Source organism: Lactuca virosa, chromosome 3 (genome assembly GCF_052849685.1).
Source record: "Lactuca virosa cultivar CGN04683 chromosome 3, Lactuca_virosa_CGN04683_v6, whole genome shotgun sequence".
NCBI classification, from domain to species: Eukaryota; Viridiplantae; Streptophyta; class Magnoliopsida; order Asterales; family Asteraceae; genus Lactuca; species Lactuca virosa.
Genome location: NC_136428.1, coordinates 140,645,385 through 140,717,473, shown reverse-complemented (window position 1 = coordinate 140,717,473; position 72,089 = coordinate 140,645,385). Strand labels below are relative to the sequence as shown.

Sequence of the window (72,089 nt, the reverse complement as noted above, 5' to 3'; positions counted from 1 at the left end):
CTCCGGGGTAGATTCTCCTGCGGTGATCATCAGAATTCGTCCATCCGCTCCTGAGTTCTTTGTTATTGGGCAGTCCCTCTGATTGTGTCCAGACTCACCACAGCCATGACAGGCTTGGTTATCTTCAGCTCCGGGGACTTGGGAGATCGGTTGAGCCGGTGCCCTGCAGAAACGGACTGTGTGTCCCTTTCTGTGGCAGTTCAGGCACTGCATTTCCCGACATACTCCGGTGTGGTGATAGTTGCACTTTCCACACTTCGGGAGGGTTCCAGCATATCGACTGGCAGGTGCTGGAGCAGCAGGCGTTGTAGCGGCGTACATATTACTTGCTTGTTTCTCTTGCGGGGTGTCATGTGTTGTTCGCTTCTTCTTCCTCTTGTTCCCCAACTTCTGATTATAGTCCTTTCCCTTTGATGGCTCGGGAACGAGGACTTTTACACCATGGTGGACTCCATGTTCAATGAGTCGCTGGGCCAGGCGTTTCGCGCTACCAAATGTGGCTGGGTTAGAAGACAATACATCTGCTTGGGTCGGATCAGTCAGACCCCAAATGTATCGTTCTATCTTCTTGCTCTCCAGGATAACCATCCCGGGGCATAGTGTTGCCAAGTCGCTAAACCTGTCAGTGTAGGCCACTATGTTTGAGCCGACCATCTTGAGCTCCCATAGTTCTTGTTCCAGCTTTTGTACTTCGCCCCTTGGGTAGTACTCTTCCAGCATTAACTCTTTTAGGTTTTCCCAACCTATTGAATTAGCCACTGATAGGGTCAGTGATTTAACATGGTTGTTCCACCATGTCAGGGCTCTCTTGGAGAAGGTGCAGGCAGCAAACTTCACTTTGCTCCCTTCTGGGCACGAACAGATTTCGAAGACCAAATCTGTTTTCTCGAACCATCGCATCAGCGCGATGACTCCACCTTGAGTAGGAGCACTCTCTCGAGCGCACAGGGACCTCACCTTGAGTAGAATGAACAGGGGTTCCACCTCCGCTGGAACTGGTAGGATGATATTGAGCCATGGCTATTGCGATAGCCGCAGCTACTCAGCATTTAGAGTTGCCGTATCGATTTGTGGAGGAGGTGTTAGAGTTATCAGAGTAGTGCGTCTGTTTGATCTGCGAGGAGGCATCTTTGCTAAAAGAATACAAAGATGAGACGGAATAAGTCTAAAGCAATGGACACAAGCCGAAAGCTAAAAAGACAAGGGTATCCTAGTTCTGGGTGTATCGGGTCCTGACTCCCACAGGGTTCTAGAAACAATTTGTAAAAGAGTATATACCTAATAAACTCTATGAATTTGAAATGGCTATCCTCGAATGAATATATGTTACCTGAATAACTGTTACCAGCTACATGTAAGAAAATAATCCTAACACATAATGTAAGCAGTGTTTCCACTCGCTCATTAAGTTAAAAGATTATTATTTATTTGTGTGACGGGTAAGACGATTTGGTTATTTATGTTGATCCCTCATTGAAAGCTCCTCATGAACTTGCTCTTGTTTCCTCCTGACTCTTCTGTTGTCTACTGTGAGGAAGTGGTTACATCTATCTGGGCTTGTCGTGCGGGAATGGAAGTGACTAAAGAATCTATGAGATTTAGGGTAACTTTATGGGGTGATCCTTACAGAGTCCTTCTATAATTGTACAATGTATACAAGTTGTATATAATTTCAAGATTAAATAGACCTTCGAATAAGTGATCCTACTCCAAAACCACAACCAAACAAGGAACATGTATTGAAGCGTAGATCACAAATTCTAAGTCTATAAAATCTCAATTATATATAACCTTGGGAGTATACATTGCAAGATTATAGACCTATCCATAAGGGTCTTTTAAGTTATCACATAAGTTGTTTATATGGCCTAAAATACTCCTAGAGTATTTTAACGTAATGTACTTGGTATGTTTCAAACTTGTTATCGCATTATGGTATCATAGAATACTACTATAGTATTCTAACTCTAATGTACTTGATCTAGTATTCTCTTGACTGATGTTAGGTAAGTTTGAAGACTGTTGCAACACCACATCACTCCCAAACACATGTCGGTCACATCTCGAATGAATATATTTGATCAGGCTATATTGATCCTAGCTATGATTACATAACTGTTCAGGTTTGACGACAGTGTTCAACCTTTAAATACTTTAGTTTTGTTCTTCTTTTGATACTTGGTCTAGTTATGTACATGTATAAGCAAGTAGGTATATTTTTATAACTTATCGTTATACTCTTAAAATATATCATTATCTAGAGCACTTAAGCCCCATTGTATTTATAGTTGTATATCTTTTATTGGTTGATATACTTAGTTCACTATAAACAATGCTCTGATACCAATCTGTCACACCCCAAAACAGGAACGGCGGAAACGTTCGGGGGTGGAGGACGTCACGTTTAGTATCACAAGATATGCATTATAGTAAGCAAGTAATGAACAATCATTTCATTAGAAAGAAAGTGTTTACAATGTGTGTGTTCACAAAACATAGAATTCATAAGCAAATAACAAAACAAGACTTGAAGCTATTATACTCCGTCTTCTGAATTCCCAGCATGAGTACCTGTCTATTAGTCTCCTGAGAATACAAGTTATTTGAAAGAGTTTATCAGCAATTAAGCTGGTGAGTTCATCAAATTTTAGTGATGTAAGTAAGTTGTAAAATGTTGTTGTAAAATGTAGTTGAAAATGTATTTGAAAGATGTAGCAAGTTGTAAGTTCTGTTTAGAAAAAGTTCGCATGTTCCTCTAGAAAATCCTATATTTCCTACTTTAATGAAAGATAAGTAAAAATGACTTTACAACCCTTTCTATGAGTACTAAATGGATACAAGTTATATAAGACTCAGAGTAAACAAACAATCGACTGTACGCATTTGCCCTAAGCCCACAACCAAACAAGGAATAGGAAATAAGGCGGATAGCACACATCCCATTGTTTGTTAGATCATTGTTGTATATAACCCTGGCGTATTCACTTGTTACTCATGGAGTTAATTGTAATAGTTCCTCTATATTTAATGAAAAGATTCTTTAAGAAAACCCTTATTTCTTATAATAAAATGGTGACCACAGTGATTACTTCTATAATCACTTAGTTTATACTGGCTATATATGATCTAATATCGAATAGATAGTTAATTGGGTGAATCTGCCCTAAGCCCACAAACAAACAAGGAACAGGAAGTAAGGCGGAAAGCACACATCCAACTACCTGTTGGGTATTAATGATATATAACCATGATGTATAAACTAAGGTATTATAGAGTTAATCACCTAAAGTCGTTTAAGTTTATACTAGTTTAATAAAATGGATTAAACCCTTTATTGGGAAGTTTCTAGTTTTGTATACCAAAAGTTTTGATTTGGAAAGTATGTTTTGTACAAGAAAACTGTGCATTGACTTTGTGTCCTATGACTTGACCCATACCTGGTACCCTTATGATGACTTAATATATACTGAACATATATATATCTAAAATCGAATAGATAATAGATTGGGTGAATCTGTTCCAAGCCCACGACCAAACAAGGAACAGGAAGTGAAGCAGAGAACACACATCCTATTATCTGTCAGATCCTATTGTTATATATATATATATATATATATATATATATATATATCCTTTGATGTATACATTAAGGAATCATAAGGTTAGAATTATGGCCCCTTTCTACTGAATGTACTAGACTCGACTGTTCTGTTTGTCGTTTGTAAAATGTAAGTTTTCCCTAGTTTATAACTATATTAACTCGAAAATAGTTTGCATTTGACTTTTAAGTGGTACTGTCACTTTATAAAAGTAATGGTAAATGCGAGTACACAGTTGTCGTTTAAAATGACATACGGATGTACTGATGACCTTAAAACATGTTTATTTTATATTGTTCATAATGTGAAGGCTAGTACCCCTACTTTACGCTCTCCTTGTCTAGAGATTAAGGGGACCAAACGTGACTTTTTAGGAAACCAGTTACTACGCCGTGTAATTCACATTAAAGTTATATGATCATGTATACCCAATATAACTATCACCTTTTGTTTAGAACAATGAGTTAGTGATTCATTGGTATAATTAGATCCTGTAGTAGTTCCATGCTATAGCAACTTAGTTTGTTTGTTTTGTACTGTATATTGTACGTTCTGTTTGTTTCTCATCATTGTATGTTCGCTCTGTATGTTATTGTTTGTTTCTCTTCATAGTATTCTCTCTCTGTATGTTATTGTTTGTTTCTCATCATAGTATCTACTCTTGCATCTAGCATGAACTGAACCCCTTAACTATACCCCTTATAGTTTACTAGTAATTTACTTGTAGTGTTGTTGAAAAGACTCATTTTCTACGAAGTTATGTTGATACCTTTAAAAATGGAATTTTGTTAAACTATAAAGTAACATAACTTTTAAAAGAGTTTTTGAAATGTTTTGACAACTTATAAATGACATAAGTAACATTTTGAAAGATGTTTATTACAAACAATTACACAATTATCATTGTGTTCAACTTGTATTCCCTCCCTTAAAACATTTAAAACAGTTAAAAGATTCATTACGGGGTATGAACTCACTTGATGTGGGTGATTCAAACGGGTATGCGTGTAAGGATGAGAAGTTCCACGAATGAAGTCCCGAGACACAACAAGTCCTAAATGCCATATAATGACACATATTGGCATGAATATAGTGTTTATAAGCAACTATATGAAAGGAAACACCTTCCGGGACTAGGAAACACTTTGACCAAGTGCTGGAATCACATGTGATTCATCAAAGGGAAGTGGAATGGCAATATCATGAGTTTACTACCATGGGTTTACGGCCAAAGGGAGTTTACGGCCGTAAACTCATGGTCAACCATGCATAAGTGTAGGTTTGAAGGCTAGGAAAGTTTTAGGGACTTTTGCTCTACACTAGTATGAAAAAGACCAACATCATTGAAGGCTTTTGATGAGTTTACGGCCCTAAGGAGTTTACAACCGTAAACTCATGATCATTTATGCATTTGAGATTAGTTTAAGGTCCTATTCTCATCAATGAAGGGTTCTAGGTCACAAGCCTTGCATCTAGGAGGGTTTATGGGCAAAATGGAACCCTTAAAGGGGTTTACGGCCATGGGAGATGGTTTGGCCGTAAAATCCTTTTGATCTTGTGTTTGTGATTTCTTCAAGTCTCTAAGCATGAGTCCTAACTAGATATGAAGTGTAGGGAAGAGTACTTACGATCTAGAAGCTTGAAATGGTTGGTTTTGGCCAAGAATACTAGTGTGTGTTCTTGGTGTTCTTGGTGAAACTTGAAGATCTAAGAAAAGAATGATTTCCATGGATGAAATTAAAGAGGGTAACTAGGAGATGAAGTGTAACAACAAATCAAGGAAAGAATACTTACACTTTTGAAGATCTAGAATGAAAATCGTGATGATAGTTGAGAGAGAAATGGGGTGTTCTTGAGTTGGAAATGAGATAATGAAGGAAGATGAAGAATATGAGCCTATAAGGGGGAGTTTACGGCCCACCTTGAGTTTACGGCCGTAAACTCAAGTGTTGTGGCCGTGAACTCTTTTTGAAGAGGTTAAGGCTTGATTCTTTGTACAGTGTCTCTAGCAGGTATATTCTAACACTCATTCATTAAGTGTACTAGGCTTAAAACTCCTTAGAATGACCTTTAAACAGGCTAGAACTCATTACCAATGAGTCTGACACTCAATTGAGTTGATTGACTGAGCTTTAAAAGCAAAAAAATTTCTGGGTTGTCACACTATTGTTTATCACTAGCACACGACTTGAGGTTCATAGCCTATCGTGTTGACATATTCTTGTTTCTGTGCCCATTCCAGTTAAAGTTGACTATGCATGTGAGTTCTATGAGTTCTCGGTTGTTTGCATAACTACTTGGAAGTCATGGTAGGCCCTTGTGCTACCAAGTGGCAAGAAGTTAAGATTGAACAAGTTTAGTCCATATGAGGTTGGATTTGTCACTAACCTTGTCTTATGATTATGGTTATGAAAATTTCATATGGATAGGAACACATACACCGTAAAATCTAAGTGTCATAAGGTTTCTCTTCGATTCATGAAAATGATGGTGAGGAAACGCTTTCACTAAGTAGATTTTAAGGAGATAGAAATTGTGATATTTGCATTCTCAAATTCAATTATGATTACGGCATCCCTTTTCATAATTCGAATTGTGAGCAATGGCAAAGGTCTAAACATTTGATACTATGATTACGGCATCCGTTTTCATAGTTCTAAAATTGTTTAGATACACACGTGAGCTGTCTAAGGAAAGGTGTATGATTTTGGGAAGCTTGGATAAAGTCTTATCGAAGTATCTCGTATCAGAAACCTGAACTTTGGTAATGAAAGTCAATAAAGTATTGATTTCTAGAAGTCCAGCTGATTTCTGGATACATGTCAAAGCTAGTGGGAGCATAAGTGTTATGCTGGTAAGAATATAATTATCATGTTAGTGGGAGCATGATTATTATGTTAAGTGTTGCAAGTTAGCAATGTTAATTATAGAAAACAAAAGTTTCAATTTGCAAAGTTGCAGGGTTTGAAAAGTTGTTTTGCTATAATTAAGGGAGAGGAAATTATACTTCATTCCAATTCTAAAAGCTTAAATTGAGATTTTAATCTAATTTAGTCAAGTATATATATGAATGTTATGTTGGAATGGTTCAACTTAAATTGAGATTTTAATCAAATTTAGTCAAGTATATATATATGAATGTTATGTTGGAATGGTTCAACATAAGGAAATTCTATATATGGAAATATTAATTGTGTTCTCAATATTCGATTATGATTACGACATCCCTCTTCATAGTCCGAATTTTGAGAACATGGCTAATAGAAAAAATTATAGCAAAAGACTGGTCTAGGATCATGTCTTTATGTGAGACATTATGAATCGTATCCCATATGCTTCGGGTATAGGATCGATTGCATATGCTATAATATTTCTATGTGTTCTGAATTTTCCAAATGCCTAGGGCATTAAGAGGGAAAAAGGACCAGAACTGTATATGACTAAAATGATTAAGCAATTGTCGAGGAGAATCTGAGGCTTACCAAAGACTGGTTGCTCATGGACAGTTGGAAGTATAGTGTTAATTTTGGAAGGACCATATTATTGACATATTCTGAAAAGAGGCAACTCTTGTTCATAAATGATAGTCAAAATGAGAATTTGGAAATGTTTCCATCAGTGGAATTTATTCTTTAAATCCGTGTAAGATTAGAAAACTTAATGCAAGAAGGATGTTCAGAGGGATGTACTTTGAATGTGATACTTCGTTTCCATGGAATTGCATTCCATTGGAATACTTTGTAATGTTTGTTGCCAAGTCTTTGTGACTTTTGTGCATAGTCATTACAAGAGGATCATTTCATATAAGTTTAGAATCTAACAGATTGGCAAAAAATCTTGTATTCTTACATTTGCCATAAGGATTTGGAATTGTGAAATGAGCATCATTGAAATTTTTTCAATTGATCTATTCCACAAAGAAAGGACCATAGGTAAACATAGTGTGCATGCTTGTAGCATGGGACAACTATTGTTTTAGTTCAAGTATTAAGTTGATTATTTGAAACATTATACAATGAATAATTAGTAATCAATATGGCTCAAAAGTTTTGGGGCCATATAGGATTAGTATTATTCATGTGTTTCATTTTGCATGTTTTGACTTCCCGAATAACTAGTTTATTCAAACCGTCCACAATCGATCATACTTTGGAAGTAGGTATTGAGGCAAGACTGTCATGAATGGGTCTATAGTATGTCTAGATGTTTTAGATATAGTTGCAGTATTCATGAGTGCTCCTGGAATAAGATTCGAGTATTGGATTAAACCCACACTCATTTGAATCACTTCATGGATTTTATCACGAGTGATCATGAGACGATAATATCTTATAATCTTCAAACGGAGACGTGTGAGTTGTAGTTGCGAGTCAGTTGCACATTGACATATGTAAACGCACCAGTAACTTGGATGTTATAAAACATATCGTTGCATGTAATTTGATGAGTGAGTACAAGCGAGCATTTAGGTCGAAGTTTATCCGTTCCTTTTACCCCATGCGGATAAAAGCGATGTGTGTGGGCCCCTCGATGATTTAGTGATGACAACCCTAAGTGCTCGGACGAGCCTGGACTGATTTGATTTGTTCAATTAGGCGGTCGTCATAAATCAAAAATCAGGAAACAACAGATGGACAGAGAGAATGATTATAATCCATGTCTCAGTCCATATGATATCTATAATGGAGGAATATATGATCCCTTATCTAATGGACACGTCATTGACTAGGTCAGAGTTCGACAACAGCTTTTAAGAGCTACGATTGCTAGTCGGGATTTTGGAGTCGTATTTACAATAATAGTTTTATACTTATCCAAGTGGGAGACTGTTGGATTAGATGTCTAAGCCCATAACTAATATTGGTATGTACTCGACCCGAGAGTAGCATGGTCCATTTGGGTTGCATAACATCAGGACAATTTGTTAGGATGGACTTTTGAGAAGAGGTTATATGATTTATTAATATATTATAAGTTCTAATATATTAATATGAAATCATATGATTTAATTAGTATTGATCAAGAATTAGTTTGGAATTAATTTAGTGATCAAAAGAGACTAATTAAATCTATGGGGACTAATTATGGTAATTGGTTATATTTATATGTGTTGGGCTTATGATCCATATTGGACTAAGTTTATGTATGGATACATAAAGAGTTGGGCCACATGAACGATGGATCATAAAATCCATGGGTATGGATTTGGGTTATTCCCATGACCTTTGGAATCCTACATATAAATATAAGCTCCATAACCTAAAATCGATACGTCTAGTTCTTGGAGTTCATGGACGTGTTTTTGGTTCATTAAAATTCTCTCTCAAGAGTCACCTTTGTCCTAGGTGAGTTGTGATTCCATTCGAGGTGCAACACTTGGGGAACTAAGTTCTTAAAGGCCAAAGTCTCCCTAGCAAAATCAACAACATCAAGAGGTATGTCTAAAACTTGTCTTATTATACATATGTTATTTGTATGCTAGTTGTAGGCGTAAAGCTTTGGAAACCATGTGCATGTATAATTAGAGAAAACATAGATCCAAAGCTTTTAGGGTTGTATGTGCACCATAGGATGTTGTAGTATACAAAACACAACATTTTCATTAGTTACCCATAAAAGTCATTTGGATGCTTGTTTTACAGACCAAGTGAGAACATGATATTCGTAGCTCGAAGAGGAGTCTTTCGTGAGAGAGAGCTCATATCCAAAGAGCACAGTGGGAGTATTATTGAGCTGGAAGAACTTCAAGAATAACCCAATGAAGGAAACTTTGATGAAATTAGCTCTCAACTTGAGTCTGAACCTGTTGAGTCCATTGAGGATTCATTACCTCCTCTTTGATCTAGTAAAGTTAACATGCCACCTTCGTTTTATGGTTTCCATATAAAGACAGATGGGGACACGTTTATCACTGATAATATACTAGTAAATTTGGAATAGCCAGCTTGACTATAAAGAAGCGATGGTAAGCCCTAAAGCTGTAAAATGGAAAGAGGCAATGGACAGCGAGATCCAATCCATGTATGATAACCAAGTGTGGAATTTGATTTATCAGACAACTGGTCGAATGGCGGTAGGTTACAAATGTATCATCAAGAAGAAGACCGATATGGATGGTAATGTAAAGACCTTCAAGGAAAGGTTGGTTGCAAAAGGCTTTACTAAAACTCAAGGAATTGACTATAATGAGACCTTTTTACCAAATGCCAAGATTAAGTCAATTAAGGTAATGCTTGTCGTAACTGCCTGTCATGATTATGAAGTGTGACAGATGAATGTTAAAACTCATTTCCTTTCTAAGAATCTGACTGAGGATGTTTACATGGCTCAGCCAGAGGGTTTTGAACTTGCTAAATTCCTTAATAAGGTATGTAAGTTTAAGAAGTTCATCTATGGACTGAAACAAGCATCTCGCAGTTGGAATATTTTCTTCCATAAAAAGGTTAATGAGTTTTGATTTTATAGGTGTAAGGATGAGTCTTGTGTATATGTCAAAGCTAGTGGGAGTGTAGTGACCTTTCTAGTTTTTTATGTTGATGACACACTCCTTATAGGAAATGACATTCCAACTTTACAAGAGGTGAAGTCTTGGCTTGGATATTCGCTATGTAGGATCTCGGAGAGGCCAAATATATACTTGGAATAAGGATTTAAGGAGACAGGAAGAGACACTTGGATAAAATATTAAAATGGTTCAATATGGAGAATTCCAAGAAAGGGGATCTTCCCATACATCATAATGTAAATTGAGCAATATTCAATGTCCCAGTAGTGATAAGGAAATAGATGCAATGAGTCAAGTCCCATACTCTTCGGATATAGAATCGATCATGTATATTGTGACATGTACACGACCTGATGTAGCCTTTAGTTTGAGTATGGTTAGCATATATCAGGGAAATCCTAGCATAGCTCATTGGACAACAGTGAAGAACATACTTAAGTATTTGCGAAAGATGAAAGGCATGATCTTAGTCTTTGGTGGCAAGGAAGATCTTAATGTGAGGGATCATAATAACTCCCTCTTTCAAGCAGACCGAGATAATAGTTATTCGAAATTTGGCTTGGTATTTCTATTGAATGGTGGAGTGTTAACTTGGAAGAGTTCCAAGCAAAATACTGTGGCTGATTCTACTTGTGAATCAGATTACATCGCAGCAAGTGAGGTACCAAAGGAAGCGGCTTGGTTGAAAAAATTTATTGGAGATCTTGGATTTGTTCCTTCAATCCAACAACCAATAGAAAATTTCTGCGACAATTGAGGTGCGGTTGCTTTGACCAAAGTACCAAAGGATCATGGTAGATCAAGGCACACCAACATAAAATACAATTACATCCGACATCAAGTAGAAAAAGGCAAAATTATGGTGAGTCGAGTATCATCAGATGATAATATTGTTGGTCCTCTCACAAAAGGATTAAGCAAGATTAAGAACTTCGAGTATGCTAGGAGCATTGGGCTAAGAACTGATGTTAGATTCTAGATTTTAGCAGTTAGTTGATGGTTTTGAAATAATGTACCAATAATAAATTGTAATTAAATGGTGATTAATTAAAGGAGATTTATTTTGTGATACCATTTCTCAATTAATTTATTCTTGTGTTTCAGTTTGCATGCTTTACTTCCCGAATATTAATTTATTCGAAATGCCACTATCAATCATTCTTCTGGGGAGTTGATATTGATTTAAGACTGTCATGAAGTGTTTGTAGATTGTCCATAGGTATTGGACATTGCATAGGGATTGCTGCAATATTCATGAGTACTTAGAAAATGGGGATTTTAAGTATTGGTTAAACTCGCACTTATAAATTACTTCATGGATTTAATCACGAGTAATTCTAAGATGATAATATATTCTATTCTTGAAACAGAGATATATAAGTCATAGTTTGTGAATCTATTTTACATTGGTTTGCATCAACACATCTGGAACTAGACGTTATAAAGTGTATTTCCATGTATGACATGACAAGTAAAATGTATGAGTATAGAATCAAAGTTTATTAGTTCCTTTTGCCTATTTAAGGAAAGCGATATCTTTGGGCCCCTCAGTGATTTGATGTTGACATTATAGTGTTGGGCCCTGCCAGTACTAAATTGATGTGTTCAATTTGTAGTCTGATGACGTCATCACAAATCGAGAAATTAAGAAACAGGATCTTGGACCATGAGATTGATTCTAATCCATGTCTCATGTCCATGCGATATCATGAAAACGAAGGGATAGCTGATCAATTATCTTAGGGCTGACGTCTAATTTATCAGAGCTTGGTAGTGGTGTGGTATGCATTATTAACTAGTTATTCAAAGAGATATACATGGAATTGTAGTTAACGAGTTATTCAAGTGGGAGACTATTGGATTAGTGTGTCTAATGTCTTAACTAAATTTGTATATTGAGTGAATAATAGTAAAGTCCTTTTTGGGTTTCCCTCATAACTCGAAAATGGTCTGGATTGATATTAAGAGAGAGATATAATTTATTAATATATTATAGGATTAATATATTAATTAGAAATGGAAATAATTAATAAAGAATTAATTAGAGTTAATTTAATTAATTGTTCTGGATTAATTAAATGTAACGTCCCAAAAATATTAAGTAAAAATTTCATTTTTAAATAGCCCAAAAAGAACCCTACTTTCATTTGTTTTCAAAACAATCAGAGTATAAAACAATATCGAACAAAAGATCCAAGTACAAAGAAAATCATAGGTGCAGAACACTGGTGGATGCGATGCAATCACGTCGGCTCTTCCCGTTTGAACCAGAAGTACCTGAATACATTTTAAGCATAAACCATAAGCACAAAGCTTATTGAGTTCCCCAAAATACCGCATACCATACATATCTGGTAGCTCAAGGCTGTGCCGAGTCTATTTCACCCCCGAGTCTATTTCAACTCATGTGTCGGCCCAAGCCATACCGGGTCTATTTCAACCCCAGATCTATTTCACCCCCGAGTCTATTTCAACTTATATGTCAGCACAAAGCTGTATCGGGTCTATTTCACCCCACATACATATAGCAAACAGGCACATAAGCATATAACACATACAACAGGAGTCATAAAGACAACAAACACAGAACATATCCTAGTGTCCTACAATATAGTGAGTAAACTCACCTCAGTCTGCTGTCAGTCGAATAAATGTTCGGACTGTTGAACCGAAAAATCCCCACACTAACGAATCAAATAAAACCCCAATTAATAATTGGGCCATAAACAATAACCAAGAATCTAGTTCATTTGTCCAATACCCAGGGTAAAAGACCATTTCACTCTCCCCTAATTTGGCCCAAAATCAAAGGCACTAAACTCCGAATAGTGGTCCAATTCCTAAAGGGCACCCAAAGCCCAATATAGGCCCAAACCCAAGAAGGCCCAAAGCCTAACAATGTCCCAAAATCAGAAAAGCTAGTGGCCCCACAAAGGCCCAAAACCCCAAAGTCCAAAAATGGCCCAAACCACAAAATCCCATGACTAGGTCACAAACGCTAAGCATTCCAGTTGAACGCCCAACGTTCAGGGTGGCTACACTTGATCGGGGACTCGAACGCATACTCGCATCATACACACCCATTAATCACTTTTTCCATTAAGCACTTATTGCTTACAATCAGACGTCCAAACTTCATATCTAAGCCTTGGGGAACATCTTAATCCATAAAGTAACTAACTTGGAGCCATTTCATGGCTCAAATGAACTCAAACCCCAATTCCAGTCTACTAGCTTGACCAAGAGATCAATAAACCATGCATGGTTGGTCCACAACCATCAAGATACAAACTTTATGAACAAGGGACCTTTAAAACATCAAAATAAACAACCCAATACTTTTGGAGTAGCATATACTCTCAAGAATCAACTCATGGAACCAAAAAGCACAAAAACCCACCCACAAGCAAGATCTAGCAAATGAACCATCAAGTTTGAGACTTTTTACCTTCAGAAGATAGATCAAGGAAAACCAAGCAAGGATCTACAAGCTCTAAGCAATCCAACTCTTCTCCAACGAGTTCTTCTTCCAAATGCACCAAAAGCCCACCAAATTCACTCAAAAGTTCAATAATCTTCCATATGAGGCTAGGGTTTCGACGAAACAACTTAAGAGGATGGAGGCTGAAGGTAAGGAGGTTTGAAAATGAGTTAAGGCCTTTAAATATGGTCCAATACCCCAAAATTGGGTTTGAGTCTGAGTCGCGAACACCCAATGTTCATATGGTACGCCCAACGTTCCTGAGGGAACCTTCATGATCACCCAAATGAACGATTGAGCAGGTGCCCTGGTCGATTGTTACAAATCCATCCCCTAAACGAAATAGAAGCGTTTTAAGGCTTTTTTGGACGGGACTCAACAGCAGATGATAATTGGAAAGCAACAAAACTGAGCAAAAATTGCATGACAAGAAATCGAGGATTAAACCCAAAACAAATTCAGACCAAGCGAAATCGAAAGAAGCGAAAAGGGTGAATATGAAATAGGTGAAGACGCAAAATTATTCGGTGCGACAGGGGAAACAGTTGATACGTCGTTGGAGGTGAGAGGTGGAAAGGGTTTTGCTAGGGCTATATTTTTATGGAAAGAGATGTTCGCTTCAGAGGATCAACAGTGGTGGAAGTTTTTTTTATGGATGAAATTAGATGAGGCGGTGGAAAAATAAGCGAAACGTTCTAGAAATTGGAGTTTCAGAAGTTGGAGGAATCAGTGGTGGAAGTTTTTTTTAACAGCTAGACTTCAATTAAAAACAACAAGAAGTTGGAATTACATGGTACAATACAATGGGTTTTCAACCCAAGAGTTCCAAATCAAGTTCCTAGCCCATTTCGCTCTACTCTTAATCCATAAAAAGGCCAAAGCCTTGACATCATAGGCTAAAGCTAACGGACTCTTGACCTTAGTATTGGTGATAAAGATCATGTCGTTCCTATATTTCCATATAGTCCATAAGAATGCTCTAGATATCGCTTCTAAGGTGTCTAAAGATCTACTTCCCTCTTTTACAGAAGAGTTTACCCCCAACATGTTTTCTAAAGAGTCCGTTGAGGCATGAAAATCATTCCACCAAGTCTGTATATGCCCTTGAATCTCCAATGTCTTGGAACAGTTCTTGAATATGTGTACCTCGTTCTGTTCGAAAACATTGCATAAAGGACAAAAGGTGTTAGGAATGTTTACTCCTCTCCGCGCAAGGTTTAATCTGGTGGACAATCTGCCAAGTCTCACCCGCCATATGAAGATATTTATTTTCCCTGGAACCACCTTGGACCAAATGGTTGGTATGTTTGTACTCTTCAGTAGTTGAATGTCGATTTCCTTTCTCAGAGTAGACACCGTATACTCCCTCCTCATTAAGACTCCATCCCCAATTATTTGTGATAATAGTACCTCCTGTGCCAACATTCCTATAAAAAAGATTATTTAAATCTAAGTTTTATTGTTCTAAATCGATGCTGACTTTGCTAATTCTTCCCCAATCAACGGTGGAAGTAACCCACGTAGAATAAACTAACCCCTAAACAGTAAGGTATTGGGTAACTATTCATAAGAGTTTTGTGCTTTTATTAGTATATTAATAACTAGTTTATAACCCGTGGAAACCACAGTTACAAAATTAATTAAACTTTAATAGTAAAAAACTCAAAATTATTAATCACTTATTTTAAATAAATTATTAATTAAGAGATTTTTTAGTTATATAAAATTATAATCATTGTTTTAAATAAATATGTAAAATTATCACTTTATAATTTGTATTGATTTTATTTTAATTTTTATTCTAATGATATTAATTTAATGTAATTAGAGTGGTAATTTAAAATTTGAAATGGATAATCAATAGGTTGACAAGTGTCATGCATTAATTAGGAGACATAATAGGGTGACATATGACAAAAGAAAAATAAAATATGTATTAGTTATGAAGACCTAATATGGTGACACATATGAAGAATAAAAGTATTCTTTTATTAGAATAGGGAGATTCCATAAAAAACAATTGTGTAGTAGATAAATGAGTTTTTGCTGTTATTTAACATTATAATCCGACATTTTCTTATTTAAATAAGCCTTTTTTTAGACCAGTTTAAATTATCGGCAAAATCCATTAATGCCCTATTTTAACAACATTTTGTAATTGGTTTATGGCCTTAAACAATAAACGTTTGTCGAGTTATGAATTACTAATAATAAATGAATAAATAGTTAATTAAAAGTAAAAATTTCATTAGATTGTTCATGTTTTGAAAAAGAATATTTACGGAAAAGAAAATAATAAATAGTCAATTATTTTAAATAAATTATTAATTAAGAGATATTTTTCTAGTTATATAAAATTATAATCATTGATTTAAATAAATAAATGACCTTATAATCTGTATTAGTTTTATTTTAATTTTTATTATAATGTTATTTAATTTAATTTAGTTAGAGTGAGAAATTTAAAATTTGAAATATAAAATGGAGAATCAATAGATTGACATGCAAAATGATATTAATTAGGAGGCCTACTATGGTGACTCATGGCAAAAGAAAAAAACGAACACAAATTCGATCGGTTTAGTAAGTCACATGATTAAGAAATAATAGTAAACGAAATATCATGATTAGTTTGGATATATATACATCAAAACTACATAGTTTGGATGGTTCTATATATAAGTTTAGGTACATAACAATCACATATTCACTAACCCTATATATATATATATATATATATATATATATATATATATATATATATATATATATATATATATATATATATATATACATAGAGAGAGAGAGAGGGAGAGAGAGAGATAGATATAGATATTTATTTGAATCCATGCTAATTTTGTGATACATGGAGACGCGATCCTAGCCACTCATCTTTGAGATAAAAAAATTAAAAAAGAAATTGCAAAATGCAAAATAAAAGGAAAAATATTAAAAAAAAGATTTAAATATTATTTTTGTTATTTAATTTATTCAAAAAAATAAAAATAACAAAAATAAAATTAAAAAATTACCTTTTTTTAATGTACGTGAAATATTCTAATGAAATATTACAATGAAAATAATCAAATCGACTTTTAAAATGGTACAATATTCTAATATTCTACAAAATTTTGTAGAGTTGTTAAAATATTCTAATAATCTACTAGAAATATTAGATTTGTTAGAATATTCTAATATTCTATTAGAAGTTTTTGAATGTTTAGAGTTTAATATTCTACAAAAATATTCTAACATTCTAAAAAATCGAATTGAATATTTACAGTATACATTCTATTGGAATATTTCATGTGTATTTGATAAAAACGGTAATTTATTTATTTATTTACTTTTTGGATAATATAATTGACAAAAATAAAATAAAAAAAATTCGAATATTTTTATTTATTTTGCATTTTAAAAATATTTTTTTGATCTCCAAAATGAATGACTAGGATTGTGTCCTCATGTCTCATAAAAGATGATGGTCTCATATGAACCTAACACTATATATATATATATATATATATATATATATATATATATATATATATAATGTCATGATCTTTTGCTAACCCATATTTTCCCGACAACTCCAACTATCTTTTTCGTGTATTTTTTTTAAAATGTGACTTAAGACACTAAGTCGTTCATACAAAAGTGCATTCAATCTGATAGAGACAGAGAATATCTTAGTATTGAGTTCAACAACTATCTGAATGAATGTGGAATCGTCTCAAAAAATGTTACCTCCCAGAACACCACAACTTAATGATGTAGCTGATTTGAGATTCGCTTCCTATATCATTTTCAGAGTATGCCTTAGAGACAACCACCTATATCCTCAGTCTTGTTCATACCAAGAAGTTTGCCAAAACACCTCATTAGATTTGGATAGGGAAACCTCACCTTTTCGCACATATCAAGGTCTGGGATTGTAAAGTTTTTGTTGGGTATGAAACTCAAGACAAACCCAGAACCTAGAGCCGAGAAGTGTATTTTCATTGTTAACCCACAGAAGTCCTTTGGATACTTATTCTACAGACCAAGTGATAACATGGTATTCGTACCTCGAAGAGGAGTCTTTTGTGAGAGAGAGCTCATATCGAAAGAGGAAAGTGGGAGTATAATTGATCTTGAAGAGCTTCAAGAGTCACCCAATGAAGGACCTTTGATGACACTAGCTTCGAACTTGAGTCCAAACCTGTTGATCCCATTGAGGATTCATTACCACTTCTTCGATCTAGTAAACTTAGCATGACACCTTTGTTTTATAGTTTCCATATAACGACAGATAGGGACACGTTTATCAGTGATAGTATACTAGTAAATTTAGATGAGCCAATTAACTACAAAAAAGCGATTGCAAGCCTTAAAGCTACAAAGTGGAAAGTGGAAATGTATAGTGAGATCCATTCCATGTATGATAACCAAGTGTGGACTTCGGTTGATCAGACACCTGGTCGAATGATGGTAGGGTAAAAATGGATCTTCAAGAAGAAGACTGAAATATCGAAAAAAATATGCACACATGAGAAGTAAATATATGCACAAACATCCAAAGTGCATATGTTCATCAAAAATAACTTTCATATGTATACGTTTCTTTCAAGATTTTTTTTTTGTATTTTTTTTTTGTAATTTTTTTTTTGTGAATGTACTTCTATATGACAGACTTAGCGCATTAAGTCACTTTTTAAAAGAAAATTGACATGAAAAAGTTGGTTGGAAAACATGGGTTTTGACTATATATATATATATATATATATATATATATATATATATATATATATATATATATATATATATATATATATATATATATATATATATATATATATAGGGTTAAGTTCAAATGAGAACATTATTTAATGTGCAAACGTGAGAACACTACTTTATGTTACTACTAGGCGAATGCCCGCGCGTTGCGCAGTGGGATAATTATGTAGTTTAATATGGTTATATATGGTTTAATGTATTGTGAATAAGCCATACATAAAACTTGTATACGATTAAATAGCATGTATATTTTTTGATTTACACATTTTTTATCATTAGTATCTAATGTAATTAATTGATAATTGATTAGATATGGATTCTCATTTGTGGTCGTCTATTTATGTTGAACCTCATAAAAATACATATTTAACGACTTTTGTTAGTTTTACTATTGAATAGAAAATGGTGTCGTATTTTAAGTAAATATAAAAAATCTCATTCTCAATCTATTTTAAGATAGTGACATATTTTAAGTTAATATAAAAAATCATATTCTAGAACTAATGAAAAAGAAAAAACGGAGCCAAAATTTTTAACTATAATAAAGTTGATTCCAATTACCAAGTGCTCAATCGAAGATAATATCATTCAATAAACATCATAAGATATTACGTTATATTCAAATTACGGACATCATTTTTGTAAGAGTAATTCAAAATATATGAGACTATAGTGCCTAATACAACAATGTAATAACCAAATGACCCTAACATATTTTAAATGAAATATAATTATAATATATTATCTATGCAACTAAATTTCTGCACAACATGTGGGATTCATCTACTATATGGTATTCTTATAATATATTATATTATAGTATAAACATTATATTTGGAAAACCACTTTGAGTTATATTGTAGTTTATAACATTAAATTTGTGATGGGCTGTATTTGACACACATTTGTGTATTTATATCTATATTATATATTTAAAACAAATCTTATATAAACATCCAACCTAAATATTCATCTTCAAGTTTTCTTTCTTCGCCACGTAAACAAACTTTTGTTATAAAGCCAAAAATGGAATAAAAGACACACTTAATTGTATGATCATGATATATTGTATTTTGATTGGGGCTTGTACAAAACATGCATGAGCATATATTATTAATTTATCTCTTGTTTTGGGTAATTCGAATAAGATAGCTTCAAATCCAACGTATCAAACGGATTACCCATTTACTAAAGTCTAAAACCCAAAAACTCAAACATGTTCTAATACCATACAAATGCATGAGGTTTTAGCAAATTATTATCTCATATGAATTACCATTGATTAATTATTAAGAAGGTGAAAAGGTTTGGGGGTTTCAAATGCATGAGGTTTTAGCAAATTATTGTGGGGGGTTTCAAATGCATGACATTCAAGGGAAAATGCAAGCTTTATAAGTATGTAAGATTCTACTATGAATTTAATATGTATAGTATTGTAGTAATTATAATGTGAATATATTCAATTTTATATTGCTATTCTACTATAAAATTTATATATATATATATATATATATATATATATATATATATATATATATATATATATATATATGTAGTAATTTAGTAAATTCTAATGTGAATGTTAAATATGTGATTGTTCATATATTCGGTGATGAATAATGTCATAAAGTTGTACATACAAAATTTTAATGTGAATATTAATGTGTGATTGTTCGTATATTTGTTGATGAATAATGCCATATCGTTGTATATACAAAATTCATAGTAGAATAGTAACATAAAGTAGTGTTCTCACGTTCTCACATTAAATAGTTTTCACGTTCTCACATTCTCACATTAAGTAGTGTTCTCATGTTCTCACATTAAATAGTTTTCTCATTTGAACTTAACCCTATATATATATATATATATATATATATATATATATATATATATATATACATAGAGAGAGAGAGAGAGGTAGGTAGGTTCAAATGTTTCCAACAACTATTGTGTACATCTAAGAACCAATCAGAATTAAGCAAAAATAAAATCATTAATAAATCATGAAAGGGTATAATAGTAATCTATGCACTTGCTTATATGGAAATTCCTAAGATATTGGACCAATTCTCCTTAAATCACTTCGTTCTACATCTCGAAAACATTACTCCACCAACGGATCACATCTACAACAATTTTCCCCTTCTTACTGTTTTCTCTTCTCTTTACTATCCTCCACCATATTACGACTACTTTCCACCATCAACTTCAAGGGGTAACTACTACCTTGTTTCGACCTAGGGCTTGTTTCCCTCTTTGCATCCGTCTTTGTTTCTCCGATCGGCACATGTAAGGTATGTACGCTCCAGTTTCTCTCTTTTCATCCATCTTTGTTTCAATTTTGAATTTTTTTTTTTGGTTTTTTATGGTGCTTCAGTTCTTCTGGTTCATCAATCGCAATTTTAAATCTCAGTTTTTTTTATATATCTTACTTATCGATGTTTATGTAATCTACCGATCACCATGCTAGTGTTTCATTTCAATATAGTTTATTTTTTTAAGTAAATTTGGTCCTGATAATGAGTAATTGATTGTTGTAATATTAAATATTATCAAATACGAGATCAATTTGATAATACGGTTTCACAAACATAGGAAACTATGACCATATGTTAGTGATAAGGAAGTCCCATGTCACTATGTTCGATGTTATCTTGAATTCTAGTTAATTCGTAGAATTCTAAATGATGATTTGTGATATGAAAGTTATTGTAAAAATTTTCACTAGTAGTTGTGTTTTACAAGATTGTTGTTATGGTTACATCCTACTAATATGACATCTAGAAAGTTTTAGTGAAAGCTTTCGACAAATCTTCTGTTAATCGTGCTTGTGCTTTTGGAGGATGTGATTATTAATTAATTACACTCCATTTAAAAGAATTGCATTACATATATTTCGGAAAAAATATCTTTTGCAACTAATCTATTTCATAAACAAGATTGTTTTATTATTTTTATTAATTTCCTGGTGCCATATTTTTTTTTTATGTTTGTTACAAAGATTAAGCAATACAAATTATTTATTGGATTTTTTTAATATCCGAATGCCTATTATTCTGACAAAATTCGATATCATTCTCCTTATTTGTCAAGGTAGGAAAAGTAAAAAACATTCCAAGATAGGAAACGTAAAAAAAAATTCTACTTGAATACACTATCATTCTCCATTGTATAGTTTCCATTAAATAAGTCATGTTTTTAATCATCAAAAAGAATATTTGACGATTCATCTCAATCAGTTATGAATAACATTCTATCAGAATCGTTGCTAAAGTTTGAAATCAGCAATCGCTAAATCGGTGTCACCATTCTTTTTACTGTAATTTCTAAATTCAGAAGGCATCTGCCATATTCTATGCATTCTAACATAATATATATCAAGTTTTTGAAGAATCTATGCATTATTAAACTTGTAATTCTCAGTAGGAAACCATTATTGTTTGTTTTTTACTTTTTCTCTCTTGTGTTGTATATAAAAAACTCAATTGGTGTTGTTTTTTAGAAGAAATTAGTCTATTATGATGTGAAAGTTGAGTATGAGGTGTGAATGGATTTGTGTGTATTCTTTCAGAATTTAATTATATAAGTCCATTCTTTCAGAATGTTTGTATTCTAGCAGAATGTATTTTTTGTATTCTGCCAAAATTTATAAAACAAATCTTATAAATAATATTATTTTAAAATGAGTTAGTGTTTTTGTTAGATTTTAATGATTTTTTTTTCTTTTTAGGTTTTGAAGAGTTTGTCATTCATGTGGAAAATAAAGAAAATATGGAGAAAAAGAGTGTCTTATACTAGAATGTATTCCTCCAGAATGTATAAAATGAATCTTAACAACCTTATTCTTTCAGAATGAATTACTGTTTTTTGTTGGATTTTGATGTTTTTGTTGCATTTGTGATAGGAATGATTTGAAGACCTTATATGAATGACGTGAAGAATGAATCAAAGATTGATCATACTCACAGTTTAAGAATGTTGTTGTTTTTTAAGAATTACACTTATTCTTTCAGAATGTTGTTATTATTCAAGAATGTTATTTTTGTATCACAATCCTAGAATATAATTATTAGATATATTATTAGTTCAAGAATCGATTTTGTATATTGTTTCATAATGTAATTATTCATGTTTTCTTCTTATTTATGTATTGTTAAAGGATGCCATAAACTGTTATTTTAATAAAATGTCATTCTAACAGAATTTCATTATAACAGAATCGCATTCTGACAGAATAAAATAAGTTATAATCGGTTATGATTACAAATTAAATTAAATTTGAAATTGAATTAATTTTAAAAAAATAGAATTATCCCTTCAAATTCGAAAATTTCCTTTTTAAAGTATATTTAATCGTCTAAAATACCCTTTTAATTAAATTTGAGTGAATCATAGACCCTCAAAATCATCGCTATTCATTATTTCATCAATTGGTTCAGAATTCTTCTTACATGCACACAATAGTTACCTAAAACAAAATAACCTAACCTTATATATATATATATATATATATATATATATATATATATATATATATATATATATATATATATATATGGATAAGATCAAATGTAAATCACAAGTATTGTGTGAATGTATGACTAAATTATGGCCATTACACTAGTACAAAAATGACCTACGGACACACCATAAAAGTGTGACAATATGAGTATAGTGACATTTTATTTTTTCACTGAAAGTGTGACGGAAGGTGACGCCATCGTATGGGTCTTATGGTCACTTTAAATTGTAGTGTCAGTATGATATGAGAACATGTGGCCGTAAGAATGATTCTAACTGTGTTTGTGTTAGATCAGTTCATGAGGAAACAGGGGTATTTTCGTCAAATGTTTCTCTTTTAAAATACAATACCATAATTAAGTAAGGGTATTTTGGTAAGTTGTTTTTATATCATGTTTTCTTTTGTCGTAACCAAATAACTTAAAAAGAACCGGTTAACGTAGTTGGTCAGTGTACATGTAGTTAATGGTATATTTTGAAATAGCATGAGTTCGAACCCCACTAATAACAATTTTTTTTATAATGTACATAATTTTTTTAAATATGTCAAACGTTAAAACAATCATTAAGCAAATATCTCTTTTTTTGTTTCTCGATATCTCCTTGATCATCCACACCCATTGCGTAAATATGAATTTTGAGACAATATGAATTTTCGTCGAATCATTCTCTGCTTACAACAAATGCATTGCAAATACGTTTATACTTCAACCAGAAATTGATACTTCAACTAGAAATTCATATAGGTACACATACAATATTAATTTCTACAGGGACATAAATAACAATTATCCTCATAATATGAATCTTTGCTATTTCGTTTGGTCATGGAGTGTATCATTATATATTCTATAATTAACAAGTATTTGATTTCCATTTATTGGATTTATTTGTAATGTGATCTTTTTCGTTTATGCACACCAACTGTTTGTTAATATACTTCAATGAACAGGGAACATATATTTCTTAATGTCATGAATTATATTTGTAACGATAATATTTTTCCTTCTTTTAACATATAATGATCTTTGTTTTTGTTTGTAGAAGGGAAAGGCCAAACCTTGATCCTGGTGTTACGTGGAGAATAAGAAAATGACAAAAAATGACGATGTACTTTCCTTAATATCTTTTTACCATATTATACCATCAAACTTTTCTGGTGTAATATTGTTACAACACAAAGTTAATTTTTTCAGTTTTTTACTGTAATGGTGGATGACATGTTATAACATAAACTGCATATTATAGCAATGTACTTTCGTTATGCAATGTTAGACAAAGTTGTATTCTTTTCATTTATTTATCATACTTTTCTGTTAAAGAAAGTTGTATTATTTTCATTTTTTAATGGTGTATGATCTGGTGCAATTAAAAGAATAGATGGCAAAAATGGCAATTTGGTCCTTTCTTATAACTCTTATTCAATACAACTATATTGTTATTTGTTTTTGTTATTATTAGTTTTTTTTTTTTCAGAAACTGTTTCTGTTGAGGTAACTTTACAAAACTGTCATTCAATTTTTTTTTCATTAATTTATACAACCCTTTAATTGCAAAAAAAGCAATGTACTTTTGTAAAATGGCATGATTGACCTTTTTGTTCATTTTTATTCTGCCAAATGATATCAAAGATAAAAATGGTCAAATTTACGAGTCGTCCAAAAAGTCTAAAATTGTCATTTTTTTTGTATAATAACTTAACCATGAAACAATTTCAGTTTTACATCAATAAATTTTCATTTTATGAAGACTATTCTTTAAACTTACAAATACAATAGTACAACCAGAATGAACATTACATAAATATAGTAACATATTCAATAAACGGCCCATAATTATACCGATAAGACATTATTGTTCTTTTATAACTATATTTACATATAGACACATATAATAACTGTAATCATAACTAAATGCTACCTACACTCACAATATTTGTTTCTTCTCAAAGCCAATTCATCATATTTTGACACACCTAAAAAATGGTACATGAACATAAACAACCAATACTAACTTGTTTTCTTGTGTTTACTAAGTACAATTAGTACAGAACCGCCCTAAGGACACACAAATATTTAGTGTGACAATATGTATCACCTTTTAGCTACTTTGTATGTTATGTATCTAAAAAGTCACCAGGTTATAAACACACATACAATTGATTCATGTCACAATACGTTTATCTATTGTCTCTTATAAAAAAGTATGACAATGATAATCGATACATGTGGCTGATTGTGACCTATGACCTCAGTGTTTGAGTGTGACTAATATTTGTCACATTTGGTATAATTAAGAGTGGTTAAAGTTTTGATTATCTATATAATTGCCACACAAACTAATTTAAATGTATCCAAAAACAGTCTCTAAATTTTTTTAGTGACCTTTGGCCACACTTTTAATAAAAAGTGTCACAGCCCGTTTTTCGGAAAGTGTGACCGTAGGTCATTTTTGTACTAGTGTTAGATTAAAATAATAAAATGATGTGATATGAGGGTATATGTTATTAACATGGAGTAGCATTCATTATATAGTGATATTTAATTAATTATAAGGGCAAATATGATAATTTATTAAGAGAGAGAAATAAAATTAATTACATTCTAGGTAAATAAGTCATATGAATTAATAAAAAAAAATCAAACAAATAAGTATCTAAATAAACATTTTTATAAATTAAACGAGTTATAAGAAAAATAAACAATTTAAACGTATTAGTTCTTCAAATTTTTAAATCACCGGTTATTATAAACATTCTTAAAGAATATTAGAGATTGATTTTTTAGAATGATTAAGAATCAATTTTTATAGTTAAATAAACATTTTTTAGAATGATTAAGAATCAATTTTTTACTTAAATTAACATTTTTGAGAATGATAAAGAATCAATTTTGTTAGTTGAAGCTAGACGCTTATTGACGAGAATGGTTAAGAATGACATTCTCCTAAAAAATTCTTGAAGAATCAGAATTCATTCTTTAATAATAAAAGTTAAATCTTTAAGAATAAAAGTTAATTCTTTAAGAATGGATTAATTGATAAATGTATTTGGACCACTTAACCAATATTTTTATGAGAAAAAGAAGTAAACAGATAACTAGACATGTGTGTTTTTATTCTGGAAAACCAAATACATTCTGAAAGAATAATGCATTGTGTGTAAAAAACAACAAAATTAAACAAAAAAAAACAATATATTGTGATGCATTCTGAAAGAATTATATTGAAGAAGATATTCTTGAAGAATAATTTAACATTCTTTACTGAAAAAAAAAGAGATTCTTACAGAATTTGGAAAATATAAAATATGTACAATTTTATTTTAACATTATTGACTAAAAAACATACGTCGTCGCCACTCGTTTCTTTTGATGCATGCATCATCATCATCTTCCTAACACCACCCACCGTCATCCGGATTTGAACCAGCCACCAATCATGTTCATTTCTAGAATCAATCTGCAATTTTAATTCAGAAGAAAGGAGTTATGATCGATTTTAAGAGATGGGAGTAGCCACTACCGGATCCACTAGTACCACTAGCATTTATTTGCGTCATGGCAGCAGCCACGATGGCAATTACTGCTGCTTGGAAGACAACATGATCATACGGTGGAGGTGGTGGCGGTGGTGGAATAGGTGGATTATTGTTGAAACGCCTATTTGATTTACGTGGCGACATCTTTTTCTACAAAGTTTGAAGAGGAAAAGATGTTAAGTTCTCTATAGTAGTTACAAGTCAGGTGGTATTGAACAAGATATATCTTAGTTGTAAACATATCATATCCTGACTTTCATAGTGTTCTGCTATTTATAATAAAAGTCTACTAATATAAGTAAAAAATCGTCGATGCTATTATAACAATACTTGTAACAAATTTGTATAGTGTATTCTATACCAGGTCTCTCTAAAATTACAATAAGTAATTATAGATTACCATAAGTAGGTAAGTTGAAATCATGAAGTCATGAAATAAGTGTTAACTAAAATGTTTGTCAATTTCTTTGATATATTTGATACATAGTGTTTTTGGAAAATTTGACCTCGGTACAGGTCTATAATACATCAAAGTTTAAAGGTAAATCCTGACAGCATTAAGATTCCCTGAATAGTATAAACACCTAGACACAAGGTTAAGTTTATATATACATAAGGTAGTGTCTAACGCATATCCGTAGTCCTAGTTTATATAAAAAATGTGAGTAGTCTAAACACTACTCGTGGCGGGCGCTGCCCTGAGTACTAGACTCTGCCACATGGCGCTCTGCTTCCATCAAACGCCTCTCTAATGTAACCTGATGCTCCCGAAGTGCTCTTATTTCGGTTCGGGAAGCAATCATCTCTTCTATAAGAGCTTCAGTGTGGTTCCTGGTCTGATCATAGTCTTCGTTTAGGTAGTGAATACGAATCGTGTTGACTTCAGTGGTAGCACTAACCTCCACGATTCGGTTGATGGCCTCTCTCGTTTGTCCATCATGGCGAGCAACACGACGTACTAATACAGGGAGGGCTCTATCTGTTGAGCCTCCCCCATCAAGGTTATAGAAGCCTCTTTCCATTCCGAAATGAGGGCGTTGGCCTTGTTCTTGACTCCAGTTGTGTAAATCTACGGCCCATCTTGGCGTTGGTCCTTGAAAATCCTGTCTGACTATGGGGTGTTGATCCTTCTGTGGTGGATTGTAGACCTTAGGATCCGCGTCCGATCCTTCCGAATCTTCTTCATCTTCAACTTCCATTATTTCTTCAGGATCCTCCTCCGGATCCTCTACAATCCAACCACCATTGCCTTGATTTGGAAAATAAGGATCTCCATGTAGATGAAATCCTGCCATTGTGTCTGTGCGAGAATAGAGATATATGAAAACTCAAGAGTATGATATATGTTAAAGCCTAGATATTATTATTACGATTCTTATAATATCATAAACTACTCCTATAGTATTTTATCTTTATGTTTGGTTCTTAGAGTTCTTCTGATACATAGGTTTGGTAGGTTTTACACTTGTTGCAACACCACGATTACTCCCAAACACATGTTGGTCGTATCTCAAATAAATATAGTTGATCAGGCTATATTTATCCCAGATATGATTACATAACTGTCCTGGTTTAACTGTAGTGTTCAACATCTAAATTCTTTTATGTAGTTCTCACTGTGATACTGATTCTTGTATGTATGCATGTTAGTATACTTCTTATAAAATACTTAGATTTTAAAAGTATACTTTTAGTCAGAGCGCTTTAGCCCCATCGTATTTATAGTTGTATATCTTTTATGGTTTGATATACTTAGTTCACTATAAACAAAGTTCTGTTACCAATCTGTCACACCCCTAAACCGGAACGGTGGAAACGTTCGGGGGCGGAGGACGTCATGTACAGTATCAAAACTAGAAAAACAGCCTTTTACAATTTCATAATAGTAATCAAAGTACAAAAACCATGTATTGATAAAGTATAAGTTATTACATATGTGTTCAAATCATTGTATATCGACACCAACAATGTATAACAAAAGTTAAAAGACATGAGTCTATGAAGCTCCGTCTTCTCAAAAACTCGTGGATGTACCTGTTTACTGACACTACTAGAAAAACAGCCTTTTACGACGCGCAATGCGTGTCGTAAAACGCTCAGACGACGCGCAAATGCGTGTCAAGGAAGACCCTGTCATAACGAGAGACGACACGCTTTTGCGCTTTGTCTATAGATGACACGCATTTACGAAGCGCATTTACGACACACATTTACAACACGCATTTACGACGCGTAATGCGTATCAATGAAGCCCATGTCATAAAGGAAGACGACACGCATTTGCGTGTCGTAACTTTATGACACACGTTTAGGACACACATTGTGTATCATTAAAACCCCTGTCATAAATGAAGATGACACACATTTGCGTTTCATAAACTTCAGCAACCATTTACGATATACATTTACGATTCGTCTTTACGATACTCATTTACGCATAATACAAAAATATGGAAACAAATATATACCAAAACAATCAATTTCATCCATAACATCATGTCAAAAAATTGTAATACATTGGTATTAAGGGGATCTGATTGTACATTGTTATTAAGAGGTTTTCCCTAACTATATAACCTAATACTACATTGCTATTAAGGGACGCCTTGTTTCAGATATCATGTCAAAAAAAATCCTTCATGTCAAAAAATTGGCTGTTGTCCACCGGGTGTAGAGGGCAAGTAATGACTTGAACATTACCTGAAACAAAAAAGCTTTTATTAATCACACAATCAACAGCATTTATAAGTACATCAAAATGCATATGTATACTAATAGATGTGATATAATATGTACGATCCTGTAAAAAGAAAATAGCAAAAAACAATTGAAGGAATAGATTACCAATGATAATAAATAATAAAGAAAAGCCTCTTACCAGATGATCCAAGAACTTCATTAGCTTATCATTGAGTGAAGGCAATTGCTCATGCGGAATTTACTCAACCTACAATATATTTATAAAATTATATAACTACAAAAAAATAAAAAGTAAAATCTACCCTTAAGCTTACCAGAAAGAATACATGACATACATAGCAATAAATACTTGTTAAACCAAACAGAATACATAGCATAAATATATAGAATATTTAGAGAAATGTAAACTAAAAGTACCTCCAAACCAAGTTCAAAAGCTTTTTTTGGCAACAAGACAAGTAAACTTGCTCTTATTGGGGCTAAGAGAATTTAGATATAACAACAATGTTATATTTAAAGGAACAAGAAAAGTAGGAATATAAGGGAAACATGAAGGGGAATAAGATAACCTAATCTCACCATAATCAACAAACAATTTGTTTGCTCGTTAGTATGCTTCAATCATAACCAATTACCTTCTTTCATTTTCTCAACAGCAGCAAAATAGTCATTTCCATTAACTCAGCAACTTCCTTCTCATCATATTTTGCAACTTAAAATGTTCATACTGAAAAACAAGGTGACAAACTCTTAATGAAATTGAAAAAAAAATATTGATTATGAATTCTTCACATTCTCTCACTGTATTGTAAAATTCAACCAAAAATAAAGAATAAAAAATCATCTATACTAAACTGATTACTACATCAAAGCGAGCATTCTTATCCAACCATCAGGGCCAAATATGTAGTAACCTACCTGAAATTTGCCCAAACTGAGAATAAGTAGCATTGTCCAGTAACCATCCTCTGCTGTCAATATCTTTGCATTGTTCCTACAAACAAAACAAAAGATTATTCTTAATAGATATTTTTAAGAAAAATATTAACAAAAAAAAACTCACCTAGAATTAGATAGTAGAGAAATCGACCTATACACAGGAATGCACCAATTAAGTTTGTGTGAAGTATTAAGAACTTTAGATAACATCTGAACAACCCCTTCACTCAACAGTATTGGCTGTAAAAAAAGCATAAATCATTAAAAATTAGCAAATATTAACTTTTAAGCAACAACTTAATAAATAAAAGAATACCTTGGAACGTGGCTATTCAAGTAAGCTAGCAAGAAAATCAAGCAATCTTTGAAAATCAGTTAAGACAGATGGATCTAAAAGCCACTCTTCTATATATGGAGTATAATAAAAATATTCAACATGTCTGCTTTATATTTAAAATGCATTTTAGCATATTAAGTCTTAATACAAACAGCAATGGAAATCCCACCTGTGCCCTATGTCTCTTACTTCTCAGCAAATCCTGCAACAACAAGGCTAAATCAGTCATTTACTATTTTATGCATTAAGTCAAAAAGAATATACACTCACATATTATATAGCTAACAAGACTATATGCTGTCACTTTTATATTATTTAGGCAACCAATACAATAATCACATGTCAAATGAATCTTGTGTTGTTTCATGATGTTCTGACATTTTTTTCTCTCTACTTTGTTTAACAAATCAAGGGATTACTTTGTAAAAACTTCAATATCAACAAATTTAGCATAACAAAAACCTCAGACAAGTTAAATAATTTAGTTTCAAGGATAATAAATGGATAAACGAATGAATTTACCAATTCTCCCTGTAAGAAGTATTTCTCTTCAGTAGCCATCTTTTTTCTTCTGTTAAATGTAAAATAGTTGCTTTAGCCTGAGGAAATCAACACAACACTTTTTTTTAAAAAAAAAACCGACCTCGGTAAGATTTGACTCGATTCCTTTGACTATTGACTTCATCTCTTCAACAACTTTAGCTAATCTCAGCACTTCCATATCATTCATCTGCATAGATTCTTCATTTTTTATAAAATCTCTATTCTGCATTACATATTCTTCATTCCTTTTTACAACTTCTTCTTGGTTGCAGCGGCAGGTTTCTTAGCAGGGGTATGAAGAAAGCTTGTCAAATTCCTTTTTACAACTTCATTTCTTTTTATAAAAGGTAAACGGGCCATACGCCCTACAAACTTGTGGACCAAATGTGAGCAAAGCCCAATATGAAGAATCCCCGTGTGTTGTGATAGATACATTTTAGTTCTTGTTGTTACTATTCTTGATTACATTTACATAATTTTTTTGTCATTTATATGAATCGTTAGAGCTTTTTATAAAAATAAATAAATGGCACAAAACCATTAGTCAATCTTCTACCAGAAACATTGGTGTCAACAGACTCCACCTAGAGTGCTGGAAGTGAAAAGAGTTCAAGATCCGAGTTCTTTATTGGACTTGCAATTTCAAAGAGATAAACTGCAATGTTTATGGACACCATCGTGCATCTGCAATGTGAAAAACAAGAATTATCAGAGAAATGAAACTGAAAAGTAATAGTAAATGGGAATAAAGTTCATGCTTTACATTATGTAGAGACCCGAAGTTTCATCAGAATCACTTTTTGTTTGGGTTTCTTTCCATGCGGTCCCTATGCAAAAACAATTACATAAATGGTCCATGTGTTTTAAAAAATTATAAAAATGGTCCCTACCTTATAGAAAATTTACAGATTAACCCCCCCAAAGATGTTAGTAAAAAAATCATGACTTATATCAGTTTAATTGTTGTGCTCATTAATTCAGAAAACAACATTTAAAACATGATGAAAGGTGCTTACTACATCAGACAATGTCATTTTTGCAGCAGTAATGGAACTTAATTTCTAAAAGTTTGGGGATTTCTTGTGGGCCCACCCATAATGCTTCCTTTCTTCCTTAGTGTTGTTATCCCCATCTTGAATACAAACAATTTCTTTTCCATTTTTTTCTCCATGAAGCTTATCAAGTAAAGATTTAACAGAGGCAAACACAGATGCAGTATCAGAACTCCATCTTCTTGTTTGATTAGAAGTAGAAGCATCGGTATCACGCCGCAAATGGTTAGAATTTGGAATGAAAAGAACAGAAAATATTTACTTTCCAATCAAACATATTTCAACATCTGGATGCAGCATTAGTTTCAAAAGTTGAAGAAGAAGATCCTCAGGGAACACCTGGTATAAGAGAGGTTTTAGAAAAGTAAACTTTAATTTTGAAAAAAAAAAGTTTGATGATTATGCTCACCTGTTATGAATTTAAGGAAACAGATGCTACAACAATCATGTGTGCAAGAATGATCATTGATCCAGTAGTTGACCTAGCAACAATACTACTAGGTGGTAGTTTCTAAAGTGTTGTTGACATTACATCAAACAATGGGCGTGCATCAAGAATCTAGAAACAACCTAATACAAGTTTAAGTCAGATTTCTACAGAGAAAGTGTAAACCACAAGTCACTAAAAAAAAAAAACAAAATCATTTTACAAAATTCAAAATCCCTAATTTATAGAATCTTAAATATCCTTAATTAAATAGAAAACATACCACGGATTCCTGTATAATAGGAAAGAGGGACATCTGTATGTTGAATCTTGACTAGGATATCAGGAGCTGTGATAATGTTGTATTGTTGCCATCCAGTGAATCCCCAAACTAGATCACCTTTCTTGAAGTTTGAATGCCCTGATTCTACAACTTTAGCTACTCCATATCCTGTTATCAGTTGCAAGTTACAAAAGCTAAATGATAATTTGATCATCACAAGAGATTTTCTAGAAGAAAGAAGAGAACTTATATGCTGTTTTTGAAATGAAAGATATTGGACAACTTAAACCCTTCTTTTAAAATGATTCATTGCAAGCCAATGCACTCAGAAAGGTAAAGATTAGGAAGAAGATTGAGTGCTCTGATTCAATTGAAAAGATTGAGAGCTCTAATTCAAATTTTACACTTGGAATATACAAATGTTTGGGTGTCCCAATTCATTTCGAATAGAAAAGCACAATCCTAACGACAGATTTTTCAATTGCAATATGTTTTCCCCAAAATTGCAAAAAGTGAAAGTTAGAAATGAGAGCAGAGTTCATACCGATCCAGGAGTAAAGGAAGAAACCTAACAGCCTTCAGTTTTGGTCATTCGACCACACATATAAGGATCACAAAAGAGATAAAGGTTCTTGAGGAGGACGCCATTGGAACCTTGTGGCGGGAGCTGGAGGGGGACGGTGGCAGAAGTTGTAAGGATCAAGTCTGATTCCTTGGGGAAGCCATTAACGTAATCCTTAAAGATCACCTTTTGATTTCTCACTTCTTCCATTTTCCTGCTTAACAAGGACTAGATTACTATGCGAATATGTTGGCAACTCCAAAAACAACAGAAATAATCTCTCATGTGTAGGTCTCTGAATCTTTCTTTCCAGGTTTTATCTTCTCCGTTGACCAAAGAATCAAAATCAACTGAGAAAATGTCGGATTTCTTATATTATAAATTAAAATATGCCTGAAAGGGGCAAGAGGTGAAATACGGTGGATTTGAGGGCGAGAAACTAAGAATGGTGGATTTTTCGGACAAAATCAAAGGGATAGAAGAAGTAGAAATCCTAGATTTTATGTGATGTCGAAAGAGAAGAAGCGTCCGGACTCTAGGGGGTAGGGGTTTGTTTTGAAATCACAATGGCTTTTGAGGGCTCTTCCCATCATCGGAGACAGAGAAGAAAGCATCTCAGTTTCTTATTCAAAAACTTGAAATTTCTCTTCGAGGTTTGTATGTATTTTATGTGTTGAAAACACGAGAGTGGCAGAAGATCGAGTGAATTTCCTGACCAACTCTTCCTTATTCACAGTCCTTTCAAGAAGAGTGATATATACCTTTTAATCCAACATAAAACCATATTTCTGGTAGTGGTGGCTGCTAGGGTTTCCGAGAGAAGGGAGATAGAAAATGAAAGTCGTCGATTGTTGGAGAGGAGAGAATGAACAAGTCTTCAAAAAATTTGGGGATTTTGTTTCCCGCCGGCCCCTTAGTTATTAAGGAGGGAGCGCGTAATAAAATTTTATAAAACGACATATATATACGACACTCATTTAATTTAGGTGCCCTCCGTGTTTGTAGTTTTTTTTTGGACACAAATTTTAGGGCGCGCATAAATGCGCGTCCTCTATCCTTCAAATTTTGGAAATTCGACATCATTTTTAGGACACACAAAAAATACGTATCGTAAATCACCGAGTGTCTTTGTTCGCGTGTCATTAAAGGGTTGTTTTCTAGTAGTGTGATTTCCTAAGAATACAACTAGTTTTGAAAAGAGTGTCAACAATTAAGTTGGTGAGTTCATAAGCATGTTTGTATTTGAAATCTGTAGTTTGTTCCATAAAAATGTAAGTATGTTTTCCCAGAAAATCCTATATTTTATATTGTAATGTATTGTACTAAAAACGTGTAAATGTTATTGTACTCTGAAATAGTATAATGTAGTTATCGTCCATATAAAACCATGAAAAATGTGTTTTCTCTATACTGAAATAATGTTCCATATTTGTACTTGTATGAAAACTGGGTATTTGTAACTGTCTAGTTTTACCAGTTATACTTGTAAGATATTTTATTATAGTTTTATTATTAAATAAAACTATGTGAAGTTGTTTACTTATTCATACACTAATCATATTATTCAATACCAAATTGTGAGTTATTATAACCATGCTTGATGACCTAAGATGGCCTGCCGGCCTAGCTATTGCAAGCAGCTCTGGTGCGGGATTGTCAGTCCCGTATAGATCTATTCACAAGTGTCACGCTCTCCCTCCTGGAGACTCTGGTTATAATTTCAGGACTTGGTTGGTACTTAGATAAGTACTTGAAGTGTGTCTCACAAATGCTATATTGACGGTTACGTGTAGAATAATGAAAAGTTTCTTTGAAATGAATAAATTGTAAGTACATCTCATAAACTATATTTATTATAGTTTATTTGTTTGTTTTCCATCATGTTTTCTGAGTATGTAAAGTAGTGCATATGATTCAAATTGTATTCTGAGCTTTGAAATGTAATATGTAAGTTCCATAAACTATACCTATTATAGTTTATATTTTTGTGTTTTTACTGAAATTATAACCTTTGTTTAATTTGTAAAATTTGTAATACGATTGTTTCCGTGAAATTCAACATTTATGTCCAAATGGTATAAAACAATTTGCAAAATTTATAATTTTTGTTTAACGAGTTTGAAATCTTTTTATACTTATATAAATATAATATTTATATAATTGTGATTAAATAGACAGTCGAATAAATAATTCTACCCCAAGCCCACAACCAAACAAAGAACAGGAAATAGAGTCAAATTATCAATTCTAAGCCTGTTGAATCCTAATTATATAAATTTATACATATATAAGTATATAATTTTAATAACGGCAACAGTTAATAAAATATTGAAAACATTAAGGTATTAACACAAATTTTATTGTGTTACACTTGTATTCCCCCTTAAAATAGTGAAAAATCATGAAAATGTTGGGGTATGAACTCACCTTTTGTGTGATAACGGTTTTGTTAACGGGTAGAAAATAATGACTTCGGGTTAGAACACAGGAAAGATATCGTTATCCTAATGATTTTAATCACGTAAAAAGTGTGATTAAATTGATACACGAATTATATATGTTTGTATAATCATAAGTCTTATAATAAAAACTTACCAAAACTTGTAATAATATAGAAGCAAAATACTCTTTGAATTTGTTTTTGTTCTTAGAAGTGAAAGAAAATGGCTAATATTTGAGAGAAATGAAGGAAATCTCATTCACTGGAAGTAAGAAATGGGAAGAGGTTGCTTAAATATGAAGGAAAAAGGGAGTCGGCATAAGGGTTTTTGGCCGAAAAAGGAAACCCACCAAGGGGGTTTGCGGTCTGAGAGTTTTCGGCCGAGAACAATTTTCGGTCCGAAGGGAATAAGGTCATGTGAAGGTTTTCGGTTGGGAATTGTTTTCGGTCCGAGGCTTAGTGGTTCTATGCGAGAGTTTGCGGTCCTCACAATTAACTTACATTTTTGCAACACTTTTATAATAAAAGGTTTATATATATCAATAAACTTTTGACTTTTATTTGACATGTTTGACTTTTGTTGACCTTAGGTTGACTTTTACATACTTGAGAATAACAGGTTGTTACAGTTTATGAACCTTAACCATAATGATCATGCAAATTAAGAACACTTATTGATTATAAAATCTCTTTTGTCTATGAATGAATAAATCTAAGAATTATCTATCCATGATCAAAATTAGACAATCAAGCAATTATTATGATCAAATAATGCTCTTTAACACAATTAAGCAACTAACTTTACTAGTTATAGTAGGGTATGATCAACCTCTAGCTCTAGAAATTTAATGATCATAAATAACTAAGATAAACAAGTTCATGCGATGAATGGCCACATAAATAAAAAAAAACTTGATGAGAAAGGAATAAAGATATGAACTTTTAACATGCTATGAAGATCTATCAAACATAAGCTAAATCCAACTTCAATAATCCATAAAAATAGAAATCAACACATAGTATTAGGGTTCATCTCATCTAAACGAAAACAAAAGGGTATTAGCCCATAATATGTATATAAATATGTCAATATCAAAATACCCCACACTTGTCTTTTGATTGTCCCTAAGAAAAACTTATTTCAGTATGTCACGTCAAAACATTGCCTACCTATATCATACAAAACAATCCAATTAAAGCTCACTAATTATGCCTCACCTCAATGCATGTATTTGTGTCTAAGAAATTCTAAGTACCTCCCAAATCCTAAATACTCACAATCCTCATAAACGCTTCCGACTTATTTTGAACAACATTCATTTTTGGTATTCCTACCACCTACGCCCTTTATTTACCCCCATTCATTTCAAAAGTTATTGCCAAATTCCAAGCGACTCCACTTCAAAAAGAAAAATACTACTCCCTCCGTCACATATTTATTGTCCACTTTTGAATTTTGAAGTCTTTATTCTTCAAATTTGACCTTAAATATTTTTATTATTGATATATAATACTTGATGCAAAATATATGTATGGAATGTGTTTTAAATATCTTTTCATTTTATAAGCTTCATCAAGTAATATATAACACAAATAAAAATATTTAAGGTCAAAGTTGAAGAATAAAGACTTTAAAAGTAAAAAATAGATAATAAATATGGGATGGAGGTAGTATAAAATATAATTATCCTAAAATATAACTATACTTCATTACAACTCATATTATGTGGAACCTTTTCTCTTTTCCATTTTTTTTTTGTTTTTTGTTTTTTTTTTTTCATAACTTCAACTTCAACTATCACAATTAAACAAACAATACTTTTACTTTATCTTTACTATACTATAGTTCATGACTTTCAAAGAAATTCATTGAGGTACTCGGAATTCCTTAAGCCACTAATGGGACCTATAACTTTGGATGAAACCCATGTAACAATTTTCTTACTATCCATCCAAGTTTTTACAAATAGTTGGATAGATATAAATATCCCTAGGGGAATACTCACCGAGTCTCAAAGACCACAGATTAACTTCACTCCTGAATTGTTAATTAATTTTATATATAACTAGAATCAAAGTGCATAAATTAAACATATAATACTTGGAACATGGAATTCACAAAGGAAAACATATTATGTCTCTCAAACTACACAAGGTCGCGTTTTTGTCTCATGATTTCACCAGAACTGGGAAGCCACAAATACACTATAACATATTAGCTAAACCAAATCTTAGAGTTCTTCATGAATCATCCCACACAACACTAGAAAACTAGTCCTAACGCAAAAATATAAAAAAATTTAAAAATGTACTAGATTGTTCAAAGTAGACTATTATTGCTAGTTTATATTGTTGGATTATGTGTCTAAGCCCATAGCTATAATTGGTATGTACTTGAATTGATAGTAGCACGTTCCTTTTGGGTTGCCTTCATACTAGCAACTAAACATGATGACTTTTGGAGTGAGAGATTAAATTTATTATTTGAATAATAAATTGGAATAAATGATTTATTAATATGTTATGAAAATAACATATTAATTAGAAATCATGTTATTTAAATAATATTTAATCATAAATTAATTTGGAATTAATTTTGGGATTAAAGGAGTTAATTAAAAGTATAGGGGCTATTTAGCAATTAATTAATAGTTGTGGTTTTGGGCTCTTGGACAACCCTAAAGAGGGTTGGACGAAAGCTTTAGGGAGGCCCTAAGGATTTTCGTCCAAATCCTTGTGAAGGGGAATCCATGGGCTGCTTAGGCCTTAAGCAGGAAATTAGGGTTTCCTCCAGCAAACCCTAGCTTTGGGACTAAGCAACCTAAACTATAAAAGGAGCCTCGCCCTCTAGGTTTCGGCCATCTTTTAGAAACCCTAGAAGAGCCGAAACTTTGAGGAACTTCCCTCCTCTCTCCTCTCATCTCTCATCTTCTTTCTTGGTGTGTTTGTGAGCCATTAGAGGTGTTACACTTGTGACACTTGTTCTCAAAGTGAAGATATTCAAGGAATCCATTGTTATTACAATATACCAATAAAGGTATGTGTTCTAATCCTTGTTTTTGTTAATTTCAAAAATTGTAGAAGCATGCTAGGTTTTCTTGTTTTGTGTTCAATGCTTGTATGTCTAATAGAGAAAACATAGATCCAAATATTTAGGGTTGCATGCACACATAGGATTGTTTGTATGCTCAAAACCCATCAGTCGTATCAGAGCTATTGGTTTTGTTTTCAATTAGATTTGATGCAATTGATTGAATTTGAAAAAATTTGGGTTTATGGAAATTAAACCCTAGGCCTTGGTTTTTCGCAAATTAGGGTTTTATAACCCTGTTTTTCGAAAATTGCTAAGGGTTTTTAAACCCTTTCCTTTGACCTCCTAATTTTCAAGATCTAGGGTTTCCTAACCCTAGGGTTTTCGAAAATAAGGCAAGGATTGAAAGCCTTGCCTTCCACCCCAAGTAAAGATTTCGAAATCTAGGGTTTTTGGGTGGGTTGTTATTTTTGGTAATTATCTTGTTAATTGTATAATTAGATAATTAAAGATTTTGAATATCCCTCCCAAGTTTTCGAAATCTAGGGGGTAAGGGATTAGGTTAAATTAATTTGTTTAATTTAATGGATACACCCTTATACTCTATGTAATATTAAAGGTTTAAATATTACTATACGTATAAGACAAGTCAGTCGAACCGCTAGTACACATCATTCACAAAGCCGATCTATAAGGGAGGTATAATGAAACTGCCTATAAAATGGTAGTTGAATGAGTGTCCACTCTCACCCAATGCTTCCTTGATTGGTGGAGGGTCGTTAGCCGAACGAGGTTGATAGGACACTTAATTCTCATTAATAAGTATAATGAAATAAATAAAATAACTAAATGTTTTTATTAAATTCTCAATCTTACTTTAGGAAAATGTGAATTTGATGCTAATCCATGAAATTGCACATTGCAATGTATAAAATTCATTAGCGGAGCGTGTGTGGTTAACCGACACACTAATATGGACTTATAAAGGGTGGAAATGGTGTCTCGTAAATTATCATTGATTAATGGAGCGTGTGTGGTTAACCGACACATTAATTAGGTGATAAATGACATCGAGAGTACCAAGCTAATTTGCTTGGTTATTCACACCTTGTTGGGGATCCTCGGTATCCCAGTCACAAATGGAAAGAGCATAATCGAGATTAAACATGCCATTGAATAGTTCAATGAATCTCAAAAGATCTAGGAATTTCATTTAAAACCTAATTCATTTAAATTTCGTTTTTTTCGTGGTGAAATTGGTAAATCATCATTTACCAACCTTTAAATAATTTTCAATTAGATTACGACATCCCTTTTCTGAATTGTGAATTATTTAGTTGGGTCTTAGCCTTAATATTTCATTTGGGTGTTATATTAAGGATTTCTTTATCTAATCAAAACTTGTCCTTTTTCCTTTTCAGATGTCAACTTCCAACAACGCTTCTGGTTCCTCCAACAACAACTCCAACCACTTCTCGCTCTTAAGCATCTGCTCAACAGTCACTTTTGATGGTACTAATTATAATGATTGGATACGCAACATCAAGATGGCTTTACGCTTCGAGGACAAGGAATATGTGCTCGAAAAGGAGCTGAACGAGATTGATGAAACAAAATCTACTCCTGAAGAAATAGCTTAGTATACGAGACATTGCAATGATGCGACCAAAGTGTCATGCATCATGGTGGCTACTATGAATCCTGGGTTACAAAGGTTCTATGAGGACTATTGGCCGTATGAGATGAACAAGGACTTGATGGAAAAGTACCATCAACGAGCTCGTCAAGAGAGATAAGAGATAGTCAAGTCCCTCATTACTAGCAAGATGAAGGATGGAGAGTCTGTCACGACGCACTTGCAACGCATGCAACGTTATGTGGATCGTCTGTTGAAACTCAATGTGAACTTCGATGAGGAATTGGCTATTGACATAGTCTTGCTCTCATTGCCTAGCTGTTATGATCAGTTCGTTATTACTTATCATTTGAACAAGGAAGAAACTACATTGAGTCAACTTCCAAGCTTGCTGAGAACTTCTGAAAGTGGAATGAAGGGAAAGAGTATTGCCTTCACTCGATCTGCTGCTGCTCCCGTCTTGGCCATTGGGAAAGGGAAGGGAAGAAGAGGAAAGCCCCCTCAAAACAGAACTGGAAGGGAAAGTCTCAGGTCGGGTCCTCAAGTAATGGACCCAAAGGAAAAGTTAGTTCTGAAGCTCCCCCTGCCTCTGATTCTAAGGATGCTACTTGCTTTTAATGCCATGACAAGGGGCATTGGAAACGAAGCTGCCCCAAGTACTTGCAAGAGATAAAGGATGGAAAGGTTAAGCCAACTTCGACAGGTATTTACACTATCCTATCTAAAAACTCATCATATTCGAATTCTTGGGTCCTTAATACAATATGTGGTTTTCACATTTGTTTTGACTTGCATGAACTAAAAAGAAGTGAGGATGTGGAGCATAGGAAGATGAATGCGATAGGAGATTGTCGCTTGTTACCATGATTGGTGTTTATTCTTTAGTGCTTAGTAGTGGGTTATGTTTAGATTTGAAAAATTGTTGCTATTAATCAGAAATGACAAGAAATATTATTTCATTTCATGGTTTATACAGACAAGGTTTTACATATTCTTTTGATAATGAGAATAGATCTATTTATGATTATTATAATGGTGTATTTTATTTCGAAACATTACCTTGTGGTGGCGTGTATGAAACTGTGATGGTTGTAGACAATTTAGGTAATAATGTTTTGCATATTGATTCATCTAATGGCTTAGACAAAGCATGCTTGTGGCATTGTCGTCTTGGAAATGTCAACAAGAAGCGCATTGCCCAACTCCAAAAGGATAGAGTGTTGGCATCATTTGACTTAAGGTCAGATGATACATGCGAGTCTTGTTTACTTGGAAAGATGACTAAATCACCTTTCACTGGTTCTTGTGAAAGAGGTGAATGATTGTTGGATCTCATACACACAGACATGTGTGGACCCTTCAGATCCACCACAACGGATGCAAATCGATTCTATGTGACTTTTTCTGATGATTATAGCAGATATGGATATATCTTAATCAAGCATAAGTCTGAAACCTTTGAAAAGTTCATAGAGTTCAAACATGAAGTCGAGAATCAATTGGGTAGGAAGATCAAGATGCTCAGATCTGATAGAGGTGGTGAGTATCTTAGTATGAAATTCCACGACTACCTCAAGGAATGTGGAATTATTTCAGAACTAACACCTCCTACAATATATCATTAACATATTTGGCATAATTACTATATCAGTTACAAAAGTCCGCTTAATCAAAATCATATTAAAAACCATTAAGAATAATTTAAAGATTTAAGTTCACTTTTCGTATCAAAAGAAACAAGAGACATCGAATTGGGAAAAATATGCTTACGAATGACATAGATACAAAGCTTTTGCACCCCTAGCACACTCTATGTCTCTTCAATACGAATGCATCCATTGTGTTTTTGGATTTTATGCCTTCTGCTTTCCAAGTTGTGCCTCCGCCTCCACCTCCACCTCTACACTGGACTGGAGAGGCGGGAGGGTCAACTGATTTAGGAGAAGTGAGAGGCAAGGTCGATTCTATCACTACCAACACTTAGCCTAATTAACAGAAATCAAGAGAATCATGAAGGTCGAAAATTTAAAGAGAAGCAGGAGGCAATGTCGATCATTTCACCACAAACACTTAACCCTAACTAGGAGAAATTGGCAAAAGCGGGGGTGGAGGGGGGTGTCAATCGATTAAAGAATAAAAGAAGATATTTTATAAGATGGAATACAAAATTAAGATGACATAGTTTTACGAGTGACTATCGTAAATACTTTAGATTTCATTGAAGATGACATTATTTTTATGTCATACGTTTTTTTCTATCATAAATCATGTGTATCGTAGTTAAAGGCCATTTCTCTAGTATTAAACTAAAACAAATAAGTAAGTAATAGTTGTTTATTTTGTATTGATCAAAAGAGAAATGAATAGATAAAAATGTTTATTTATTATTAACTAAATAAAAGAGTTTGGTTGATTACAACACATTTAATTTTTAATAGATTGTGTTGCATATGTTGGCTCAAAAAATAAATAAATAAATAAATAAACAGTCTTGCAAAAGCTTACTTAGTAACTTAGTTTCAAAGGGGAATCATATGCTTAGGCAAAACTCTTGTCTACTCGCTCCCATACCCTTTTACTAGTGTCTCCTTCTCTTCGTTTTGTTCCACAGTTTCAAACGAAGCAAATGAGAGATCAACTTCGATATATGTAGAGGTAATTAACCTATTTCGACTACTCTTCTCCGAAATTGAAGAACCATATAATTAAGGTATATTCTAGCCATCATATGATTTAGACTACTAGGTGTGGGCAACATGTTATTACATGTTACCACACCCAAAAGGTGTCATGTCAGCTTCCTACTCATACATGGGTGTTATAACACCCAAGGTGGAAATGAGCAACGTCTAATAACATGTGATAACACCAATTATTTTCTATTTTATTTTTTATTTTTTTTTGATGTTTTTTTTTTCTATATTTCGAATTTGTTTTATTTATTTATTTATATTTGAAAAGTAAAAATAAAATTTTAATAAAACTTAAATTAAAAACAACATTAAAAAAATTACAACAAAACACAAAAACATTTAAAAACCTAAAAAGCAAAAAAAAAAAAAAAAGATGATAAAACCTACATTTTTTGGCCTAAAACTATTTATGTTCATATTCGTGACCAACATAGATGTAATCCGCCAAGTCTTCACGGAGTTGCTTGTGTGTTCGCTGATCTTGAATATCAACCACTCTATGTAAATATTTCGATGTCCCTGGTTGAAATTGTACATGTCTTGGCTCCGTAGGCGAATACGTTGCAATATTGCGTCATTTATCTTCGACAACCATGTTATGCATTATGATACATGCATACATGATATATCGTAGAGTATCTAACTCATAAGGTCTCGCCGCATGTTCAACTATGTGCGATTTTGATTTCAAAACCCCAAAAGCATGTTCAACGTCCTTACGTGCTCCTTCTTGTCGTCTCTTGAAATATTTGTCCCTTGGATCTATTGGGTGTCGAAACGCCTTCACAAACGTGGAATATTGTGGATATATTCCGTTTGTAAGGTAATACCCAAACTTATATTCATTTCCATTCACTGTGAAAGGAGCATCCGGGGCTTTTCCTGACAAAAGATCGTCAAATATTGGTGATTGATCGAGAATGTTGACGTCGTTGTTAGAACCCGCAACCCCGAAAAAAGCATACCAAATACATAAATCTTGTGAAGCAACAGCCTCTAATACCAACGAAGGCGCTCCATGATGACCGCTCGAACACTGGCCTTTCCACGCCACGGGGCAATTTCTCCATTTCCAGTGTGTGCAGTCAATGCTCCCAAGCATACCCGGAAAACTATGTCTTTCTTCATGCGCCGCATATAGTTGTTGCATATCATGCAACGAAGGTTTGCGCAAGTATTGGTCACCGAAGGTTTCGACAACACCTCTTGCCAATAAATACAAACTTTCTCGTGCGGTCCTCTCATACATTCTCATATAATCGTCAACAGAATCGGACGACTCCCCCATTGCCATAAGTTTAATTGCAGTAACACATTATTACAACCCTGTGAAGCCTTGTTTGCCTCTAGCATCATATCTCATTTGGAAAAATTCATACCTAAATAAATATTAAACATATAAAAATTGTATTTATTTTATCTAAAAGTGACATTTTATAAATTATAAAAGTTGAAACAAACGATACCTAAATAAATATTAAACATGTAAAAATTGTATTTATTTTATCTAAAAGTGACATTTTGTAAATTATAAAAGTTGAATCAAACGATACCTTGCTTCCATAGCGTTGGCTATCATTTCAAAGACATTTTTTCGCAAACGAAATCTTCTTTTGAAATCGCTTGGCTGGTAGACACAGTTTTACGCAAAGTAATCGTTAACTAGCCGTCTATGCCCTTCCTCACGATCTCTATTTAACGCCGCACGTCGCATGAGTAATGGAGCTGGATCTGGCTGTAGTAGGTTGTCTGTATAATACCGGTACATCATACTCACGAACAAATCGTCTTCGTCATTATCATCGTTGTACGGATGGGCCGGATCATTATCATCGTTGTAGAGAAGTATGTGTTTTGTAGGTAAAAATAATATAGGTTATGTGATAGTATATATATAAAACTTGATTTTTTTTATGTTACCGTTTGTTTCAAACGGTCAAAATTATAGTCGTTGAAGCAAAAAACACAAGAAATCACGTACGTTACCTCCCATTGTGGTCATAACGCGTTATACCATAACACCTAATAACGGCTAGGGGGGCGGTGTTCCTCCCGTTATGGCGCCGTTATTAGGTGCCATGTCACTAATAACGGGAACCTTCATTGCCCACACCCGTCTCTCTTAATGTTGCAACATTATAGGTCTAACTGGATCCGTTTGTGAGGATAACTAAAATATAAAAAATTGTTTTTTCTTCCGTTGTGCTTGATTTGTTAACTGTTTTGGAATCGATCAATCAACAATATTTAATATATAAATTTTATGCATTTCTATATTATTTCTAAGGAAGTGTAATCTTTGTTTGTATATGATTTTGCAATATTGGTTCATACATTTTCAACAATTTTTTTCGATTATGTAATTAAAAATGCTAATAATGAATTGTTGAAGTGGTAGTGCAACGAAATTAAAAGAAAAATGTGCATAAAATTAACATTATTGTCAAATGACCAAATTATCGTAAATACAAATTTAAACTAAAATGGAATAGGGTGTTTAGATGTTAATGCACACAAAGCACGAATAATAGTGGCTTTCGAAATGACTAGTCGCCTGGAGATCCATATGTGGAAGATGTACCATTTGTCTCCTATTTTGAAGTGGAAATAGAGGTATCCACTTGAATCTTTATATCACAATCATCGATTGTAGACTTCATGGGACGCCTTATACTAAATGAATGTTCGCTTAAAAGTATAACCACATCGGACATTGTTGGTCTCACTGAAGCCGTTGAATGTGTGCACATCAAGGCTATCTCCACGATTTTCTTTGCATCTTCTATTGCATATTCATTTTGGTCTAGTGTACCATCGATGATATTCAAATGCATTTCATTATCATATAGACTCCTTGCCTATCATAAATGATAAAGAAGAAAGGTTAAAACTGATCTAGAATGGCTCAGCAAACCAAGTCCGAGTTTTAAAATAAATTGGTGCACTTTTAACGGCTGAAAGTTGCACTACAATATTAAGTAGGGGGATTTCACCCCCTTTGTGACTCATATTGTAGACCAAGGGTGCGATTTGATCTCAATACAATTAGGTTATTTGCAGAAAGCCCCAACCAACTGGGAAAGCTCAACATGGATGAAAAAACTAAAATATTAGTTGCATAACTATCAAAGGAAATCTCAATATGTACTAAAGAAGAGAACAAGTTTATAGCTTAACCCAAGATGCTTACAAGATCAACAAGGTTCGGTGTGGCAGATTCATTTTCAAGCATGTCATTGCACCATTTTCCACTGATGATTTCAAGGATAACAACACCAAAGCTGTAAATATCAACTTTCTCAGACAACTGCCCATTATTTGCATATTCTGGTGCTATATAGCCATTAGACCTAGTAAAAGAATCGTAACAATTATTTAGGTTTCACAATCAATGCAAGAGAAAAATGGGATTAGTAAGAACATTATAGCTAAATCGACGTACAAGGTGCCCGTAACTTTGGTGCTGAGATGTGTCTTATCTTGTGGCAATAGTTTTACTAGCCCAAAATCTGCAATTTTCGGCTGAAATACATTGTCCAACAAAATGTTGCTGGATTTTATATTTGTGTGAATGATTTTAACATGGTACTGTTCATGTAGATATGCAAGTCCCCTAGCTGTACCATATATTATGTCGAATCTTTGTCTCCAATTTAAGGTTCCCCTTTTATCACCTAATGAAAAAAAAAATTCTTAATTAGTGCAGAATGAAGACCATTTTAATAACTAATTAAGGACAACGGTTTTAACTTACCGTAGAGAAATTTATCAAGGCTACCATTTTCCATGTACTCAAGGACAAGATACAGGTGTCGCCCTTTACGACAATATCCAAGGAGACGAATGAGATAGCGGTGATGAACATTACTGATGATTTGGATTTCACCATCCAAGTAACCTTTTCCACTCGTAGATGCTATTTCTATTTTCTTTATTGCAACAGTATTTGCATCCTTAAGAACACCCTGGTTCATGCCATATACACAAGAAGTCAAAATAAATAAATAAATAAATAAAACTTGCCCCTCTTAACTCTTAATTAATAATGAAAGTTTACTGTATTGGTCACTACTTGTACAATTCTTTCTAACATTTATTTTTGTAATTAAAATGTGTATAGAATAATGTAGGATTGATATTTTCCAAGTGACCAGGATTTTCTAATAATAAGCTACCTAGAACCTAGAGGTCATGACTTTGAATTGCATGCACCCTACATATGAGATAGTATTTTAAGGGTTTCATAAAAATCCGTAGTTAGAAATTTAGTTACTTTATGAAGATATAAATCGATTTTAATCATTATTGGCGTCAGATAGCTTTTGGATCACCCTAGATTTGAAGGTATTTTGTTTTCTATTAGAAATTCGACTCCATGCATTATTTATGGTTAATATAACTGATAAAGAAATTGATTGAGAAATTACAAAGAAGTTTGCATGTATTCAATAGTTTAATGTTCAGAGTTTCTTTTACACGTATCGAGTGGTGTGTGGGATTGTTTCAGGAGCTACAGAAGTATTACCTTATACAACCTGTCAAACCCGCCTCCGATTTTATTTTGGTCGGAAAAGTTATTTGTCGCCATTTTTAAATCTTTATATGTATAAACAGTCGTCCTTTGCAGCATATCAGTTGCTCCAGTTGACTTGTCTAATAATTCCAGATTAAACATAATCAGTATACTTAAATTATGTAATAGTTGTAATTAATGATGTAAAATCACATAGCTCTCAAATTAAAAAAGCCATGCAACATTTTTAATGATGCTAGCTGAGTGAAACTTAATGGTATGTTCACCTTCTCTGGAGTGTTTTGGCTTTCTCGATCTATGATGCCAAAAGAGGAATGCCAAGATGAACAACAACATGCATACACCACCAACAACTCCCCCAACAATGAATCTTAGATTTCTTGAATTTTCTGTCAACCCCATGATCATTACATTAGCATTGGCAATACAAAGAAGAAAAATATATGAAATTGTGGATCCCTGGTAATGTCGTCTTTTTATATATAGTCTTAATTATGGTTTATTCATATACAAGAGTCTATACATATGTTTTTAGTAACAAATTTGTCTGTTTTTAGTAACAAATTTGAGCATGATGATATAACTCTACTTTATATATATGTGATAATAAGAAAAATAGAAAATATAACCTTTAGAAGATCGAAGCTATAAAATATCAGAAGTCATGAAATCCAATAATAATGTTCTAGAAGAGAAAAACTGTCATACCGTTCTGTAAGAGATTTGAGATATCAGTTGTTTGATTGAATTGGAAAAATGGAGTTTCGGAATACTTCATAAAACATCCATCATCAATTGCCCTTCCTAATGTACTCGGAAGACAGTCCGCTAAAAATCTAGATCTGATCTTTAAACATTCTACACACATACTTTCACTTATGTTGCGGACACATTGTGCAACCGCATAAACTGTAGCATTACTGCCAGTAATTTGCCTTGTGGAAACAGCAAAAAAATTTGATGTTTTTGGGGTTGCGATCTGAAGATCTGAAAGCAACCCACTTGCTATTTTCTTCAGTTCCTTTGGATATGATGATGTTGTATTGCCACATATTGCAATGCTAGTTTTCACGATGGCGTCATTGTAGAAATTTCTGTTTTCATACCTGCATCAACACAAACTCCGAAGGTTAGGTTATCAATATAGGAGGAAACAGACACAGATTTCTACGAATCTTAAACATCTTTAGATACCGAAAGCTGAAATTAACCCAATAACCTGATCTCGCAGTCATCATAGAAAATATGAGCACCATTCCCCAGGCCACATACTTTCATGTAAGAAACAGCGGTGTCAAAACAAGACAGACACGCTGTAGTGGGGAGATATTCCCTGCACAAAGCTAGACCAAAAACCGATTCGCCATTAATCACAGCCTTCGAGACTGCGTGATAATTTTTGACTCTGGATAACTGCTTTCTGAGGCTAGAAAGGGTGGTGTTGAGGTTTTTAAGAAAAACCTGTCCGTTCATGCCTCTGTAGCTACTACAATACCATCTGATCATTGTGTTATTTCTGTCGATCTTCTGTGATGTCACTGGTCGTTCCATTAATACGAGGATCACAAGAACACTTGCTACCCACCACCATGACCGGAGATTTGAGTTCAGTCTCATGCTATCCTACCTCCTAAAATTTTAATTGTTTAGTTTCTATTTAGTTTGACATTACTTGTTTCTATATCAAGAAGACAAGGCGGGGGTCCGTCCGTTCTTTATAGGAGATGGCTTTAAAGTGCATTCATGATTTTGTGTAGTTTAAGAATATAAAGGCAAGTTTTATACAGATAATATATAATTTTAGAGAATTTTTTATTGTTGAAACATATTTTAAAGACCAATCAATAATATTTCGAGGTCTGACTTAACTTGTAAAAAACATTTATGGATAAAATATGTTCATGTTATTACAAGTATTATAACATATACGTGTTATTGTTTATCAAAGTGTTAAAGACAAAAGAGTGAATTACGTAAATGGCACATGTAACCGATTTACAAAAAATTAAAAAATGTCAGTACTAAAAAAATGCAATTTTATATATATATATATATAAAATGTCATTACTAAAAAAATGCAATTTATATATATATATATATATATATATATATATATATATATATATATATATATATATACTAGTTTATAACCCGTGGGAACCACGGGTTATAAAATTAATTCAACTTTCATAGTAAAAATTTATAATTATATAAAAAAAAAAAAAAAAAATTTAAAGTCATTATAATTTCAAATTTAACATATAATTAGAAAAAGTAAATTTGAATTTTGAAGTGTTGCCTAATATATCTCCTTGATATGTGGAATGAAGAATTGTATTTAAGTGACACATGTCAAAAGAAGATTCAACCTATTTATTTATTAGAATATATATATATATATATATATATATATATATATATATATATATATGGCTAGGTTATTTTGTTTTTTACATTTATTGTGTACTATAATGCACTAATAGAAATTTAGTAAATTAAATAATTATTTAATTAAATAAATATAGATATTAAATGATTTCCATAATTATATGTATATTAAATGATATCCATAATTATAATTATCTTTTTATGGAAACTAATTAAATCCGTCATTAACACTACAAGAAAATCACCCTTTAACGGCGACGCTATTACCGGCGACGAAGGTCTTTAGCGGCGACTCTAGAGATTGTCGCCGCTAAAAGCCCATGCCGCCGGTAATAGCGTCGCCGCTAAAGGGTGATCACCCGAATCCGCGTTTTCCCCTTCCGTTACATCTAAATCGTTCGATCAAATATTCAATCCAACGGTTGGGGTCATTTATCCGAACTAACCTAATACCGGCGACATATGTGTCGCCGCTAATAGTTCACTAAAAAATGACGCGGTACCCCTCCCTCCAGATTGTCGCCGCTATTGATAAGTGTCGCCGGTAAAACCTTATTTGTCGCCGCTAAAGGCGTCGCCGGTAAAGCCTCTCGCAGATAAAAAAAACGCACGCAGTAGACTTCATTCTTCCATATTCTGCTTTTTGTTTACCTTCGCTACCCTTCGCCCCTTCCAACTTCTTCCGAGTTCATCTTTAATTTGCTTGTTCCATCCCGATTTCTCCCCACATTGTGTCATATTAAGGATATTAAGGATGAAGGTGTGATTTGGGACCAATTTCTAACTCAATTTCTTGAAGAAAGGTAATTTGATTTGATAATTTCTTTTATAATTTCCTTGTTAATTTGTATGTTAACACTGAAAAAGTGTTGATTAAATTTCTAAGATTTGGTAATTTAATTTGTATGTTACCCTTGCAAATATTGTTGAAGAGATTTGTGACATCTTGGATGGCTCCCAGGTTTTGTTGGAGGACATTTGACCTTACAAGTAAGGAAACATCATCTTTACTGTCGATTTGTAGCTTCATCGGGTGAATAGCAGTTTTTCCAGCTACATATCCGTTGATTTCCGCCACTACAGGTTCTATTATTTCATTTTTTTGTGAATTTGGTATTTGTATGTGAAAATTATGTGAAAATTGCCATATGTGAAAATTGTGTGTATATTTGATATTTGTATGTGAAAATTGTGTGTATATTTGATATTTGATGTATGTGGTATATGAGTATTTGGTAGAACTATATATATGATATGTGAAATTATATGTATTTGTTATAAGTAGGATGTTATTGTGTGTATGTGAATGTATGTATGTTTGTTGTAAATGTGGTATATGATTGTGAAATTTTTGTATTTGGTATAAATAGGATGTTATTATCTATATATGTGAAATTATGTGTATTTGGTTTAAGTAGGATGCTATTTTGTGTGTATGTGAATGTATTTGTATTTGGTGTATATGTGGTATATGTATGTAAAAGTATGTGAATTTCATGTTCTTATGTATTATGTAAAAGTATGTGGTTTTTGTATAAGTAGGATGCTATAATTGAAAAAAATAATAATAATAAATTATTGTTATAATTGCAAAAAAAAAAAAAACACAAAAACACAAAAAAAATGTTATAAAATTGTTAGGGTACTATACACATATTCATGTGTGTATTGAATATTTTTTTGGGGGGTTTGAACTTTGAATGATTATCCATTTTTTAAATCATGTCATTTTGATTATTGTGGCAAAGTGTTAAGAATCACATTTTAATCTTTGAATAGATGTGAATATAATAAAATTAAAATGATTATTTAAAAACCAAATTGTCAATACGCACCAAAACAAATATGATTTTTAGGAAAACGATAAAAATTACTTATCAAACCTGTTTTAAATACTTTTAAGTCATATTTCTTATTATTAATAATTTTATTACTAGAAAAAAAATGAGAATAAAAAATATCAAAATAATATTAGTAAAAGCTTTACAAAATAAGATTATTATAATTGACAAAAATAAATCAGCACTCTAAAACCAAAAATTATTGCTACAAACTCTTTTTAGTGATTAACTTTTCCAAAATCGTCCAACCCCGAAATAACGTACTTATACATGTTATAAATAAAAAATATTTTTTTTTTAATCTCGACGGTAAATTACAAATACTAGAAACAACAACACAACAACATAATATGTTACAAATATATATATTTTTTAATCTCGACGGTAAATTACAAATATATATATATTTTTTAATCTCGACGGTAATCTCCACGGTAAATTACAAATGCTAGAAAGAACAACATATTTATAATGTTATAAATAAAAAATATATATATTTTTTAATCTCGACGGTAAATTAAAAATATATATATTTCTAGTTTCTACTCAAGCTAACCCCAAATTAACCAATAAGTTATATAGTTAACTTATAATCTTCAAATTAACTTATAATGTTATATTTCTATAGTTTCATATTTATATTTAATACTTACAACTTTTGCCTATATAAATTACAAGTAATTGTAATTAAAATTAATTAAAAAAACGCATAAATAAAAAATTTTAATTTAATTTTTTTAATTTTTAATTTTTTTATTCTTTTAATTGTAAAAAAAATGTGGATTGGAAAAAAAAAACAATGCTAATTTTGTATACTAAACTCTAAACCCAAAATTATGTTTCAGCAACATCATGTCTATTGATAAAAGCTGGACTACTAATCCATATCGAAACCATCCCGAGTTCCAAGCAGGACTCAGCTTTTATCGAGAAGTCCAAGTCACACCTTGATAGTAATGGTAAAATCAGATGTGCGTGTGAAAAATGTGATAACCGTTACTTCAAGTACCCGACTGCAGTTGAACCCAATATATTTATAAATGGTTTCAGTAAGTCGTACAAAATTTTGATATATCATGGTGAATCTTTTATTCCTCCAGTCGTCTTGCCAAGTAACAAAATGACCGATTTAATCGACGATGTGATGTGGGAGTCGAGAGAAAATGATACCAACCTTGATGAAGGAACCTCGAATACAAGGGGTAGCGGTGTGGATGATGATTTTGCACAGTTGTTGGAAGAAATGGAAACTAAATTGTATCCTGGTTGCATCTTTTCTTCCCTTGAGTTTCTAGCAAAGTTAATGCATATCAAGGTGAACAACAAATGGTCATCAACATAGGAAATTCAAATCTGAGCATCCCCAAAGTGATGAAAAGAGAGAATTTCGTAATTGGTTTCGTGAAAAGGTAATATAAATTAATAAACAAATTTGTTTCATTTATCTAATGAATACATAATACATATTAATTTATAATTGCTAGGTTCATCAAATGAAAATAGAAAACTCTCCAGAATTCCACAAAGAGTTGTCGGCTCTTGCAATGGGTCCGCAAATGAATGCTTATTCTTACACCGCATGCATAGTCAATGGTGTTAGGTTTATGGTACTTAGTCGTGACACACAACGTACAACACAAAACTCTGGGGGTTTAGCGGTGGGTGAGAAAAGCGAGAAATATTATGGCCAGTTAGAAGAGATTATAGAGTTGAGGTATACACATGATTATTCAACTGTACTATTTCGTTGCAAGTGGTTTGATACTCGAACATGAGTTATTTCTAGTGATAATTTCACCAGTATCGACACACGACGCGAAGCATACAAAGATGATCAACTCATATATGCTTCACAAGCCAAACAAGTGTTCTACATCAGAGAGCCAAACAATAATCATCGGTATGTTGTCAAGCATGTTAATCATCGAAGTATTTGGGATCTACCATCGAACGATGACCTTGTTCAAAATGTTGACAATGTCTCACACGAAAATGTAGACAATTTCGATGTACTTCAAAATATCTCTTCATCCGATGCTCCACTTTTTATCGATTTCAGCATGTACTTTCAAAACATTCCTAGAGTCATTGTTGATGTAGAAAGTGCAACTGAAGTTCCTCCGCCAACTGGTAGCGTCAATGATGTTTCTGATTGCGAGACTGATTACGATGAGACCGATTATGATTATGATACCGAAGAAGACACTGAAGGATATGAGGAAGATTCTGATTAGAATAGTTCTTATGTAATGTGTATTTGTAATATGTGTTTGTAATATGAACTTTATTTGGATTTCTAGTTTAAATAGAAATGTGTATTCCTATGTAAATGTTTATTTCTATGTAATGTGTATCTGTAATAAAAATTGTATTTGTATATCTTATAATTTTTCAGGAAATGATGAGAATATGACTTTTATTTATGTATACCATGGCTGCTGTCATGGGTCGTGGACACGGGGGAGGCGGAGCTGAGGACCCACCTATCCCAGGTGGTAGAGGTGCTGGTCATCACGAGCCGGACGGTAAGTCTTATTATGAATTTTTATTTAATATTTTTGTTAAATTATTATAAATTAAATATCGTTTCTAATAATTTTTAATTATATTTGTAGTTGAGGACCGTGCCCGAAGGAAAGTTTGAGGCAAAGAGAAAAATATAAAACTTGAAAAAGCAATCTTACGGAACCAGGGGAAACCAATTAGCATGCAATATGATAGGGATATCACATTTGATCCCGTAGGAGAGCCGAAAGACATGTTTTCCCGAGAAGTTGGAAAAACAATGTGGCAGATGGTCCCTTTTGACAAATGGACTTGGAAAAGAGTTTCCCCTTCAATACGGGACAACGTATTACAACATCTAGCGGTAATTATTTATTTAAATATATTTTATATGGTTAACTATAATTGTTTTTTACTTGGTTAACTTTTTTTTTGTAGACAAAGTTTGATTTGGATCAGATGTACCAGGATGTATAAGCTAATCTGTTGACAGAGGGTTTTCAAGCAGCTTTGTTAAAAGGTTATCGAGAACGTAAAGCTGACGCAAAAGAATATTTTATGTTAGTTGGAGGGTATGATGATATCCCGAGAGCATTAGCCAATCCTCCGGAGGGTATGCTAGTTGATAACTGGGCGAAGGCAGTTGAGTATTTCCAAACGGACGAACACAGAATTGCTTCAGAAAGGAACAAAAAAGTCCGTGAAATGCAAACAAATGTGAATCGTGGGGGTTCGAGCTCGTATAGCAGTACTTGCTATAAGAAGGTACCGTACGATACATGTAATTATTTATTTAAAATATAATCTAATTTTTAAAGTTAAACAGAACCTTAAGAGAGTGGAAACGTTTCGCAAAGCTCATACCGATAAGAATGGTGTATTTGTTACTGCTGAGGCGGAACAACAATATGTAAGTATTTAATTATAATTTTATCATATAATTAAATGTTTATTTATACTTAATTGTTACTCACTTTTGGGAGTTACATAATTGTTTAGTTGAAGAGCTGTTAGAACAAACTCAAGGTGAAAGTGAGTTAACACCCGCTCAAAAAAGAGCTGCATTCGAGAAAGTATTCGGAGAGCAACGTGGCCATATTAGAGGCATTGGCCGTAAACCTTCTGCTCTCCCGTCGATTCCACAGCCTTCGCAACCATCACAACAATCATCACAACCATCACAGGTAAAACAATCTAATTTGGTTTGTCCCAAGTGCAAGAAATAGCAATGTACTTTGGTTTTCTCTCTTTGTTTAAAAATAGCAATGTATTTTGATAGTTTTTGTTTATGTTTGACAATCAAACTTATAAGTTTATATATGTTGTTATTAATTATGTAGTTGGAAAATCTTCGTGCAATGCTCAGCGACCCGACATGTAGGGATGAGCTTTATTCGTTTTTTCAATCCCAAAATAATCAAGGAAACGATGGGAACGAAGATGATGGTATGTAAGGATGCGTTTTATTTGCATATGTTGTCACGCTTTAATTGCTACTTGGTAGATTGTAAAACTTTGGTTGTTTTTTGTAATTACCGGGCGACATTATTACTTTTTATATTTTATCGGATATTATGACTTTTGATATTTAATTGTAATCGGATATTTGTTTTGTAATTAGCGTTGACACTATTATTTTTGATATTTAATCGGATGTTTGTTTTGTAATTAACGTCGACACTATTATTTTTGATATTTAATCGAATATTGTTATGTAATTACCGACGACATTATTACCGGCAACCAAAATCATTAATTAAAAAAATTAAAAAAATGAAAATTGTTATTACCGGCGACACTATTATCGGCGACAAGACTCATTACCGGCGACATAGTTATTAGCGGCGACACGGTCAATAGCGGCGACAAAGTGATCAATAGCGACGAAGCAGTAGTGGCGACTCAGTACCGGCGACGCGTCGCCGCTATTAGTATTACCGGCGACATTTTGGACTTTTACCGGCGACTTTTGTCGCTAATGGCCTTTTTCCTTGTAGTTTAATGTCAACAATAATATTCTTTCAGAATAAATTCGTATGTAGGTTTTTATATATGAGTTCGTATTTTGTTTCAGAACTCACTCACTTAAAATACAATAAAGTTGAATGGAATATGAAGAACGAGAGTGTATTCTACTAGAATACACTCTCATTCTGCTGGAATACACTCTCATTCTTCTATATATGAATTCATTCTTAAAGAATATTATTGTTGACATTAATAACGAATTTAATTACTTTCCATAAAAATAAATTATAAGTATGGATAACATTTAATATACATATAGTTAATACTAAATTCTTATTGGTGCATTCTAGCATACAATAGATGTGAGAAACATTTGAACCTCTATATATATATATATATATATATATATATATATATATATATATATATATATATATATATATATATATATATATATATAAGGCTTATAATATTACAAAAAAAAAGGATAAATGCATAAAAACACTAAAGACTAGGTAAATCGAAATTTTATATAAACTTAATGTTTTTATTCAATTAAAGACAGTGAATTAGGTAATCTAACATGTACATGGCTAGTTTACAAAAAAAAATGTCACTACTAGGAATATGCAATTTTCTAGCAAAATATTACCGAAAAAATTCCATTGGACATACCGATGGAATGTTCTAGCAAAATATTACCGAAAAATTCCGTTGGACATACCAAGGAATGTTGATATATTACCAAAAAAAATAATAATAAAATAAAGTAAAAAATAAAAAATTGCGACGGATTTGTCACAGAAGGTTTGCGATGAAATTAGATGCATCGAAACATTTTTCTTTATATAGCAACCGATTGCCAACAGATTTGTATATTTTGGTAATCCATCGATATACAATATAATTTATTAATTATAATTTTTGTTATTATTATTATTATTATTATTAGACAAAATTACAAAAATGGTCCATGTGTATGATATAATAGGCATATTGGTGGGATGTCAAGTCCACCAAGCAAATTACACCCTTTGGTTGCTAATAAAACATAATATAATGGTAAAAAGAGGTATCGATCTTCGGGGAAATGGTTGTATTCAACTACTAATGTAATCTATTAGATTTAATGCAAATAAACTAACTAACTACAATTAAAATAAAAGGGGGGGTGTTGTGATTGCTTGAAAACTAAAAGACTTGAATAACTAAAAAGCTTGCAATTAAGCAAGATGGTGAGTTGCTCAAATGTTGGGAACAATTGGTTAACCAAGGCAATTCAACACAATGAACATTTGTGTGTTTATCATTAGGATTCAATATGAAGCTTATCATTCATCCCAAATTAGTTATAGCAATCATGAAGTATGATATGCCAAGATTCCTCATAGGTAGTATGGAGGTTGGGGAAGCCCACAACACACCTTCTTAATCGAAATCAAAGATCCAATTGAAGCAATTGAACCCAGGAAGTTAATTAGCCTTAAGAATGAAGGAATCCCAAATTCCTAGAGGATGTCAATGCTTACACATCCATAAAGGAGTCATGATTCATAAGCTAGAGATGATTTCTACCATCAAAAGCTCTTGTTCTAAGTAAATTCAATGATTCAATGCAAAACCAAAGAAATAAACCAACAATTGCTCATTCAAGTACCAAGCTCATGATCAAAGTATCAAATAAGCATAAGAAATATGAACTAGAATCATAAACATGAGATAATTGATAATCAAACATGAATCCTTCAAAAACCCACAAACATTCAAAGGTTTTAGCCAAAGTTAACCAAAATAGAGAGTTTAGTCACTCATGGCAATAGAACAACAATAAAAAAAGTCTAATTGCATAAAGAAACTACCAATCACTTGGAAAGATGAAAAGAAATGAGTCTTGCGCTTCAAAATCGCCTTCTCCAGGTCTCTAATGGTGTCAAATCGAAGTTATGGCTGATAGATCCCATCCCCCAAGGTAATGGCAAGCCAAATGACCAAAATGCCCAAAACTGGGTAGTTGCGCGGGTACCCGCGCGACGGAAATTCCACCCGCGCAAGTGCTATTGGAATGCTATTGGCTCATTTTTCCTCCACTAACCATCCCATTACCAAAGATTCCCTTGGTCCCCTCCATATGTCACATGATTCAAATCAACCAATCATCTTTTAGCTTCAAATGTGGATGCTCCAAGCCCAAAATAAAAGTCCAAGATCCATCTTCACAAGCCCACTTCATCCAAGCCTTTAGCTTTTTAAGCCCAAATCTTCTTTAGTGGATCCGCCAAGCCCAATAGTGCATCGGAAAGCCCACTAAGCCCAACTCCAGTCAAACCGCAGCCGCAATGAACTCCAAAATCCTGCAAAATTCGTCATGCAAAATAAAAAGTCACCGATACGATCCATGATAAAGAAAATAAAGAATATACAATGCAATACTAATAAAAAGAGCTAAAAGTCTAAAATAAACTAATAATATTTAGGAAATAAAATAAGCTATCACACATAAAGTCCAATTTCAAGAAAATGAATAAATTTGGTCCTTGTGTTTTATTACACGGATCATCACTAAGACGTTAAATATATCCACAGAGCTGTTAATTAAAAATTCCTAATAAAATAACTGTTTTACCTTTTTTTCCTCATCATATATTTTTGATTTTAGACTTTAATTTTATTAAATTCTTCATTAATAAATTACAAATATCCCCGCTCCACCACTATCACCACCACATGTCACCACTTCCCATTAAATATAATTCCGATCCTAGTGTCCATTTCTTTCGTTGTAAATCCTAAAGGGTGGTGCTGTAGACATTCCATGTTATGCCTAGTCTAACATACATCATGGTCAATAAATATTGTTTTCTGAAACATTATCTCTCTCTCTCTCTATATATATATATATATATATATATATATATATATATATATATATATATATATATATATATATATATATATATCTTAATACCTTAAAAAGCATTTAGCTATTTTAGGACAAGGAAGTCTTAATTTTAAGTAGTACAAAATGTTAAACACAATATACAAATATCTAATGCATGATCTCTCTTATCCATTTCAAGACCACCTTAACTCTCGCTTATTGTTCCCCATGTCTGCTTATCTTATCTTGACCCAGTCTTTATTTTTTATTTAAATTTGAATTCACACTTGAAACTCAGTCAAACACGTTTGGTTTGGATTCAGTAGATGAGTTTCCTTAATCCTACCCACTAATCTCGGCCCCAGTATAGCTCTCCCATAACCGATCCCTCCGTCTCCTTTTATCTCCTGCAAAACCAAAAATATTAGTTTAAATATTTCATTTGGATTCCGTTTCACTTGCCTTTCTATCACCCAACGCAAACCCTAGCGCCAATGATAAGGAAGATATTTCTCGGATGGCCACCGGTCGCAAGGTGAGAACCCCTCTGACGGATATATCATAAAACTTATGAATGATGTTTTCTTTTTTAGGGTTTCTAATAGATGCTTCTTCATTGTTCTGGTTCATACCTTCACCTTTGTGTGTCGTCCGCCTCTACCCAAATATCATCTCACGTGCATTCATTGCAAGTAATCGTTTAATCCCCCATTCAGGTTACCAAATATTCAATGCCTCTCTCAATTCACGAACACAGAGGTCTTTCTGTATGTCAACCTACATGACCACAAAGGTCTTCATCTCTCTCTCTCTCTCTCTCTCTCTCTCAATGACTTTGTGTGTATCATAATTTTGGTGTTTTTTGTTTAATGTATGAGGTCCAGTAGCATAATTTTGGTGTTTTTTGATTTCATTTATTTAGATGCCTTTTATTTATGAGTTATAGGTTTACAAATTTGATCTAGAAGAATCAATGATGTCAATCTTTAGGGTTTTGTATATCAGCACTTTGAGATGACAACGTGAACAAACACAAATGCATAGAATCATTTTTCACCATAGCCATGGTCTCTCACAATTGATTCAGCAACATATCTGATTTCAAAATTCAAATTCAAATTCAAAAAGATAAAATTCTCTCCCTTAGTTTGTGTATCTGGTGCTCTTTGGAAGACATTGTGGTTTTTTGATGATTTGGTTGTGTGACCGTCTTCTTCACAATCAGGTGAAAAAACTATATCCCCGTTTCTCGATGTACGAAAGAACTGATGAAGATCTCTCATTGTTTCCGCATATCTCAATATCCTCCCTCATTTCTGTTCTTATTTTTATTATGTTACAGAGAGTCATTATGTTGGTTGTTTGGTGAGTTTTTGAGTAATTATTTTTAAATGCCTCAAATGTGCATGTTCAACCATGGTTAAATCAAGCTTGAACACCCCTTAACCACCAGCTAACATTATTATTGTACCCGCCTAGACCACCACAATTCCCGAGCCATTACCAAACTGTTGTCCCCCACATCTCTGGAATGAAGCATACCCTGAACGTCGATGCTTCATTATCCCCTATGTTTCCTATGTAAACTTATTTTTGTCTTTTCTACAACTCAAATGAAAGGAAATCAAATTGTTAGTATTGTGCATTTTCTTGATAGGAAAAACTAAAACTCTTTGGAACATTTAGCCACTGAAACGAAGCCCTGCCACAACCACTATCACTCATGTGTGTTTTTAAATAAACCAAATTGCAGATACATGTTTTCCGTTTGTTGGCTTCGACGATTTGCATGTGCGATGAAAAACACATCTGTATGTTTCTTTATTTTGTTTTCTAATATATTTTTTACTCTTTTGTGAATGTCAATACTGATGAATATAAGTTTGTCCAACTGGGAAGGCCCTATTGGATTGGAGCTTAGGCATGGGGCAATACCGGCTACTGAAACAATTTTCAAAGGGACAATAAAAGAAATAATTTTTTAGAGTTTGCTCAGTATGTGTTTGTTTATTTAAAGTCCTCAATTGTCCCAAAGTGAAGCTGTTTAACCTTATTATTTGTGTTCCAATCGAAAATGGAATTATAGATTTTATTTAGTTTTAAATTTATAATTTGCCTTTTAATTTGGTGGTTGTGTATTTTGGCAGGAGGGGCAGTTTAGCAGACAGTAGCCGAACATAAGTATGCATCAAAAAACCCAGTCCTTCCATGATAGAAAGATGTAGTGACCACGTTGTAAAAGGATATTGAAAACCTGTCTTAAGGTAATATGGTGATGATAGCAACAATTACTTGGTCTTAAAGTAACTTATGAAGTTGTAGGATTCCATTTTCATTTGGATGAGATGATTTTGACCTGCAAATAGACAAAACAGTTTATGTTTCTCATCATTAAGCCCTAACGGAAGTGTACATTTATGTTCTTTTTTTGTCTATTGTGAATTTTATGGTCTGATGCTAAATGTCGATGTCAAAAAATGTATTATTTTTGTTGTAGCAAGTCAGGTCTGATGCAGTTTTAAAAAATGTTTTAGGGCTAATGTTTTTTTTGTTATTGTTTAATGACTTAGTTGAGGTCTGATGTTGTATGTCTTATTTTTAATGTTATTTATTATTATATATTTTTTTGAAAAATGTCTGATGTGTGAAGCGATCAGTTGCAGAGCATAGGTATGCTTGGGATGGTGAAACACATCACAGTGTTGGAAAAATTATTGAGATAGAAAGTGATGGTCTCCTGATAATTGAAATTCCAAACCATGGCAAGCTGAAGCTTCTGACATGGAAAAGCTATAGGACTTTAAGGTAAATCAAAAAACACATGTTTCATAGCTTTTTAAAGGGAATTTTATGTTCTTTAACAAATATGACTTATGAGCGAATTATCTGATATGACATGGAAGGTTAGAGAATGGTTGAGAGTTAAGGCTTCTGTGTCCTCAACACATGTGGGAGTACATAACCAGGAATAGTACGAGGAGTAGTATCAGGTTCATCCACAGTTTAGAGGAAGATGGTGACATGGGAATTGCCTTATGCTTAAGAAGGCTCTAATATTCTAACTTTTTTTTTTCTTTCGTGGATATTTCAGAAACTTATCAGCGATGAGGCTCTTTAGTGGAAATGCAAAAGTAAATTTCTATTTATTGAAGCCGTGAATATGTGAATTTGAGTATAGTAGGCTGTTTTGGTAATTACAATACTTTGAATATGTTAATCTGAGTATATTCAATTGGTTTAATAATTCCCACAATACTGAAGTAGGCTGCTATTGTTTAACCCTCAATACATTACTTTTTGTTGCATTTGACCTCATCGGAGAAAGGAAATTATTTTGCTTTTATCTTGCACACACGAATCCTATGGTAGCCTTGGGCTATAAAGTAATAGAGTAGAAACATCTACTAAAATTTACTAAATCATTTAAAAAGAATTGGGTACATATGATTTATTATTTTTTTATGTTTTATTTCATGGATTAATGTTTATTTCTCTTTTTAGGTATGTGTTAATCAAAAGGATGTTGATCTTGACTGTGAACCATGCTTATTGGTGAAAGATACAAGTTATACACGTTTGAAACATAGTTGGAAGCCTCTCCTAATTGGAGACCATATCCGGACGATTTTTGCCCCTAATGTTGTTCTGTCCATGATGTTAAAGTTGGTTAATTCCATTCTTCTGTTGCTTTGTCTCACTCAATTGGAGACCATTTGGGACCTTTTTCCGATGGGGTGGTTGCATGATAAATATGTGCCTTTTAAATGGTGTTGTGTTCCCTATTCTAGAAAATCATAATTCATAAATGTTTTTTTAAATCTTTCTGTACTTGGTTCATCCTCTTTCCTGTTAGAAAAACTTATTAATATAGTAATGTAATTAATGGTGGAGGTTGTTGCAATTTGAATATCACTAACAACCCCCCCCCCCCCCCCACCCAAAAAAAAGTTATATGGTTTTAGTAATGTTCTTTTGTGTACGTGCTCTTTTTAGTTCCTTGTACTATCTTTTATGGCGATATGCTCTGGATAGCTTATATACATGAAAAATAACAATAATAAATAAATAAATAAATAATTAGAGCGTTCTATATTTTGTGGTGATATGCTCCAGTTAGTTATATGGTTTTAATAATTGTTGTAAGGATTGGGGAAAATGACTTGATAGGGTAAGATACTTTTTGAAATGTACACATTTAGTCCTTATTCTTTTTTTTTTTGTAAAATAAACCCTTATACTTTATTAATATGTACACATTAGGTCATTTTCACCGGATTCTAAAGGTTTTGCTGACGTGGAAGGGTTTATTTTACAAAAAAAAGAATAAGGACTAAATGTGTACATTTCAAAAAGTATCTTACCCTATCAAGTCATTTTCCCTTTCTTTTATTTTGTTGAAATGAAATACCCAGGTGACATCCACATATCCACAACGAGATTTTTCCAACTTTTATTCATCATGAAAAAGAGGGAGAACCCCGATCTCTGGTGACTCCTTTGTGTGTTCCTACACATCACTGGTAGCAAGGAGGAATGATGGTAAAAACAACAAGGTCGAAGGGGGAGGCAGGAGGAAGTAGAGACGGTAGTTGGCGGCGAGGAGCTGCTCTGGTAGCCCCCTCGTCGATTCTTTCTTCTTTTTCTGGCAACATATCTCAAAGATGGAGGCAAAGAGAGACAGATCGGAGAAACACAACAGGTAAAGGGTGTTTGGCTGTTGCTGTTCGACCGGAAGGAAGAGAGACGAGAAAGAGAAGGGTCGCCGCCCTTTTCTTGTTGCTGGAGGATCACCCACCTCCGGTGACTAAGCTAATTAATTGCTATTTAGTGCCACTTGTGCTTCCACATCAGCAAAACCTGTAGAATCCGGTGAAAATGACCTAATGTGTACATATTAATAAAGTATAAGGGTTTATTTTACAAAAAAAAAGAATAAGGACTAAATGTGTACAATTCAAAAAATATCTTACCCTATCAAGTCATTTTCCCTAAAAGAAAATTCGTATATGACCGGTATACCGGGTATAGCCGGTCACAAAGATTGCATTGTTACAAAAAATAAAGTATAAGAGTTTATTTTACAAAAAAAAAAGAATAAGGACTAAATGTGTACATTTCAAAAAGTATCTTACCCTATCAAGTCATAAGGATTGCTCATCCTGTTACCACTTTAACCATTTAATTTCACAAAGTGGTGTATAACATTAAAATGAACAAAAGATAATGGAATTTACATGCATTTTGGTGAGCCAATTCTTCAATCACTATAATAAATGTTTTTTTTTACTATTTAGGGTATAAAAGTTTACTTCTAAAATAATTGAATAAATCTAAAACATTAATGGCAAAAAAAATCTAGTACTTAATAGAATAAACTCAAAATGTTGTTGATTAAATTAAAAGATGATAGAAGGTAACATAATACATCCACTTTGGATATCATTAAAAATGAAAAGCCCATTGTTTTGTAAATGTTTTCTAAACATTCATTACAAAATAGAAATAATCGACTCTTGAAACTAATTTTTGAAGAAAAACAATTTAAAAATGTCGCTTAGACTACTTAATTATTTGTGCTTTAAAACCAGATTTACCAAAGAAAACTATTCACTTAAACGAAATTTTTTACCATCCACCGTCTGCATGCCGAAAGGAATCTAATTGCTAAAAGGAAATTATTCTTCTACGCCACTTATATAGCAATGTATTCCCGTCAAAATGAAACAATTTGTCGAAAAAAAGATTACTCACCCCCTCTCTCCCCTTCTATTCACACCCGTCGCTTAGCGCGGGTAAACGGCTAGTATATATATATATATATATATATATATATATATATATATATATATATATATATATATATATATATATATATCTTAAATTATAAACCATACATTTTTTTATTATAGATGATATATTATTTCATATTATAAAACAAAACTCTTCTCGATTTACGTTGATTTTAATTAATTTTTGTTGTTCCAGTAACTTTTTACCATCACACAACTCATTGATTATAAATGATAAATTATCAAAATAAACTTTTGGTTATATATGATTTTTTTTAGATTAAACGAATTCTCATTTCGGGATGCATATTAACAACATTGTATATTGAAATTATATTTAGTTATAATTCGCATGTTAAAAATGGAGATCATTTCTGTGTGAAATTAAAATTTGAGAGCAACTTACAAACTAGTTCCGTGGTAAAAAAACATCCATTCTAGTTCTCGATTTTGTTATATTTTGGTCATCACAGGTTGTATTTTTTTTTTTAATTCTTAAATTTAATAAAAGTACTATAAACTATAAACGTTAAATTTGTTTTTTAATTCTTAAATCGTTAATTAAAATAAATAATTACAGTTATTTAGGAATTTCATTTACTGTATACCTATATTTCTATAAGATATAAATAAAATTATGAAAGATATATATATATATATATATATATATATATATATATATATATATATATTGTTATGAATTAAACGTAATTAATGTAACTATAAATCAAACCAAACTAGTAAACTTTGATAAGAACTTTAATTGAGAAGAAAGAATATTTAGAGAGAATATGAAAGTTATATCTCTTATAACTTTTGGTATATTTCATTCTTTACAATGGAGGGGTATTTATACTACAAATTTTACTAACATATAATTGTAACTAGTTAGAAATGTTGACAAATTTGTCATGCACCAATTATTATGTCATCCACCAATTATTTACAACACCACCAATTATTTACAACACCCCCCCTTGGATGACATCATTTTAGCATTCAACTTTGACGTACTGCCTCATTAAAAACCTTGCTAAAGAAAACCCAGTGGGAAAAAAACTTTAGCTAAGGGAAAAAGAGTGCAGTGTATAGTTGACTCCCCCTTATTTAGACATCCGTCACATTATGTTCTATGCACATGTCGCATTCTGATGCCATAGACATGTTTCCTGAAGATTGCAGTAGGAAGTACCTTCGTAAAAAGGTCTGCTGCATTGTTACTGGATTGAACATATTTGATTTCAACTTGATGGTTCTTTATAAGCTCTTGAGTGTACTAAAAAAACTTTGGAGGTATATGTTTTGTCCTGTCGCTCTTGATATATCCCTCTTTCATTTGAGTGACACATGCTGAGTTATCTTCATAAATTAAAGTTGGACATATATCCTTTTCAAGTCCACATGAAGTTAAAACTAGTTGTGTCATCGATCTTAACCATGTACATTCTCTACTAGCTTCATTTAGTGCAATTACTTCAGCATGATTTGAGGATGTGGCAACAAGTGTTTGCTTTTGAGAACGCCAGGAAATTGCAGTACCTCCATTCATGAATACATATCCAGTTTGAGATCTAGCTTTATGAGGATCAGACAAATAACTTGCATCTGCATAACCAATCAAGCCTTGTTTTGAATTGTTAGGGTAAAATAACCCTAAATCACTAGTTCCTCGAAGGTATCGAAAAATATGTTTGATTCCATTCCAATGTATTTTTGTTGGGGTTGAACTAAATCTTGCTAGCAAGTTTACAGCGAAAGAAATGCCAGGTCTAGTACAATTGGTAAGATACATAAGAGCTCCAATTGCATTTAGATATGGTACTTCTGAACCAAGGACTTCTTCATTTTCTTCGCATGGACGAAATGGATCTTTGTCAATATTTAATGATCTAACAACCATTGGAGTGCTTAAAGGATTTGCATTTTCCATATTGAAACGTTTCAAGACTCTTTCTGTGTAATTTGATTGATGCACAAGTATTCCGTTAGGCATATGCTCAATCTGTAAACCAAGACAATATTTGGTTTTACCAAGATCTTTCATTTCAAATTCTTTCTTTAAAAGTTCAATCACTTCAAGGATTTCTTTATTCGTTCCAATGATGTTTAGATCATCAACATAGACTGCTATGATCACATATCTAGATGTTGTTTTCTTAATAAATACACATGGACAAATAGTGTTATTTTTATAACATTTACTTGTCAAATAATCGCTTAAACGATTGTACCACATGCGCCCAGATTGTTTTAACCCATACAAAGATCTTTGTAATTTTATAGAATACATTTCTTTGGGTTTTGCACTTAACGCTTCAGGCATTTTAAATCCTTCAGAGATTTTCATATAGATATCACTATCAAGTGATCCATACAAGTAAGTTGTAACAACATCCATAAGACGCATCTCTAAATTTTTAGATACTGCCAAGCTGATTAAATATCTGAAAGTGGTTGCATCCATTACTGGTGAATAAGTTTCTTCATAATCAATTCCAGGTCTTTGAGAGAAACCTTGAGCAACAAGCCTGGCCTTGTATCTTACAATTTCGTCTTTCTCATTTCTTTTTCGTACGAAGATCCATCTATATCCTAATGGTTTCATAACTTCAGGTGTGAGGATAATGTTCCCAAAAACCTTTCTCTTGATAAGAGAATTTAATTCAACTTGCATAGCTTCCTTCCATTTAGCCCAATCATTTCTTCTTTGACATTCAATGTCATATTGTGGTTCAGGATCATCATTCATAATATCACATGCAACTGAATAAGAAAATATTGCACCTATATTGTCAGTTTCATTTTGGTCACATATTCTATTTGTCTGACCATAATTTAATGCATCATCCTCCTTTCCTGGGGGAATTTGAATAATTCGTGTTTCTCCAGGAACACTTTCATCGTGATCTAGTGCATTTTCTGCTCCTCTTCTTTTTCGTGGGTTCTTATCCTTAGAACCAAATGGCCTTCCACGCTTCAGGCGTGTTTTAGACTCTTGAGTGACTTTATCATCAGATTGTCCATGTGGAATGTCAATTCGAGCTGGAACATTGACAGCTGGTATATATGATTTAGTCACCTTTTTTGTGTCAGTAAATGCATCAGGTAATTGATTTGCCATTTCTTGGAAATGCATTATCTTTTGAACTTCCATGTCACATTGCTTTGTGCGAGGGTCAAGATATGATAAAGTAGGCTCATGTCATGACACATCCTTTTCTAGAATCTTCTTTTCTCCACCTAATGATGGGAAATTTGCCTCATCAAATTGACAATCTACTAGGCGTGCTGTGAAAACATCACCTGTTAATGGTTCAAGATATCTTATAATAGAGACTGACTCATAACCAACATATATTCCCAACCTTCTTTGAGGACCCATTTTTGTCCGTTGAGGTGGTGCAATAGGGACATATACTGCACACCCAAAAATTCTCAAATGGGATATATTTGGCTCTTGACCGAAAGCAAGTTGTAATGGAGAATATACATGATATGAACTTGGTCTTATGCGTATCAATGATCCAGCATGTAAGATTGCATGGCCCCAAACGGAAACATGAAGTTTGGTCCTCATTATCAATGGTCTAGCTATTAGCTGGAGACGTTTAATCAGTGATTCATCTAAACCATTTTGTGTGTGTACATGAGCAACTGGATGCTCAACAACAATTCCTACAGACATACAATAGTCATTAAATGCTTGTGAAGTAAATTCACCAGCATTATCAAGTCTCACTATTTTGATAGTATAATCAGGGAAATGTGCCCTTAATTTAATAATTTGGGCAAGAAACTTTGCAAATGCCATATTACGAGTTGATAATAGGCAAACATGAGACCATTTGCTGGATGCATCTATTAAGACCATAAAGTATCTAAATGGTCCATATGGTGGGTGAATCGGTCCACATATATCACCTTGAATTCTTTCTAGAAATCTAGGTGACTCCCTTTTAACTTTCATTGGAGAATGTTTTATAATTAACTTTCCAATGGAACAAGATGCACATGGTTTTATGCTATTGGATTGAGGAAACTTTTGGTCCTTCAATGGATGCCCGTGTGTATTCTCAATTATCCTTCGCATCATTGTTAATCCTGGGTGGCCCAACCTATCATGCCATAAACTGAATGTCCCATGATCACAATGTTTTCCTTCTACTACCATATTTGATTCAATCATATGTATATATGTATAATGCAGACCAGAATCAAGTGTTGGTAGTTTTTCAAGCACATGGTTTTTGTCTATAATATACATATATTTCTTATTTTCAATGGTCACAATTTTTGTGTCATAACCTTTGAAATATATGTCATTGAAACTTAATAAGTTTCTATTAGACTTTGGAGAAAATAAGGCATTTTCTATACAAAAGCTTGTACCATTTGGTAATATAAAATGGGCTTTCCCGGTTCCCTCTATCAAGTCTGCAGGACCTGATATTGTATGTATGACTGTTTTTGTTGGTACTAATTCTGAAAAATATTTCTTTGATTTCAGAATAGTATGTGTACTACCACTATCTGCTATACAAAGATCTCCAATCTTTTGTGCTCCAGTTGGACTCATATTAAACTTCACATATAAAAGGAATAATAAGTGAATAAACATAATCATAATTATTATTAAAAGAAAGCTCATTTATTGTAGGAAAGACATTACATGAAAAACAAACGAAGGAAAAACAGTTTTACTAGAACAATAATAGATTTTTTTTCTTTTTAGTTTATGTCTTCCATGTCATTGCAAAAATCAGCAACATTTAGTGGAGTGAATTCAACATTATCAATGGGGTTTGCTTCTTTTCCTTTTCCTTTAATGGACTCTTGATAAAGTTGACAAAGATGTACAGGTGTGCAACAGGTCCTTGACCAATGGCCTGTGCTACCACATCTATAACATGAACCATCAGATTTTTGTGATGTCCCAGTGTCATGCCTTGCCACTTTGGCCTTATCTTGTGTGTGGACATTGTTTCTTTGTGAATATTGGTAATTATTTCTTTTCTGGCCACGACCACGATTATTACCTTGTCCACGACCAGAATTATGGTTCTGATTATGGCTTTGGTTTCGATTAAAATAGCCACGGCCTCGCCCTCGACCACGACCTCGCCCTCGTCCACGTGTATTGTTTCGATGACAATCAATATTTGTAGCATTTTCTTCAGGAAGTGCTACTGATCCCGTTGGACGAGATTCATGGTTTTTCATTAAGAGTTCATTGTTTTGCTCTGCAACGAGCAGACATGCATTCAGTTCAGAATATCTTGTGAACTTTTGCATCCGATATTGTTGCATCAAAGTAATGTTTGTTGCATGAAATGTTGAGTAAGTTTTCTCCAACATATCTTCATCAGTAACCTCTTGTCCACAATACTTGAGTTGTGAACATATTCTGAACAAAGCTGAGTTGTATTCATTTACTTTCTTGAAGTCTTGAAACCTTAGTGTTCTCCATTCATCTCTAGCATTTGGAAGTATAACTTCCTTTTGATGATCAAATCTTTCTTTCAAAAGATTCCAGAGAATACTTGGATCAGTAACATCAAGATATTCAAATCTCAACATTTCATCAATATGCTTACGAAGGAAAACTTGTGCTTTTGCTTTGTCTTGTGCCAAGCAATTATTAAATTCATATATAGTATTTGAGATACCCATGGATTCAAGATGCATTTTTACATCTATCATCCACGGCACATAGTTTTTCCCACTAACTTCAAGTGCTGCAAACTTGAGCTTTGCAATGTTGGACATAATGTAACTATAAATTTTAAACAAAATAAAAATAAAAATTAAAATCCATTTATTTCAATAAATATTACACAAAAAAGAATCGGTAAAGCTAACATTGCATACAAGCCTAAAAGTAGATGAAATTTCATATTATCTTCGATGTTAAGGATTGGGATGAAAAGTAACATGACTATTATAGTTATGATTATCACAAAAGGATGAATCATCTTGAAGCTTGATTTCTTGAAATTGATTTATTTGATAGAAGAGAGAAATATTTGTTGTGGGTAAAATAAGCAGGGTAAAGATGTTTATTTATGGTAAAAAAATATAGCCGTTGTTTTTGCTGTTTATAACCGTTGCATATATATTCCCGTTGTGTATATATGTATATGTATTTTATAAATCATATAATAAGACTTATAACTAATACATAACTTTACTAATTTGAAACATAAATAAATATTAGTAAATGTTTAAATAAAATTATGAAGAGTGTCTAAAATATAAATAAACATTGACATGTATAAATAAATATAATTTAAATGTTAGTATGCACAAATAAAAGTTAGTAGCATAATATAAATGTTAGTATGCATAAATAAAAGTTAGTTGCATAATGTAAATGTTAGTTTGCATAAATAAAAATTAGTTGCATAATGTAAATGTTAGTATAAAAATTAGAATACATAAAGAAATGTTAGTATAAGAAATAAAAATTGTTAGTAGTCCATAATGTCCATAATGTATAAGTTTCATTAATTCACTAGTATTATTATTTTAATATGATTGAGGTTTTATAATTAATAATGTTTTTACTAAGTAATACATACCTTGATTAAGATAGATGTGATTTTCCACTTGTTTAGTAACCTTGATTAGAGCTTTCGTGCTGATAACGTGTTATGAATTAAGTGTAATTAATGTAACTATAAATCAAACCAAACTAGTAAACTTTGATAAGAACTTTAATTGAGAAGAAAGAATATTTAGAGAGAATATGAAAGTTATATCTCTTATAACTTTTGGTATATTTCATTCTTTACAATGGAGGGGTATTTATACTACAAATTTTACTAACATATAATTATAACTAGTTAGAAATGTTGACAAATTTGCCATGCACCAATTATTATGTCATCCATCAATTATTTACAACACCACCAATTATTTACAACATATATATATATATATATATATATATATATATATATATATATATATATATATATATATATATTAAAAACAAAAAATATATAACAAAAAGTAAAGTCAACATTGCATATATTTGCTGAAAAGCAGTTGACATTTAATAAAAAAAAGTCATATTATAGAGTGGAGTGTTATAAGGTGGAGTGTCAAAATAAAATGCCAA

The 72,089-nt window shown here is 32.7% G+C and overlaps 3 protein-coding genes and 2 long non-coding RNA genes across 5 annotated transcripts; all 5 read right to left on the bottom strand.

Annotated features, from left to right (window-relative positions):
* Nucleotides 1-28,947: 28,947 nt before the first annotated feature.
* On the bottom strand, nucleotides 28,948-30,278 carry LOC145162651 (uncharacterized). Its single transcript, XR_013739227.1, has 5 exons — nucleotides 30,187-30,278; nucleotides 30,042-30,117; nucleotides 29,759-29,850; nucleotides 29,302-29,370; nucleotides 28,948-29,123 (listed from the first exon to the last, which is right to left on the bottom strand). It is a non-coding gene; the product is annotated as an uncharacterized LOC145162651 (long non-coding RNA).
* Nucleotides 30,279-30,391: 113 nt separating this feature from the next.
* Nucleotides 30,392-31,222, bottom strand: LOC145162650 (uncharacterized). Its single transcript, XR_013739226.1, has 3 exons — nucleotides 31,043-31,222; nucleotides 30,922-30,998; nucleotides 30,392-30,601 (listed from the first exon to the last, which is right to left on the bottom strand). It is a non-coding gene; the product is annotated as an uncharacterized LOC145162650 (long non-coding RNA).
* A 1,353-nt stretch (nucleotides 31,223-32,575) lies between these two features.
* Nucleotides 32,576-33,476, bottom strand: LOC145164129 (2-alkenal reductase (NADP(+)-dependent)-like). Its single transcript, XM_079082852.1, has 3 exons — nucleotides 33,359-33,476; nucleotides 32,705-32,872; nucleotides 32,576-32,616 (listed from the first exon to the last, which is right to left on the bottom strand). The coding sequence occupies exons 1-3, from the start codon at nucleotides 33,474-33,476 to the stop codon at nucleotides 32,576-32,578; spliced, it is 327 nt and encodes a 108-aa protein (XP_078938978.1).
* A 10,164-nt stretch (nucleotides 33,477-43,640) lies between these two features.
* LOC145164128 (uncharacterized) lies at nucleotides 43,641-44,354 on the bottom strand. The gene has a single exon (XM_079082851.1). It carries the CDS (start codon nucleotides 44,352-44,354, stop codon nucleotides 43,641-43,643), a length of 714 nt encoding a protein of 237 aa, XP_078938977.1.
* A 1,248-nt stretch (nucleotides 44,355-45,602) lies between these two features.
* Nucleotides 45,603-49,255, bottom strand: LOC145162649 (cysteine-rich receptor-like protein kinase 2). The gene is made up of 8 exons (XM_079081730.1): nucleotides 48,820-49,255; nucleotides 48,309-48,706; nucleotides 47,867-47,989; nucleotides 47,592-47,719; nucleotides 46,821-47,031; nucleotides 46,509-46,740; nucleotides 46,257-46,416; nucleotides 45,603-45,924 (listed from the first exon to the last, which is right to left on the bottom strand). The coding sequence occupies exons 1-8, from the start codon at nucleotides 49,215-49,217 to the stop codon at nucleotides 45,658-45,660; spliced, it is 1,917 nt and encodes a 638-aa protein (XP_078937856.1). The 5' UTR covers nucleotides 49,218-49,255; the 3' UTR covers nucleotides 45,603-45,657.
* Nucleotides 49,256-72,089: the final 22,834 nt, after the last annotated feature.

Excerpts from the sequence above, each read along its gene's own strand:
- LOC145164129 (XM_079082852.1), bottom strand. The coding sequence starts at position 33,476 with ATGGAAGAAGTGAGAAATCAAAAGGTGATCTTTAAGGATTACGTTAAT. Across the intron at positions 32,873-33,358 it reads CCTCCAGCTCCCGCCACAAG|GATATGGAGTAGCTAAAGTT; the intron begins GTTCCAATGGCG and ends AACTGATAACAG. Across the intron at positions 32,617-32,704 it reads CTATTATACAGGAATCCGTG|TGACTTGTGGTTTACACTTT; the intron begins GTATGTTTTCTA and ends TTTTTTTTTTAG.
- LOC145164128 (XM_079082851.1), bottom strand. The coding sequence starts at position 44,354 with ATGGGGGAGTCGTCCGATTCTGTTGACGATTATATGAGAATGTATGAG.
- LOC145162649 (XM_079081730.1), bottom strand. The coding sequence starts at position 49,217 with ATGAGACTGAACTCAAATCTCCGGTCATGGTGGTGGGTAGCAAGTGTT. Across the intron at positions 47,720-47,866 it reads GCCAAAACACTCCAGAGAAG|ACAAGTCAACTGGAGCAACT; the intron begins GTGAACATACCA and ends TGGAATTATTAG. Across the intron at positions 46,417-46,508 it reads ACCAAAGTTACGGGCACCTT|GTCTAATGGCTATATAGCAC; the intron begins GTACGTCGATTT and ends TTCTTTTACTAG.